At 40.2% G+C, this 60,948-nt stretch overlaps 1 protein-coding gene across 1 annotated transcript; it reads left to right on the plus strand.

The window, feature by feature from the left end:
• Positions 1 to 17,391: 17,391 nt before the first annotated feature.
• LOC310965086 (caM kinase-like vesicle-associated protein) lies at positions 17,392 to 59,403 on the plus strand (the record flags this gene model as incomplete). The annotated part of the gene is made up of 11 exons (XM_083938495.1): positions 17,392 to 17,500; positions 50,924 to 51,031; positions 51,156 to 51,287; positions 54,230 to 54,304; positions 54,949 to 55,087; positions 56,189 to 56,309; positions 56,398 to 56,473; positions 56,825 to 56,961; positions 57,104 to 57,182; positions 58,755 to 58,842; positions 59,041 to 59,403. Exons 2-11 carry the CDS (start codon positions 50,937 to 50,939, stop codon positions 59,401 to 59,403), a joined length of 1,305 nt encoding a protein of 434 aa, XP_083794621.1. The 5' UTR covers positions 17,392 to 17,500; positions 50,924 to 50,936.
• Between the last annotated feature and the right edge of the window lie 1,545 nt (positions 59,404 to 60,948).

Raw genomic sequence — 60,948 nt, forward strand, 5'->3', positions numbered from 1 at the left:
CGTTATTCAGATGAGTAATAGCTTGGATATACTGTACATTAATGTACAATGTCATTCTGGCGCATCTGTTGAATCTGCTGAATCTGATTATTTATAAACATCCAAACTTTACTGTGCACTGGGACTAGGTATAGCTGGCGTCCTCAATAAGATCGCTGGCTGGTAGGAGCAATGGGCTCGTTGTAGAAATCCTGGGCTTTTTGTGGAGAGTCAAAGTATAAGTTCTCATTACGGAATGAGACCTGGAGACGGGCAGGGTGCAATAGGCAGAATTTTATTCCTGTCAGGTAAAGAAAGTTCTTGACGGCGTTGAACGCTGACCGTTTTTTAGCCAGAGCAGCGCTGATGTCCGGATACACACTCAGCTCGGAGCCGCAGTAATCCATCTTGTGTTGTCTGGCCCATCTGAGGACTTTTTCTTTCTCTTGAAAGTGGAAGAATTTCACGATGAAGGCTCTCGGTTTCACTGCAAAGGCATCACCTAGCCTGGGGCCAATATGTGAGGTCGTCCATACATTCCAGGAGCACCGTGGCTTGGGACTGCAAGGTCTTGACAACAGCTTCCATACCTGTGATTTTCTCGAAGTTTTCACCCACCAGGACTTCAGTTTTAGTGAGACGGTTGTTAAATGACGTCACCTGCTGACTCAATGAATCGACTGACTGTTTCACGGATTCAGCTGATCGTTGAATCAGGATAGTCATGTCTACTTTGAAGCTTGCTGAATAAAGCCTGAAGGTCGATCTTGGTGATTCAGGGTGGCCTCCACAGTCGGCGCTACTGCCCCCGGTGTCCAGCAGCTCAGGAGCGGCAGCGGCCATGCTAGCTAGCTTAGCTGAAATGCTAGCTGCGATCCCAGATGTGTGAGGGAAGCAAGGTGGAACGAAATTCATCTGGCGAGAGAGAAGTTATTGCTTTTCATAGTCCTTTTCTCTTATCTGGCAATACTTACAGCATGTATTACAAGTGAAGAGAAGAAAAATGAGATGATTTTATTTTTCTACAATGGTCTCCTTGAGCGGGACAACTGTATCGGTGTTCCCCCTTGAAGACGGGCCTTTATCTCCATTTGTTGCAATAAATGGTTCATCTATGATGAGTGTTCCTGAATGAACTACAGTTCAATTCAATTTTAATTCAATTCTATTTATAGTGCCAAATCATAACAAAAGTTATCTCAGGAAACTTTACAGAGTAGGTATAGACCCCACTCTATGACTTATTTATGATTTACATACACCCAACAATTCCTCCATAGAGTATAATGGCAATGAAAACCTTTCCTATAACAGGCAGGAACGTCGGATAGACCCAGCTCTATGGAGGACGGACATCTGTCTTGACCGGTTGGGAAGAAAGAAAAGAAAAGAGAAAGAGAAAAAAGACGGACAGATGGACAGAGAGAGACACACTCCCAGAGATTCTAGCAACCACAAAAGTAACAGTAACTATAGTGATAGCTAAAGCAATGTGAATATGGCTTACAAGTTATGGAAGTTAATACAGCAGAACCAGTTCTGTTCAACTATTGTATATTGCCATAGCCACCTTGTGTTGAATGCATTATTATGTAAATATTAAAGATGTAGTGTTGATATTTGGCATTTCATCACTCCCCCAAGGAAGCATCAAGCTCAGCACAGCCGGGAGTGTGGAGTGAAGATAATGATTTACCTCCCTAGACTAATAGGTGGATGCAGCTGTGAAGGTGGGGCTTAGGAAATGCTACATAAACAATCGCAACAAGTGTCAGCAGAGCAGTGACTCAGTAAAATCAGAGCACTGACAACCTAAATACACTGCCAAGTTCAAAAGGGTGAGTTGAATAGATGTTGCACAGTGCAGTGACAAGTGATGCCAAGGGGTCCTGACTATATAGCCATATATGATGAGGTGGGATGAGAACGGGCTTGATGATGAGTAAAGGCTTCTTATTAGTGTATCCAGGGTGTTCACTGTGGCCATTCATGATGTTCAGATGTGGTTCTGTGAGTGTTTGGTCATTAAAACAGTCAGGTAAATAGACTTGTAGCCATTAATCAATATTGGCCTTGTTTGCCACTTATATTACTGAGGCAAGAGGTGTAAAGCAACACCGTCAGTATGGCTATTCTGAATGCCTTCAACAGAGGATGGTGGAATTGATGGTGTGTAAAGCCTTCATTGGACAAGCGAGTGATAAGCAATGCAATGTAACATGTAACACAAACAAACATCTTTGTCATCTTTCTTGCACACAACAGGATTACAATAATGTTGGCATCCATCCAACATTGTGGTATGATCTCATTCTGGCAGATGGACCCGAAGAGCCTGGCACGAGACACTGACGATGACTTTTACAGTAGCTCAGCAGAATTGCAGGGGAGAGTTCAAAATCTAGATGCGAGTCATCTCGCCTTCTTTTCCTGTCAAAAAGGCAAATGGGCAGTAGCTATTGACACAGAGTAGTTCTGTACTACAATGTCATGAGAAAGAGCAACATGAACTCATACATGTTGCAATTCTATTCACTTTCCAATTTATTTTTTGTCAGATAGGGAGCCTGAGCCTTGTGTACAGGTCAGTGCTAAACAATGTCACAATAATAATAAATCTGGCCACAGCTTCATCACTTCATGCCAAACAGCCAAAAAAACATGGGGGACTTTTAAATTTGGCAATGTGAAGGTCTCATGATTCTGCTGAACAGAACACATTTGAGATTGATCTGTTGAATTCTCTAGAAGCTATGAAAAACACCATACCTGACTAAAATGGCCGTTTCGAACCCTGGCACTTTCATGCTCGGGCCCTAATAATTTGTTCTCTAACTTTAATCTCCAGTGTACATAATCTGATTGTGGACTGAAGGTAGTAAGAACTGTGTTTTAGGTTGTTGCTGAAACTATTCATCAGCCTTTCAGCCATTCAGCCTTTCATCAAATCTGTTGAAGAACAGAGAGTTTGAATCGAAGATGAGAGCAAACTTAAACGTACTACATAAGTCCTAGTATAAAAGAAGCCACACTGATGTAGTCTTAGTTCCAGCCTTAGTTTAGTGCTTTTCAATAAATATGTATGTTAAATATGAAGCTACTGTCAACATGGAGTTAGCTTAGCTTAGCATTCAGACCGGAAAAAGTGGGAAACAGCTAGTCTAACAAAATCTGCCTACTGGCATATCTACAACTCGGTAATTACCATATGTTATCTTGTTTGTTAAGACAGAGTAAAAATGACACATTTCGGCTTTACAGGCGGTTATGTGCTATGTCTTGGCAGTGCAGAGTCACTTCCTGAAGTCTACACTGGTTGCCTGGCAACTTCAAAATGATGACAAGATGAAAAAACGGTGTTAATTAGTGAGCTTTAGAGGTACTAGTAGGCTGATTTGGTTACCTTTGGAAAGAGGAAGGCAAGCTGTGTCTCTCTATTTCCAGCCGTTATGCTAAGCTATGCTGTGGCGGGAAGGGGGGTGTTTCACTCTACATTGAAAAACTGATGCTAATTATCATATAACATTCTCTAACAGCAGTCAAGTTGTCACTGTGTCAAACAAGTTGTGAATTTGTTGTCATGTAACATTAAAACAGGAGATGACTTACTTGTGCTCAAAGAATGCTCAGAGCTCCAAGATGGCTGTAGTAGAGTCACATTTAGAAGTTCTAATAACTGTGCTTTTGTTCTCTTAGGTTGGTGCGTTAAATCCCAGCCCCCACCACAGCGACTTTCTGGTTGATCCAATATGAAAGTGCCAAAAACTGCAGTTATCTGAGTGTCCAGTAGGAATAGATTGCACAATAGAGCAGTTTCTCATTGACCCCCATGTTAAACAGGCTGTTTTCACAGCATCTGATTGTGTTCAAGGCTAGTTTATATTTTATTGGTGGTTAAAGTTTATTAATAATTAGGGGCGCAGCCTCTTGACAGTTAGCCACTGGCCCTCACTTCACCCTGGAGGCTAGTTGTCAGGATAAGCATGCTAACTCCATCATCTCGACCTCGACTGCGGTTATTCGTGTGGTGGTGTTATCATCAGTGACAAGATGATTTGCTCTTCGATCAACTGCACAAACAGATGGTTTAGAAACACACCGTGGTAACGTTAGCTTTGTTATGCTAATTAAATATAGACTAACTTAACACTCTGTTCCTGAGCTCAGTTCGGACACGAGGCACAGACAGTTTTAAGACATTACAGCAATACAAGGCATCGTGGCTTCTGGCTCTTCGAAGATATAAACATAAGTAAGAAGGCACCAAACCGAGAAGAGATTTATAAATATGCTTCTACCAGTGTATATGCCTGGCTACTCTGAATTAGTGAACGGGTCACAATCATGATTTAAGCGTCTACAACCAGTCAAAAATCTCAACGCACAGGGATACACGGTTTCCAATGACTGTAAACATTTGGTTTAGGTGCCCATATACAATACATCTCCATAATCCAATAGAGGAAGAAAGGTTGAGCAAGAAGTTTCCTCGCTCTGAGAGAAAAGCAGGATTTATTCCTGTAATAAAATCCCAACTTCACCTTCAGTTTAGAGGACAAATTTAAATGTGAGATTTAAAAGATAGATCACACTCAAGAATAAATCCTAAGTCCTTGTAGCTTTTGACAAGCTAGATTATGTAGCAGTACGAAGGAGTGCTTGATGGGTTTCAGCTGTGTGGCTCTTTCCAGCCAATCACTGTGAGGGAGCACCTTATAAAGGCAGGCATAGGGCACCTGGTTATCCTCTTGCCTGATGGAGCCTGGGTCACAGTACTTCCTGGCACCCTTCACTTCCGCCTTCGCTTGGTTGCAGGTAGGCTGCCGGTTGCGACTATAGTCTGGTCTCACGTTGTCTCTCCAGTTGTTTTCATGGTGGTCATTTTATTTAAGCGGCTCGCTTGGGTGTTGCTGCTGGCCTCACGTTGCTCGCTGCTGGTTGTGTGCTGCTTACTGTCCGCTGCTGGTTGCTGTGTAGCTGATTGCGTTGCTCCACATGTTGCCGACCGTGATTGCCTGACTGGTATGTAGCACAGTGACTGTAGGTTCCTCCTCCAGCAACTCGTAAGTTGCTAATATCTGTTCTCTTATTGTAGGGCAGGGGTCTGCAACCCACAGCTCTTGGGCCGTATGCAGCTCTTTAGCCCCTTTTAAGTGGCTCCCTGTAGCTTTGCCAAAAAATTATATAAACAACGTGTAAATAACGTCTTTTTTGGACAGTGGACAAGGGAATACCTGTTATCTTAGAGTTCAAGGTTTTTTTTTTTTTAAATATTACGTGTAACTAAAATATGCGTCACATCCTAGGTCTACAGCCCAGCGCCTTTTCCTTCAGGTTGCTAATCTTGAGTTAGTAACCCGCACTGGTATGCTAGCCGCAGATAAATCCCCCCAAAAACTTTGTAGGAAATAGTGTTGCGTGGACATATTCATTTGCTTTGCTTACCTGTATGCTTGATATGTGGTGAGAAATTAACAAACATAATTTTTTAGGACAAGTAATAATAGGAATAAATTGTCAACAGTAACTATATATAAACCTTTATAAGCTGTGACATCAAATATGTTTTGCGGCTCCAGACAAATTTTATTTGGTGGAAGAGGGGGCAAAATGGCTCTTTTGATAGTAAAGGTTACAGACCCCTGTTGTAGGGTAAAGACACCTGTGTAGCAGCATAGCAACCGCTAATGCTGCTTTGCTTTGCTTCGCTGCTTTGCTTCGCTGCTTTGCTTCGCCTCTTTGCTTCACCTCTTTGCTTCGCTGCTTTGCTTTGCCTGGCCACTAGCTGCCGTGCTGCTAACAGCTGCATTGCTTTACGTAGCTACTGCTTTGACTCATTGCCTGGCCTCACACTGCGCTGACACAAATATTATTATTTGCATCCGCGGTTGCGGGGCTTCAACGCTGTCTGCCTGGCTCCTGGCTGCTCACTACAGCTGGCTAAAAGTGTTAGCCTTCGTCCAGGCCTAATCGTCGCTCGGCAATCCCATACTGAACTGTGTACTGTCAACCCTGTCACTTGTTTTGTGTGTGTGCGTGTGCATGAGAGAGTACAGTAGGAGAATTTATTCCATTCTTTGTGATTAGTAGTGTATGACCTTTTTTTAATTTTCTTTTTGTAACAATTGGTTTCACTGCAACCTATAATTCTGATTTGCTAGCTTTATGGTTATTTTGGTCTTTGCAGGTTGCAGGTGATTTTCATTTGATGTAAATTTTAATTCTATTTTAGTTTTGTCAATTCTTAGATGTGAGTTTAAGTCTTGATTTCTTGTTTGTGATTAGTTGCATTTAATGTTTGTGTTCTCACCTGCTGTCCTCTGATTTCCCCCATTAAGGTGCTGAGCCTAGAGTGGTCAATTGGTGTCCTGGTGGCGGTGTCCCTCTTGTGTTTTGCACTTTTTTTAGGTTGATTTTGCTTCACTTTTATTTACTTCACGTGTGGAGTTCCTGGGATCCCCTTTGTTTTGGACCAATCTCCCCCCACTAAGTCTCAGCGCTGATTGGTTCCCATTTTTGCCCCCAGTGAGTGACTTCTTAATACGTTTTTAAGACTATTTATACGAAAATCATTAAATGTTTTGTACCCAGTTGTGCTGTCTCTGCCTCATTGTAAAACGGACCTGAGTGCCTTATTTCATTTACAAATCGTCCTTTAAAAGATAAAAAGGTCCCTGGGAGAAACCCCCAGGGTGGCGTTGTTTGGCATAAAATGTCGTCTTAACTGAGTGCCGTCCAGAGCACGCGCCTCGCACTTCCAATATCACATTTCCTTGAGAAGTTAAAATCAGTGGGACATTTGTTGTTTCTCCATTTAAATGAGAAAACGAAGTGTTTCTTACCAACCTTAGTTCCCTCAAATGAGACTGGACAACATTAAAAGCTGACTGCAGAAACTCAAAAACTTTTGTGTAAGAGATGCTGACCAACAATAAATAAAAGTTTCGTCAGCATAAAAGTGATACATGGCATTTGACAAATTTTAGTTTAAGTTATTGATATAAATAGAAAATAAAATAGGTCCAAGTATCGAAACATGGGCCTTTGGAAACTTCTAAAAAGGAAGGGTCGGAGCCGACCATTTGCACGCATTGTGTTCTGTTTGACAGATAGTTGCCAGACCAAGAGGCTGCTTGTTTTGATAGGCCAACTTGACGGAGGATTTCAATCAATAATACATGATCAACTGTATTCTTAGGCCTTTGATAAGTCAATAAATAGCGCTACACAAAATAGCTTACAATCATTTTTTTCAATAATGTCAGTCAAACCCTGTCAGTGCTTTTTTTCTAAAAAATCCTTCAGTTAAACACTACAGATTTTTTTAAATACTTTAGCGAGAATGCAAAGTTTAGATATTGGTCTGTAATTATTTACATGTAAGAGTTCACCCCCTTTTAACAGAGGAAGAACAAATGCTGATTTCCAGACCTTTGGGATTTCATTGCCGATCAGACTCAAGTTAAAAATATATGAACAAGGCTCAGCATTAAAGTCTGCAGCTAACTTCCGGAAGAACAGCTCAGGTTTATCAGGTCCTACTGATTTCCTTGAGTCCAATTTGGAATAATATACATTTTCCACATGAGAAATACAATGTGTGGCGGGAGTGCGTTACCAAAGACCGAAAATAGTGTCTGTCACGCTCAAAGGTAAGCATAAGGAAGAAGAAGAAGAATTCCTTTATCTGTCCCACAATGGGGAAATTCAAATTCACAAAGTATGTATTTAAGTTGATTTGTGATGCTATTAGCATGGCTTAATAATTTTTACCTCACTTAGCCTTTCTCTCTGTTACAGAAGTTGCAATGAAGTAAAGTCCATTGAGCTTTATCATCACAGTGACCAAAGAGATTCATTCATACAATCTAAACTAAGCCCTCAAAGCCTTTGACAAAAATGAGCTTACAGTGTTATTTCAGGAGAGCCATAAATAGCACAGAGAATCTTGCCAATAAATCTTGCCATAAATAAACAGACATGAAGACATGTGAACGTTGGACAGATTTTCCTCTTGGCTGTAAGCCCGCATTGAACAAATCCTCTGAGCTCTAGCACTTAAATGCTCAATACAAAAATATTCACCTGCTGGAGGGTAATCTTTATAAGAGAGGAATGGTTAGTGTTACTGTCTTTGATCAGCTTTGCATTTAAGTATTTCAAAACTTTTATCTTTTGTCACAATCTAAGATCACATTTCTACACATTCATCATTTAAGTTACAATCTCTTTACTGTTGGAAATATTAGATGTGCTGCTATTAGATGTTATACTCTGGGATTTGTTCAGAACAGAGACATTTAAGAGTTGGCTTGTCTAATTTATTTGAAGGATTAAAAAAATGATACAAGCCTTCTTTTTTCTATTTTTTACATTTTATCACCAGTTACGATATAGAAAATCAACCTCTGTTTGACATTGTATTTACTTTAAAGGAATTGCAGATATATTTTACCTGACCATTCTCGTATTATTCCTTTGCTACTGACTTTTTTGCCTCTGAAATAGTCCAAAAACACTCTCTTTTGATGTATTTTATAACACAATATAAAAAAGCAGATCCTACTATTTGCAGTTTCTCTGTTCTAATTTTAATTTCAATTTCACCATCGGCCGTGATGGAGGACGCTATGGCCTTAAAGAGGCCTCTGAGTGCTGTGATAGGCTGTGATGGGGAAACATTCATCTCCTCCTCTGGATAGATGTGACTCGCAATAACAATGTCCGTGTCATGGAATCATATTAATTCACATTGCCTTTTCTCTCAGGAATAGTGACACACCTTTCTGTATGCTGGCAGAGAGAAAAGAGAAAAGGAAGGCAAAACAGCCTCAGAACATGTCAAAACTGAAAGCTTAGAGACTGTGATTATGAAGCGAGGCACACACACATATGCGCATACCAAAATTTGCAAGTAAGTTGTTAAATAAACCCTTTTAAAACACAGTGGTTCTGTATTTATCATTGGCCATTTAATAAAACATATGCAACACTTACATACATCTACTAGATAATGTGATTAAATAATTATATTGCTGCTGCTGCCTCCAGCTATGACCTTTTGAAGTGGCAGTAAAGTGTCAGTGCGATAGTGTGATTTCATGTGTGGGTAATTTTGTGATTAAAATACAGAATAAATAGAATAAATACTAATAAATATGTTAGTGAAATTAGATTCAAAATAGTAAAACAATTCACTGCAAGAATTTGAGGTAGTAAAAAGACGTGTTCCAGAGTTAAAAACCATTACAATTCATTTGAAGTGATAAAAACATCTGTACAGTGATAACAATTCATTTCAGTGCACGTTGGATGTGTGTCTGTTTTCTTCATTCACATTTCTCTCTTCAGGTACGAAAAACACGGTTAAAGCATAATAATGTGGTTGTGCTGTATTTTTGTTTACAATGCATGAATGCCCTGATGTGAAGGAGAGTCGCACGGAAAATTTTATTTTGTTTTCACGCGATTCAGGCGGAGGCGGCGCGAATGGAGCGTCTGCTGCGACAAGACGTGGCGCGAATGAAGCATCTAGAGTGTCTGCCGCCGACGCAAATAAAGTTAAAAATTGTACCACGACAGCCAATCAGCGTTGAGATTGCGGTAAGCGTCATCAAAGTTCTCCGTGTTACATCCAGGGGATCACCAAAGCCATTATTGTTGCAGTCCTTGGGGGAAACCAGTCGGTTTCTGAGGATATAATATAATGGATATAACTATGATCTGTGCATAGCAGCGACATGCCTTCAGGCATCTAGTCTGCCTGAAATCCAGAAGAAGAACAACAAAGCCATCGGCACAGAGTGAAGCAGAGGAGGAGACCGGGCAGCACCTGTACGGCTTCGGAGGTTAAATCACTGATGGCCTGATCTCACTACAGCACAACAGCTCTTTTAAGAGCCACACACTTCCTCTGAGAGCTCATTTATGTTATTTTAAAAGCATTCAGATCCCTGGTTAGCACTAGCATCACTTTCCATTTAGCAAAACAGCAGAGTAGGCTGAGTTAGTAGCCTCGGCTGCTACCTGCGATAGACGCGAATGAAGCGATGATCAAAAATGTGACAAATGTAAGCAAGCGGTGTGATACAAGCTTCTGAAGCAATTGTATTACCGTGCATTCACTCCAAAAGCGATGGAGGCAATTAAATTACAGAGGCGGCTAGCTAACTGAAGCTAACCGGCTCAGGCTACTCTGCTGTTGTGCTAAATGGAAAGTGATGCTAGTGCTAACCAGGGGTCTGAATGCTTTTAAAAGAACAGAAATGAGGTCTCAGAGGAAGTGTGTGGCTCTTAAAAGAGCCATTGTGTATAGTGAGATAAAGCCGTCAGTGATATGTGAATGTAGCTATACAGGCTGCTGCCCGGTCTCCGGTGGATCAGACAAGGCTACGCTACACTCCGCAGTTACGGCTTTCTTCTTCTTCTTCTTCTGGATTTCCGGCAGACTAGATGCCTAAAATCACGTCGCTGCCATCCACAGTTCATAGTATATCCATTATATTATATCCATAGGTCAACAGTCTGGTTTTCCCCAAGGACTGCAACAATAGCGGCTTTGGTGAGCCCGTGGATATTTCAGAGAACTTCGATGATGCTTACTGCAATCTCAACGCTGATTGGCTGTCGCGGCACAGCTTCACACGATGTCGCTTGAAAAGTTCAAACTTTTCAACTTCAAGTGACAAACGCGACGACGTGATAGACATGACGGACGCATCATGGCTACATCGCATCGCTCAGAACGTGTCGCCCTAAGCGACATCGCGTGTCATTGCGTCATTCACATTGATTTTGAATGGCAGCTTGATGCTTTCATTGCCTACATCGCTTTTGGTGTGAACGCAACATTAGGTCTGCGAGGATACTGTGTGTAGAGAACAAGAAAGGGAGGCTGAGTAACGGTATGTTCATACATAATGGTTATGTTGAGTCATGTACAGTATACTGTCTGGTATTATTCATTAATGTGGAGTATACAGTATAGTATGTGTAAGTAAGTATGTGTGTGCACTATGAATACAGTTTTGTTGTACTGTGTATTGATGAAGTCATGTGGATACATATGAATGTAACATGTATAAGTAATGTTTTTCTTTCACTTTACTTTTAAAAGGTTCAACACTTTTCTACATTCACCTTTCCATCTTCAGGGACATTACATCAGCAGCACTTCTTCTGTAGGGGTGATATGAAATCACACTGTGCCCTTTATGATTTCACATCTCCTCTGGAAAAGCTTGTTTCAAAAGATCATGCAGGAGGTTTCTGTCAGATGAACCATTAATTTTTCATTGTATCACAGCTGTACCACTACTCATCATTAATCATATTTACTACCATAATGTACTGTTGATGTGCTGAACTTGTTTCTAATATTCTACTATATAAACTGTCATAACATATAAGTCATATTCACATTACTATAGATATTATTATAGTTACTGTTACCTTTGTGGTTGCTTGCATCTCTGGAAGTGTATCTGTCTCTCTGTCTTTGTGTCTGTCTTTGTCTCTCTCTCTGTGCATCTGTCCATCTTTTCTCTCTTTCTCTCTCCTTTTCTTCCTCCCCAACCGGTCAAGACAGATGTCCGTCCTCCATAGAGCTGGGTCTGTCTGACGTTCCTGCCTGTTATAGGGAAGGTTTTCGTTGCCACTGTACTCTACAGGGGAATTGTTGGGTCTGTGTAAATCATAAATAAGTCATAGAGTGTGGTCTTTACCTAGTCTGTAAAGTGTCCTGAGATAACTTTTGTTATGAATTGGCACCGTAAATAAAATTGAATTGAATTAATTTATACAGTAGATGGTCACCATAAGAAGTGAGACTAATTATAGAGATACCGTCATTATTTCTGGCACCTTTCAATGACATTTTTCACTCTTACAGTTGTCGTGGTGCTGCTGAGCAGTGTCGGAACAAGTACTCAGATATTTTACTGACGTAAAAGCACAAGTGATGCATTCATGTGTGTATCACTTCAGTGTTGCAACTGGTTATGGTGGGGCTAATTTAAATTACTTTATACACTGCTGGGTTAGCCTGACATTGCCAGACCAAACTGCAAAACCAATTTAGTCTGGAACATGTCCGCTTATTTTCGTTTTCCATCTTTAGCTGTATCGACGGCTTTAGACCAAAATGCCTCTGGACATATTTGGATACATTTCACCTACAGTACAAGTGACAAATGTAAACAGACTACAGTGACTTCTGTCTGTGAAGTGAGTGTTGCTGTTTTTGCCATCAGAATTTGAAAATAGCACTTCAGTACAAAGTTCAACATCAGCTGTAGCAAATGTCTTAACTCTTTCCATTTACTAAGCTAGGCTCATGCACACAAGGGTGTGCGGACCAAAAATGACATCAACTCGTATTTCGCATAAAGTGCGAAGGCTCTGCAAGTTATTAAATCAAACCCGCCCTATATGTGATAAACAGTTGTGATTGGTCCAGCCAGGGTCTGGTCAGTTGCAATCTGTCTGATTGGGAGGGGGCACAGAGGTTTCTGCGATAGCAAATAAAATATGAGGTTGCAGATTTGTGTTGTTCACAGGCTACTGCTGGGTTGTTAAAGCTATATCAAAATATATTGGTTTATAGTTTTGAATTACTATGAACAATGATAATCTGAAGGCGGCACAATGGTGTGGTGGTTAGCACTGTCGTCTCATAGCAAGAGAGTTCCTCGTTCGAATCCCATCTGGGGCCCTTCTTTGTGGAGTTTGCATGGTCTTCCCGTGTCTGTGTCAGTTCTCTCTGGGTTCTCCGGCTTACTCCCACAGTCCAAGGACATGTACGTGTTAGGTAATTGATGACTCTAAATTACCTGTAGGTGTGAATAGTTGTGTCTCTCTGTTTGTCTCAATGTGCCCTGTGATAGACTGGCGTCCTGTCCAGGGTGTACCCCGCCTCAGGCCCAATGTCAGCTGGAATAGGCTCCAGCCCCGCCCGCAACCCCAATAGGGACAAGCGGCTGAAGATGGATGGATGGATGATAATCGAAAGCTGCAAAGTAAGAGTAACTAAAGCTATTAAATTAATGTAGCTGAGTAAAAAGTTAAATCTTTATCTCAAAAACGTAGTTGAGTAGAAGAAGAATAAAATGTAAATACTCTAGTACAAGTACAGTCAAGTACTTAAGTGTAGTATTTGTGTAAATGTACTTAGTTACATTCCACCACTGCTGGTGAGTGCGAAATACTATATACAACTGTACCTGGTGACTGATTATAAAATCATCTTTTCCCCATCATCTCCTCAATATGTTCACAAACACAGAAAAATAACCCCTCTGATCACCGGTTGCTATAGCAACTCCATCTTGAGTGCTGTGATGCTACAAGGCCATGAATGTCGTCGTGATATCAGGCTTTTGCAGTGAAACAGCACAGTCTGTCTGTGACCAAAAGTACTGGGAGCGCTATTATATAAAATAAAAGATCTGAGGATGGTTGTGGACAGAAAAACAACAAAGAAACAAACTTTTTAGGTAAAAAACAAACAAACAAAAAAACAGGATGTAAATCAAGTGATGAGAGGACTGCCGCATGAATATAGACAAAGAGCCATGCGTAGACCCTCTGTGGCTGGACTGAGAGGAGATAATACACATTACAGCGGACCCTGACAGCAAGAGCTTAATTCATAATCATAATACTGGGGCTTGTTGTCAATGAATTGATAACGAAGTCCACATTCAGCCACAGAGGAAGAAGTAATAAGAGAAATGACAGGTCGGTACATTTAGATCATGATGAGGAACTGTGGGTCAGGCCTCAAGAACACAACATCATGGTGACAGATCCCCAGCTGTCTCCTCTGTTCCCTATGTTGAGAGATGACAGCTGAGTCGACGATAACTACTGCTCGCTTCATTACATCACTTATATGGTCATGAGGAGAAGTGACTGACAAAGTGCTGAACACATCTGATATCGCTCTGTTAATACTTTTCAACAGTTCCAAAGCACTCGGCATTGCCAATCTTGACCTGTTTCACACTTGATACTGCCATTCTGCTGTATATTCAAGCTTGTCTTGTGGTCAAGCAGCATTAAGATGTGCATTTTCATACTCGCTGTGCATTATCATAAACTAAATGAGAGTCTAATAAAAAATATTCATTTTGCTTTCTGAATAAGTATGGAGTTCATTGCTATAACAGACCAAAGTTTCGATTGCCATACTAAGCAATGGTAAATTTAGCTTTTGTCAAATAATTTGACAAATACTTTACCCATATTAGGACTCAATCACCAGTATTTAGAGAAACAGCTCAATAAGCTTATACCATTTATTGCTGAAAGGTGACACTACTCTGTACACTAAATATGAAACTACAAAACCAGTAGCCAGTTAGCCTAACTATTTATACTGGAGGGAAACAGCTAGCCTGCCTCCGTCCATTGGTAAAAATATAACTTATGTCACTTTTGTTAAACATACAAAAACTGAAATGTAAAACATTTCTCTATACTATCGCTATAGGTTTTCTCATATTTTCGGTATCCATGGTAAGCTTAGCATAGTGGAGCTAACAGCCTCCTGGTTCTAGCCAAAGATTTTCAGATTTCAAGCTGTGCCAATAAAATAAAATGGTATACACTTCCTGTCTCCTAAGTGGGCACTGCCTTATTTTTAAGTGTAGTGAACATCCATGTGTATGGATGAAATGTTTTTTTTTCCTAACATATATATATATATATATATATATATATATATATATATATGTTCTCAGAATTCCCTTTCTTCATGTCAAATGTTCAATGCATGTTGGGCTGATATGTTGAAATCCCCCCTCAACAGCTAAAAATCTTAACCTTACTGGTCTTATAGGTCCTCAAATTTTCAGGTAAGAAAGGTTACTTTAGACACTGATATATCCATGGTGGCTGAATGTAATTTTTACCATCAATATCCTTTGTTCTTTTGCAATTTCAACTTCTCAATCTCTTGCAATGTTCATTTCATAGGACCCTGGGAACAGTGGGATGATGGCTGTGCAGACATGAGAGTGGTATCCATCTTCTCTTCTAACGTTCAGCAAGAAGGCAAAAGTTGAAGAAGCCCCGTAGGTGAAAAAAGGTGGAGACCTGAAACATTTCCTAAAACTTTGATTAGAAACTTCATGAACATAATGTGCAGCCCCTTAGAAAAAAAGGTACCCTGCTGTGCAACGATGCTCTCTACCATTCTATCACGAGAGCGACTAAGCCTAGCAAGCACATTGTGAATAGCTGAAGAAGCATGATCCCAGTTGGCAGGAGCTGCAAATGGACAGTATGGCAGCTTGGCTTCTGTCATGGGTTGCAGATGGCACCCAGCAACACTGGGGTCAGTGTTCTGTTGGTGCCTCGCTCCCGGGTTGGAAGCTCCATCTTCAACTGCCTCAGCAGATTTCAACACATGTGGGTGAGGAGGAAGTAGTGGAGGGATGCACTTCAGTTTGCAGGGCATGGTGGAACAGAGATGGCTTTTACTCTTGTGCTGTTTTATGCCTGGCACGGAAACAATTTGAAAATAAAGAATTAGCAACCTATATTGTATTCTGACCTGGTATTAGAAAACCATAGCGTGTGATTCTCTAGAAGCAACTGGATTCCTTTGACCTTTTAATTCATCGCTCTGAACATATGTGGGGCATTGAACAGTATATGTCACACTGATGGAAACCATCTGCTCTCTCTCTAAGTAGACAGTGTCTCAATCCATGAGCATCCGCTGTTTTCACTTCCTAGTTTTATGGAGATGTTTCCCCTTATACTTCAATTACAATGTGTGTGGACATGTGGTCCCTTAAGGGTTTGGATAAATCATAGGATGTTAGACCGTGGTTTAATCTCCAATAACAATCAGAGGCAAGCTGCAGATGCTTGATATGGCTGTTTAAAGACTTGGTTCACAGAAATAACAGAAAAAAACTGATATTCTCTCATATCACTTTGAATTGAGCCATTCTGATTTTGGTTTTATTTGCCCAGGTTTTGAGGTATCTATCACTGAGATTACTTCTGCCATGCCAGCGCAGGCTGTAATTGATCTTCCTCCTAAAAGTAGTACCTATAAAAACAGTTGACAGCTTGTTCTATCATCTAGGGTAACATTCAGACACCTTTTCTGGAAAGATGTTTGTTCTCTGTTCCAAAGCTGAGAGTACCACCTGGTGTATCACCTTCCAAATACACACGCACGCACGCACGCACGCACGCACACACGCACACACGCACACACACACACACACACACACACACACACACACACACACACACACACACACACACACACACACACCTTTTTAAATGAGACAACTCTTTTTTTTTTTTTCAAGTTTTGATGAACCAATCATCTAAGCAAGTCAGGGGGATTTGACCGAGTGGAAATCTTTGGGGCTAAAAAATTAGACCAACGCAAAGTGCCTCAAATGCAGTTGGAAATGGCCCCTTGAAGCTGGATCCCAAAAGCGACTCAGGCCTTACAGACCCAGATGTTAAAATGCACAACGTTACAGCAGAAATACTCTGAATAGATACATTACTTATCCTAGTCCAGTGTAAGGAGCAGCAGCATCTGATTGGCTCATCTGCTTTTATGGCACTAGTCTGGTCCTGCCAACACCTTTGCTAACAACATCACCCTGGTGTAACTGTATAACATAAATTAATTAACCTGCCCTTTCCTCTCTATTTGCATTATGATTGTCTTGTTAAAATTGCCTGCATCAAAACATTTTACATTTACATTTAAATGCATATTGTAAGAGACAAAATAGGGAACTATAACAACTCTGATAGCCTTGTACTGAGCTGATCTCAATCTCCAGGGCTGATTTTATCTCAGTCCACTTGACTCACAAGGAACTGCAGGCAGGCATGCTGTGCAGTTAAATATGAACCTCGAGTAGGTGCAAACACTATTTTATAGTAAATCTTAGGTATGACTCTCACAACTTCCATCATTTTATTTAGAATCAGAATCAGAAATACTTTAATAATCCCAGGGGGAAATTATTTGAATTTATTTTTATTGGGAAATGTTAAAGTGTGGACGGAAATGTTAAGATTCGTCTTTTACTGCACAGGATAAAATGGTGTGTAAGGTGGCCGTGAGTGCAGGTGCACCCCTCACTATGTGCTGGTTTATCAGTTAAAGCCCACAGGGTGCGCATCGCACGCTGATTCTGTAAAACTATAAAATACAGTGCATGTTCAGTAGGTTGGTCTCTGACCCTTCTCCTGTGTGCGCTGTCCTATGCGCTGTGCGCCCTGGACACTAAACTCCCTCCCTCCCTCCGTCCCTCGCCTCGCCTCGCCTCCTCACTACCGCGCAGAGCTCGACACGCGCTGGCACAACAGATGGTACAGTCGTACAGGCTGCAGGAGCGCAAGCATTTGATGTAGAACTACTTTTAATTCTTTAAACTTCACAAGAACGTTAAGTATAATAGGAGTAAGGGGGATCTCCGAGGACAAACTTGACAGTCACTGGATCCTACATTTAGAGGCGGAATTTGGTGTCAAGGTAAGTTACGATGTTTTTTGAAATAGCCGATCAGATTTCGGAATTAACTCAAAGCGCAAGGTGCCGAGAAAAGGCTCAGAATGACTTAAAATAGTGTTTTTCTCCGTTATCGGTGAATCGAAGTCTATTTATAACACTTACACTAACCATTTAAGTTTGTTACATAATGTCATACAGAATAAGGAACAATGAATGGATTAAAAAGCGCTCTGGTGGCAATTAACCCACCACTAGATCGAATGTCTTAAACATACATTTAAATATATTTTCTACATCATTTGGGTAAAGACAAATGCGTTTTTACATATTTTGCATTACAGATTCACACTATGTTGCAACGTTTTGTTTTAAAGTAATCTTGAGATATCCACGCATTATTTTCTTAGTTTTTTTAAACAGAGTGACACCAGTGAGATGTGTTTTTTTATTGTACTTGGAAAACTTTACAAGTGCAGCATTAATGTAGGTATAAAGAATGACGAAACATCAAACCTTCCTGTCGTCCATACAGTAGTAAGAGTAGTTTAGTTGTTTTATTCCATGAGTTTATCAGGCACCAAGTCTTCACTGGCTCCACAGGCACACATCTGTGTAAGTGCTGATGCTGCAACTCTGTGGGGATGCTGATGCCCCAACACTGAACAACATTAAAACATATGAGGATCATTTTTAGTGACTTCTGTTGAGCCTCCCCACGGGGCAATGTGAAAAACATACATGCACCATGTCAAAGGTCGGTAATGTTCTCTGACAATGTCTATGGTGTTTTTTTTTTTTTCATCTCGTGAGAAGGGGTTGGGGTTAAGATGGCTTTAGAAAAACCTCAGGCGTGTTATCATTGTCAATAGTGACTGATGATACCTGATGGAGCAAGAAATCAAATTATGACTTTTACTCTTCCTCAAGTGTGTAATTATCATTTAGATAATTTTTAGGGTAATTGTCATCAAACAATACATGCAAGAACTTATTTTTTTGCCATCTGTTTTTGCACTCAGCATAAGCTCCTAAGTTCCTAAGAAATGACTCCTGCTCCCAAGATAAGGTTTTACTGTAGCAGCCTGTGAGACACTGAAACTAATCTCTCTGAACCCCTGCTTGCCTCAGAAGAACATAAGAGAGCACACACTCTGACATTTACTTCTAGGATTTAATAAGACTGAGAATAATCAAGTCAAAATCCAACTCTTAATATTCATTATCATTGGTTTGTTACTTAGATATAAATTCAGATGTGTATCTTTGACTGCCCAGTAAAACCAGCTGAGCCGCAAACTCACACTGGGAAAAAAACCTTCACCACAGGAGCATTTCTATAGGTAGATGCCTGTCATCCATATGTCATGTCCTTAAGGCCCTTTAAGATGAGGATCAGTGAGCTATAATGTAATGATTCGTTCAGTCCCAGAAGAGGTCCAGACCTGCGGTGGACCCCAGGTGGCCCTGTGGCAACAGCAGCTACAGGAAAGCGCAGCCGATTACCACATAGCCTCGCAATTTACACACAATTACATCTCTAGGGAGAGGCGCTTGAACTTTATGGCGCATCTGCTCTTGATTCTGTGTGAGCTGATGGCACGATAGAGAAATGTGTAGATGTGAGGATTGCTTTGGAAATGCGCCTGCAGATGTACAAATGTGCTAATACTGCTGAAATAATTCTGGTAACAGTGATGTTGAATCGAATGAATGAATGGAAATAAATAACTCAGAGTGGAGTAGGTTCTCCTGTAAAAATAACTGTGGGATCAATTTCTGGAAGTCTACTCATTCAGATACGTGCTTGCTCTAGAAGTACTGAACCAGTATGTTTTTTATTACTTACTGCCTTCACCGTGGTCCTCTGTATACAGTTCAGTATCCATTGTCTCTAAGATATTACACTTATATTTTTTCTCTTTCTTGCATGTGGCTTTATGTGTGCTCATTAAAATTTTCATGGGGCCTTTGAGAGTCCAGCCACTAATGCTCCTGTGCAAGAGCCACGCAACAAACTTCATCATGTGTGCTTTTACACAGTCAAGGGGAGTACATGCTGAGTACTTGTACTAGATGAAAGCACATATATTGGGGCATAAATTGGTATACTGTACTGCAGCACAGATATCATGTGGAGGGCCAGAGAGATTATCCAATATCGGAGATCTCCACTTTTCATTTATCAAATACACTCTAACAAGCGAAGACTGTGGACGCAGTGATGCTATTTCTTGGCCTAACTTTATTGTGTCAGCCTTAGTGTGTAGGGTCGTTTTCTCGATGGAGAGTGAAGCACACATTTTGACACTATCATTGTGAATTGTCACTGGGAGGAGGCACTGCTGCTGACACTATTGGAGTGCTAGAGATGCTCTCAATGTGGTATTTCATTATATTGTTGCCAGAGTTGTGAGAAAATAAGAATAGCAGGCTTTTGAGTATGAGTGAGGGACCTGTATGGTACAAGAGAAGGGAGTTTAATGACCTAAGTCAGAGACAACATCCCTCAAGTGTGCAAGGGATAGATCTAAAGTAATAAGATAGGACTGGCTCTTTTTATGAGAACTTATGAGCGGAGTCTCTCGCTTTGAAGAGGAGAATCAAAAGCGTGTGGATACTCCGCCACTGCAGAGGCTGACTGTTGTTCTGACTCAACATAACCCTTATAAATACAGATTTTTGCCATATTTTTATATAAACTCTTTATTTTTAACCTCTTCTCTAGCCTCCCCAAACAGCCAAACATATAACACATTGCAGAGGAAAGTAAATAACGTGATACACGCTTGCTCATTTCCAAACAGCCTGCAGGTGTATTCTGTTTCATAATTGTGATGTCATGCAAATATGAATGTAATGCCTAAATATGAGTTTTTGCACAGTAAACAACATCCTGTAAACTCACAAAACAAATCATGTAGACATTTGGTATTACATATGTTAAATGCTACCACCATTATCTGTGATTTCATTTGTTAATGGGCTCCATTTGATGCTTCTCCAGTTTTACTGCTGCTGCTGCTGTCCACCCATCCAACCCTGGCCAGAGCTGTCCTCACATGACTGAAGCATCCAAACAAAAATAAGTGACACCATGAAGTCAGAGACTGACCTCAGCAACACATGGGTTATTTTTTGCAGCCATGCATCCGCTCCCTCCATTTACAGCGGATCGATATTAAGCTGTGAGAGTAAAATGAGGGGGATACTACAGTGAATAAATCCTGCAGTGATACCTGTAGGAGTCCTGCCATGCAATATCTGACATTAAGCTGCTAATCTCAACATGAAAGAGACGATGCTCCCATTTGTGACGGAGATGATGGATGCATTAAAAGTGAACACACTAAACCTACAGCGTATGCACATTACTGGTTGATTGTCAACATCCTGGTTAAAAGAGCTCATTCATGCACACAGTGACTTATTCTCTGCTGGTTCATTATTAATCATCATCATCAGTAAATGTCACTGCTTCAGTACAAGCCATCACTCAAATCATCTCCCATCTGGTAACACACCTTACAGTAGTTTATTAAGAATAATATTAATATTCTTTTTTACTTCATGACCTATTCTCATTCAGCTATTAGAAATTCTCAAGCATAATTAGATTTTTTCCCATTGGACGATGGAAAGTACAAACCAGGTCAGGCCAAAGCACAGCTCCTGATCTGCCAATTTAGGAAATGCATATGATGTCATCCAACCCTCCTACAGTCCCCCTGTTGTGCAGTCAACAGATTAACAAAGCAAAACAAGTTAATAAAAAATGATTAGAGTACTTCAATATCCTTGTAACAAGCTTATGACTCTGATAAAGCTGACATATCCTTCTTTTGAAGAGTACTCTTCTAGAGTTCTAACACCCCAAGACTATTTGGCCTTTTTCGTCATGACCAAGTGGCATCACTTGTTTTTTTTAATTAAATTTGGCAGTGTCCTCTGCAGCAACAAAATGCTTTATACAACTCAAGCAGTTGTACTTTGATGTGTAAAATCAGTGGGGTTCCTTTTTAAAGATCCTAAAAACCTACTTATTTCTCAATCACCTTCACAGTACAAATGATCGCGTCCTACACACACCAAACACCATTTTCCATTTTGATTATTTCACATGAGAGATTTATGAATGCATGTTTTTCTCTAAACACTTCTTAATAGTTTGAAGTGGGCGGGGCTGGGGAACCCCTGTAGCTTACCTGGTAGAGCGTGTTCACCATGTAATCCTTGACAGCAGTCCGTGTTCAAGTCTGACTTGTGGCTTTTTGCTGTTATCCCCTCTCTCTCCCCACTTTCTTTTCTATTTATCTACTAAACAAGAAAGGCCCCCCCAAAAAACATCTTAAACCATGAACAGCGATCAGTTAAAAAAAAATGATGATGCCACGTACTCCCGTCACGATGAAGGAAAATTTCGATTAGGAGCTGTAGATGGTTGTGAGTTTGTTTCATGGATACTGGATACTGGATACAGCTTTGGAGGCGGAGTCCCGTTTATTCCTATGAAAGTTATTCAGTAGTGCATGGAGCCAAAAAAGGTCACCTGCCACGTCTAAAAATACCCGAATGATCGGCACTGCTTCCGCGTTGGCCCATATAGCAGGCGTACCAGAGACTTCTGCCGTCAGGCGGTCTACTATCGGTTTAGTGCTCTGCTAACTTGAACGGGGATTAAAATATTTGACCATGTGGCTCTTCTGGACATTAAAATATTATGGGACTGCATAGATCAAATTCTGAAAGTGAAATGAGTATAGCCATTAAATGTTTGTGAAGCAAATGACATCAGTGAATATCCTCTATAGGAGGGCCAACAGTGGATTGAGTCTCTCATCTGTGCTATTTGATTCTGGCTGGTTTCGTCTTGTCACAGGCATCTGGGGACAAGTTTATGACGCTGACTCTGTCATCAGTCATTATGGGTTTTATCAGAGGGAGCATACTGTACAACAGCAGTTATGTTTTAATGACATGTGGCACTGCCTGTACTTTTTCTGAGGAGGAAACATTTAGTGTCAATTAAAAGAAAAAATCAATGTCATCAATCATGATTAAGACAGTGGAAGCGTCCACTAAAAAATGTTTTCTGCCCTCAAAAGCTCATCTTTAGTGAAAGGGTTGCTTGGCACCATGCAGCTTCAAAGAGCCACCCTGCCTGCATCCACAAATAGAAAATTTCAAGGGGAATTTTAAATGGAAGTGGATTAATATTTCACCTCAACATTGATTCATGCTGCCACTGTAGACATTTTCATCTGCAAGTGAGTCGCTTATGCAAAGGTATGCAGTGACATTTCTGGGGTCTTGATCTGGCACATACTCTCCTTTTAACTGTTCATGAGAAGTAATGGGCCTCCTATGTAGAGCATTACTGTCATCAGCACCCAGTTTGTCACCCCAGCTGCCTGCTCTGTTATTCTCTGTTATTGATTTGTGCTGTTTGCTGACTGCATCCTGTAGAAATAAGATGGCATTTCCCGTGATCTTTGAGTGAGCAAGGTAATTTTTCAGGTGACATTTTATGCATCGACTCTGCAGCATAGTTCTGCTCTATGTAACAAGAAACTGATGAAATGTTGTGAAATTTCCAGTGAAATCTTCTGTTACTAGCCAAAATCAATGCAAAAACACTCAAGCTAGTGTAGATGGAATGCAGGAAAAAAAATTAAAATGAAAGATTGCAGGCTGTGTTTGGTTTGTTTCACGTGTGATTGCATTCTCGGTCCTGTTTAATATGGTCTCCTCTATGCTGTACTGGTCTCTACTTCATGTTGCACAGGTGAAGGACAAGGGAAATCTATTTTCATTAAAGTTGCATGATAGACCTTGAAGACAACCGGCAACTGAATGACTACAATCGATGCCGCTCTCTCATGCTCTAGGCAGTTCATCACCGTGGTGACACAGGTAGAGATGTACCTTGAGTTGACCCTTGAACCGTGACTTAATAGGCCCCTGGCATCCGTGTGCAAGAATATACTACTACACTGTTTTAAGACACCTTGATAGCGAAGCACAGGCTTCATGATATGTGTTTTTTCACTGTTTGAGATGGATTTAAGCATGATGATAAGTTCCGCTTTGTCTGTTTGCATTTTGAATGGTAGAACAGTGCAGTTTAGGCTTCTGGCAAAACAGGAGGAGGAGGAGGACAGGGAGCAAGCAATTTATGTACAGACAGAATGCAATTAAACAAGAAATCTTAAAGGTGTGCATCACCAGAGGGAGCAAAACAAAGTATTTTCTAAAGAAAACAAATAAATCATGTGTGCCCAGCAGGCTTGATCACTCACAGTACGCTGTGTATTTATTTTGTGATTTGCAAATGATTTTACTGTTAAATACTTTTTAAAGTTCATAACAAAGAATCTTTATGGGTATCTGATTCTTTCGGCCACTTGGGGGGCAGAAGTTTTGAACACTGACATACCAAAACGTTTATATGGTGAACATAAATGACGGAAAACATAAAGCAGTTACACTCTCTGCTCTACATTGTTGTTTTAAACTCGGGCACCAGGTGATTAACGTTGTGACCTCAAACAAAACCACTTGGTTACAGTAAGGACATGCCTGGGTGAAAGTGCTGCGTGTGACCCATCCATCACTTCGACCTCTTACCTACACAGTACAACACAATTTACAGTACAATCCCTTAAAGTGCAGAAATAATTTAACATTAAAAGCATAAAAAAAAATAGGCTAGACCTTTAAAAGACACATTTTCAAACATCAAGCTTACACACCAACACGCAAGCGCACACACACACGCACAGCGTTGCAGCTTAAGGAGACAAAACAAAAAACTGTAGATTGCAGAGACCCTGAGCAAAGATAGGCACATATTGCAAACATTGAACAGCAGAGAGAGAAACAGTAGTATAATCAGTAATTTGGTGATTATAAGAAAAAGGTGGAGTTGAGTGCATGTACTTTGCATGTCAATACTATAACACAGATGGAGAGTTATAGGTAAAGGTATTTTTGGTGTTAAGAACAGTTTTTATCCAAAAGCTATAACAGTGCTTAAGTCTATTAGTTTGAGCATGTAGAGACCTGAAACGTCTGCAATAATTCAAAGTCTTGGTGGCCTGCGTGGGACAAATCCCTTGGAATGTTTTTAGCCCTACTAAGACAGTGAGAGCTGTACAGTTCTTCCAGGTTGGGGAGTGAGCAACCAATAATCTGTGTAACCAACACTTTGGAGGGCTTTCCAGTCAGCCACTGCGCAGCTGGCAAACCACAAACACATGCAGTAAGTCAGGATGCTTTCTATGGAGCAACAACAGAATGACAGCAAAAGTTTCTGAGTCAGATTGTTATTCCTGAGAACTCTCAGGAAGTCATTAGTCTGTTGGGGGGTATGGTGTTAAATGCTGAGCTGATGTCCACAAATAGGAGCCGCGCATAGCTCCCCTGCCGCTCCAGGTGGGACAAAGCAGCATGGAGAGCTGTGCACCTGTTCTGTAGGCAAACTGGTAAGGGTCAAACCTGGGTGGGAGATTTGAAATGATGTGTGTATGTACCAGTTTCTCGAAGCATTTCATGATGACTGGGGTAAGTGCTACTGGACGGTAGTCATTAAGGCTGCTGATGAAAGTAAGTCGTTTTTGGGATTGGAATGATGGTTGAGGACTTGAGACAGGGAGGGACGGCACCCTGGGACAGTGACTGGTTAAAAATGGTGGTAAAAACCCCAGCTAGCTGGTCTGCACAGTCCTGGAGCACCTGTCCCGAGATGCTGTTCAACCCTGTCGCTTTCCTTGGCTTCACCGCCCTCAGCATGCGTCGCACCTCTGTGAGAGAGAATAGTATAAATTGACACACTAGTAAATTAACAAAACACCGAAAGGGAGAGCACTCAGCCACTGCGTCTGAACGTGCCGCCATCTTGTCACCTGGAGTACTTGCTCTGAGCACCTAAGTATGCCACTGTTGGGTTGAAAGCCCAGTGTGTTTTAAACAGATGCTCTAGGGTGCCTTGTGCGTTAGTATCAAACACAGATGGCCATGACAAAATGGTGGTATTTGATGCCATCAGGATTAGAATGGGCTCATGAGCTCATCCGATAAAAATCATTTAAAGCAAACGTTATTCTCTTGCGTGTAAGACACGATAGTAACACTGATCCATGTTGTAATGCACATTAATGTTTTATCTCTACATGCTGTTTGAAGACATCAACAAACCTCTTGGACCTCCAAAAGACAAACAAGAGAAAATTTCTTCTAAATTTAGCAATATGCAGCTTACAACATACACCCTCCTCCAAATGCTTTTCTCTGCATTGAGCAGAAATGCTACTGTACTATGATGCCACACTGAAGGACTTTGTAACCAAGGCAACTAACAACAGGCGTAGAGAATGGTCAGATTAGCCGGTGAAGTGTGAAGAGGAAGCATTTCAGATTTTACATAAAGCAAAAACAGCCAAGTTGCCTTTCATAAAGACAATGTATTGAAAGCTGAAATAAATGATTTCACCTGGGTTGATATTGTGGCAGCCTCTGTGATGCTTGTGGTGAGATTTTGTGCTCAGTACAGATTTACAGAGGAATATTTAAATGCTGGGCTCAAAGGCTCAAGGCATATAGCTAAACATGGGGCTGGAGATGAGCTAATCACATACTTCGGGAAAAGAGTCTGGTGGGGGTGGATGCCTCCATTAGCAACAAGGATTCACACCTCAGTCATTCATCTCACCACCTCCCACCGCAATGACCCTCCTGTCACAGGTTCTGAGTCACTTGGCTCCTCGCCACTCCTCCCTGCTCATTCTCTCAGCGTGGTATGTCAGCCTCTCTCCTCATGAAGCACACCAACACACCATGGGCAGATTAACTGTGTCACTGCCTAGACAAAGCTAGAAACAGAGGAAAGTATATTTAGGCACAGACTGCTACTACTCACTAAAGAAAGGCCTCAGAGACGGTATTTTTCATTCATGTGGGACGAAAAAAAGAATGAGTCCAGCCTTGTGGTGGGTAGTAGGTTTTTTGTAGTGTAGTGAGCCTGGTCTGGTCTTCCAGCCACATATTATACAAGAAAGGCCAAGTATGCATTAGTGAACCAACCCCTTTGGTTTTCTGTGTGTCGACTCCAACTCTCCCGGCACGTATCTGTGCTGTGGACATGGATTTAAATGAGTCGATCAGTTCAGACTGGGATTTTGTGCCTGCACAGTTGCATGTTATTTCTGCTAGGCACAGTTGTTATGAAGATATAAGCAAACAGAGCCAAATGTCACATATGGCATAAATCAACTGAAGGAGCGGCTCCTTTCAATGAATGAGATGGCTGTGTTTTTTCACACATGGCTCAAGCTGGCCTTATCCTCTCTGTACCATGTACCACTCGAAAACAAAACTAGAGACCACCTTGTGATGGGATCTCACCAGCTGTGAAGCCAAATCAGGCCAGGGCTGAAAAGCGGCAGGGCACTGGTCGTTTCCCTACTATCTACCCCCCTACTTCTGGTGCTTTTGCTTAGACTGCACCCATCTTTGAACTCTTCCTTTAATTTGATCTCAACTACAAACCTGTAAAGTATCATGACTGTCCACAGACAGATTTATAAACCTGGCTAAATACTCAAAACTGCCTCAGGGGTAGTTTTTTTGTTGTACCACAATTGAATGAATGTTGTACCATTCAATTGTGGTTAAGATATTTCAGTCACTCCGCACTCCTCACATACCACCGCTCAGGCAGGACCTCTAGGCATTACAGTAGTAATGCTCTGAGTACGCCTTTGACATCATTTTTATATGATACGTTACTTACAGACTAACATTGTGATCCCCAAAATGGAAATTCATCCACACATCTACTGGTGGAAATCTGATGTACTACAATCGAAAGCTCCAGTACAGTAAATGGAGATTGTTGTGTTTGTATACTTTCATAAATATTACTATACTATGTGTCCTACAAAACAAACATACAAAACACAAGTCCATGTTAATATTTGTACAAAAGTGGCCATGATCATAGAAAACAAAACATACAGAGCATGCATATCCATAGCATATCATTCTATGTTTTAAGTCATTCATCACAACAGACTTTTCTTAATGGAGGCAAGAAACTACAGAAATACAACAGGTGGTGACAGCTGTGTTTGATGAAGTTGTGTTTTCTGGGATCAGATGATAAACTGGTGAAGTTATGTTAATGATATACTGCCTAAACTTTTTGCTGAGTGGATTTAAAATAGTTGGGAAGCAGACATTAACTCTTTTTCTCTTTCTTCTTCTTTCCTGGTTTTAAGCATGATTCCCCCCAAATTAAAATCCTAAATTAACTTTTTGATGACGTTTCATCCGAAAGTAAAAAAGTATAAAAAAGGAAACTTAGTGCATGGATTTATTAGATAACATCTTTGGCCTACATACAGTACAGTAAAGTAAGTACAGTTGAGCTGGAGTGCAGCACAGGACCGATAAAGATTTGGACCATGCTTTCTTCCCCTTTGATAAGGACAAATGTGATCACACTGAGGGTGTGAAACATGCATGAATGCCTAGAACAATTTAAGCATTGGCTGAAAAGGCAAAAGATGACGTGTTTGGAAATGTAGACAGCATGGGGATCGAGTTTGCTTGGCCTTGCTGAGGAGCAGGTGGGCCGAACTGGTGGGCAGGCAGTTCTGTGATCCCATCAGGACAATCAAGGCCATATGCAGGACAGCTCACCAACCCTCACTAGTTCTGTGCTTACAGTGGGTCGCAACACATGTACTCACCCTTGTCTGAGGAGCGAGAGCATGTCATCCCAGCAGGAAAAGTTCTTTCTACACCAATAATATGTCACCTCTTGCGGATAAAGCCTGTCCACTTGTGCTATTTCACCCGCATGACCACTGTGTAACCATGGAGACTAGGCTGTTATCTTGCATTTATACTCATTTGAAACTTTGACAGTGCAGTGTTATTCAGTCTGCTGTTATTACTTGGATTTCCTACAAGTTAATCATCTGCTTACCTGCACACAATGAGAAATACAGCTGCTTCTCTCTACTGTAATTTGTAAAGCAACTAGAAATTCAGTGCAAGCTGGCTTCCCTTGCTAAGTATCCAAAAGCACACAGCGGTGACACAAACCTAATTTTCATGAACATTCTGTCAAGAGAGATTACGCATCCCTCCCCCAGAGAGAATAGCTTGTAAATATGAAGAGGCTGTGGAGAATATTACCAAACTGATTTACTTTACATATTAAGCTGCTGTAGGTGGAAATTAGAGCTCAGTAACCTCTATATTTTCTAGACAAGAAGAGACAAAAATCATTATGATCATCCTATCCTAATTTCAAGGACAGAACTGGTGATTATTAACTCAACAGGAACTGTCTTTTTGCACCCAAATATTTATATGTGATGCACAAACAACGTGAAATTAGTTATTATTCTTAAATATGACACAACCAGTGAATTAACCTGCTCTCACTGCACATGTTTGAAATCATCAGTGTATGCATTTATTTATGCATGCAGCTTTCTTTCTGCAGGGTGTCTGTCAAGTTGTGTCTTATCTAATTAATGACTTTGCAGCAATTTACCGATGGCTCATTTGCACATGGCTACTAAAGCCCACAGGTCATAATTTGGGATGACTGTTTAGGTAGAATATCTTATTTATTTATTAAGTTAAAGGCGCCTTTTTGTGTTTTTCCATTGTTTCTTTCATTTAAATGAAGTTACAATGTTGGGTGTTTATATTACACTTGGCCAAAAAATGAAACAATGAGATAAACGTACGTAAGAGAATCCCTGTGAGCAAAAAGCTCTGATATCAGACTGTCCTGAATTATTTTGGTTATGTCTGCTTCAGGCACAGCATGGCTGCCATTCCCACTAAGTATAATGATGCACAGCTCTATCCATCCTCCCATTACATAGACGGAACTTCCAAGCTTTTTAACCTATCAACACCCTCCGGTTCATCAGCAATCCAGTTATTCAGTTTGTTACTCAGAAAGTGTTTGATTGCGAAGGAAAATTAATTTTGCTGTCAGAGAAGAAAGCGGGCCAACAACAGCCGAATCTGTATTTGTTCATGTCACTTCATGGACTCTTTCGTAGACAAAGCCCAAAATGCAGTTGGATTTCCTGCAAAGCTAATGCTAAAAGATTGGTTTGATCCATCTATAAAAGTACTGTAAGTAACATATTACCGAAATGTTGTCTTGTAATAATTGTCAGACCTGGCTTGTGAATCCATAGGGGGCTAAAAGTGATATGCACATAAACTTTTTATAGTGTTTCATATAAAATAAAACCTCTGGCTCAGTAAGACCGTGGTAGAGTGGAGGCAGCACGTCAGTCTTGAAATTCTGCGTGCTGGGTTCATCATCCATGCAATGTGCATTTATGTGTTGCTTTTGGCACTGATGCTTCCTGGTTTATTCTATTTCTGAGTCAAAAGCCAACGCTGTGGAGTGCGGAGAGTGTGCAGACCAGAAACCCGGTAATAATCCGGGTAAGATGTTTACATGCCAGAGAACTACGGTTACTAAAAGAGTTATCCAGGGGTATGAGAACTCTGATTTTCCCCCGGGTATGGTGTTAACATGGTGTTTGAGAAACCGGGGTATGCCCTTAACCCGATTATAATCAGGTTTTTAAACTACATGTAAACGCACTGATTGTAAATTGGAAATAAGTGATGTCTCAGACCTTCTCTGTTTAGGGATGGTTTCTTTACTTTTACATATGGGTTCTTTTACTCCTATTTTCAATTCTAGCCGCATTGTGGTTTACTTTTTGTTTTGTTACAAGCGGTGTCACAGGGTCACCTGCTTAGGGACTGCTTTTTTTTTCACCTGTGTTCATCTGTTCATCACTAACTCTCCTATCATTGCAGATCTTGCCACTCTACCCTGCAATCACCTCATTCCCTTCACCTGTGCTTCCCCACCCACTTCCACACCTGGCCCTCATTATCCACATCAGCCTCCCATCCAGTAAAAATAATATACAACCCATTCTCATTCATCCTCTGTCATGCCAAGGACCCTCATGCCACATGCCCTGCTTGCATCCTGTCAGTTTTTGCTCTGCCTGAGACTTTACCTAGATATCTGCTAGAGGTTTTTTGGCCTCTCTCTCTCAGTTAAGTTTTGCTGTTTTGTTGTCAAGGCACACCCACTCAATTCCTTTAGTTAATTAATATCATCTAATTTCTATTATCATTGACTAGTAATAATGAGCTACTGCATTTTTACATCTATTCTTCTAGTAAACAGTAGTCATGCTCTTTCATGAATTATGTAGTAGAAAAATGTTTACTTGTGTCTGAATCATATCAGACCCATACCCAACAACAACCATAAAAAGTACCTTTTCCCTGGATGTAAATTTAAAAAAAATATCTACAAAAGTTTTCCTCACCACCGACAAGTGCATCCAAAGGCAATATAATCCCAATCCAGTAGGCTGGAATACACATGTATGTTCATATGCAACACTTGCTCAGGCAACCTGTTCTCATCTCAAACAGAGTTGTTTTGTCAGGGCCCCTTGGTGTCACTTGTTAATGCACTGGGTAACCCTGCATGTAAAATGACGACACATTTCAAATGCCTGCACGTACACAGCTCAGATGGTTACAGATTTTTCTTTTGAACTTTGGGTAAATATTGAAAATAGGTTTAATAAAATATATTATCTGTCCTTAATGTACACACTGTAATATCTTATTCCAACTGTGCTTTTAAATTAACTGTGAAAATAAACCTTAACTGTGCTGCAGCACAAAATAGAACAGCAGAAAGAGTTGAGACAAGCATCACATTAACTAAAGCAAACTAATACAACATCATTGTTCCATTTTCTTGGCATTAGAGGGAAACTTTTCTTTGATTTCACACTGAGCCCTTCAACAACAACAGCTCTGCAGCAGTCCAGTCCATCAGTTTCTATCCCCTCGAAGGACCTTACACACTTCTAACAAGCAGCGGCATGATGCGCTGGCCATGAAGTGTCTTCATGCTGTTGGGTTTTATTGCTCTCTCAGAATAAAAGAGAATTTAGATGGACATGCGGATGGCATTCACATTTGGACAAGGCTGGGGGGGTAAGAAAATCTAAAACTGGTTAACTTGTGAATAATAAGGAGGTCTGTTTACAAGATTGAACCATTGCCTCCTAACTGGTTGTCATCTGTTACACTGCATTTTGCTGAATAGATGTTGGTTTCCAGCTGAAAAGAAAAAAAAAGTGAGGGAGGAGGTCAGGTTGATATGAAACAGTGAGTTTGCTCTGCCTTTGCAAAAATACATCAAACCTCCCACTGCCGTATTCCTGTGTTTGCTGAATCACTGGTATAGCTGATTATCAAAATCTACATCCCCAGAGCTCGAGTTACGGTAGTAAGTCACAGGACCAAGAACATCAGATCTGTGTTTAAACATTCGGTTTATGTCTGATCTTGTTGATCTCACTTGAATTTGAAATTTTCCACAATTAGCCTATACATTATTGTTAGCTTGTTTTTTTCCAGTGCATATTCATATTTTAAAGTTTCAGCATCATTTAATCTTTTACATAACATGTCTTAATGTATATTTCTAAAAAGTGCAGGACAGTTCATTAGCAAAAAGACATCACATGGAATGAATAAAAACCATGCAGATACCCACATCTTCATCACACATGCATTGCCTTTGAGCAATGTTTTCATCATCTGGCTTGCATTTGGTTTCAGTTGTGCTGGACTTCAGACAAAACCCTCCAGATCTGCCTTGTTTTAAACATCAGGCTCAGGGTGCAGCAGTTAGAGCCCCCCCCCCCTTCTGTCAAAGACATTTTCATGCTCTGAACTTCCTATTTTCAGTTCAGTGAAACGATGCTATAAGAAGCCTCCTCTCGTGGAGAACAGAGCTTTTCAAACTGAATGAGAAGAGAGTGTAAAAGATGGAGACATCACGCAACACTACGTAGAGACACAAGGGAAGCTAATGAGAGCATTAGACACAATCTACCTTATACAGAGGAGGGAAAACACAACAGACTGTGTGAGCATAAGATGGATGATTTGTTGTCATATTCGAGTTAAAGAGAAATGTGGTCTATTTTTGTGCCCACAGAAGAGACCTTGGTCTCTTTGCCAAAAAAGACGATGTCAGCCTTGTGTGTGTGTATATATATATATATATATATATATATATATATATATATATATATATATATATAGACCTTATTGCATTTTAATGGTTGGCACTGTTGGTCTGTCTCAGTCAGTCAGGCTTGATTGTGATTGACACAAAGCCAGCCGAAAATCTTCAATTCCCCTTAAGTTGCCCGCTAATGCTAGATAATTTTAGCTTTGTTAGCAAGGCACGACCAAATGCTGAACAAGACATTGTCACGTGACCACAATGTTACAATTAACTTTGATGATTCAGAAACACACTATGAGGTCAGTCTAAGAGTTTAACATCCAAAAACAAATTTGCGGCTTTTTTAATGTACACAGGGCAGTGGATATGCATTTATAATCCTCTATCCTGTCATTAGCATGGTGACCAGTCAGTCACAAGTTTGCCATGCCTCTAAAGTATCCCCTGCTTCATTGTCTTTTTCTCTAAATGGCACAGTGATTTACAAAATGAACATCATACTGTATCGAAGAAGACTTGAAACAAGTGATTGAGACCATAAACTCTTTAGGAAAAAGTTTACTAATGTAATAAATCAAGTGAGGAGTAGGGTCATTTTCCAATTGACTTCTATACTAACAGACTTCTTTTTGCAACCACTGGAATCGCCCCCTGCTGGACATTAGAAATAATGCAGGTTTAAAGAACTTCTAGATTGGCTTCTCTTTTCAGACCGATAGGGTTGGATACTGAAATTGATACTTTTATGGGTACTGACCAAATTATGTTGATACTAGAGAGTACAGAATTCAGGTATTGCTTCAAATGTGAATGGTACCCAATACTAATAACCAAGGGATCGCTTGTACGTAGAGATGAATCTACCATCTATCTACTACTCCGATGGGCTTTACGGAACTTTATAGTGAGTTCAGCTCATTGTTTAGCTGTTCGGCATTTGTGCGATCCGTGTTTATTCACCATGAAAAAAACGTATACCAACTATACAGACATTAACTGTTAGCCTACACTTTGACTGATCTCAGAACTAACCAGTATTCAGTTAATCCTTTTCTTTTCTCTCTCATTTCTCCTCTTCTGGTATATAAAGCAGATACATCCATGGGATGACTGCAAATTTCATGGGGCAAGTACTGGAGTAATGAAACCCTGTCTCTTTCTCTGTCTGATACTTACAAAACTGCCTTCTCAGTTTCGTTTTGAGGGAATCCTAATTTCCAGTGACTGACACAGGTAGTGAAATGGTTGTGTTTTTCTAAGGTTAGGTTTAGAAAAAGATGATTGTTTGGCTTAAAATACTGACTTTATGCTACAAATATATTTCTCATACCTCAAAGACAGTTTCGTTGCAGGGTAACTTCTCCTTCCTGGGCTATCATAGCTGAGTAAGCAGATAAGAGTCATGTGGCTGTCGCAGCAGATGAGGACTTGATGGAACATAAATGCATGAGACAAAGATGTACATTATATCTGGTGTAGGAGCTTTTCAGCTATTGTTTTGCGTCTTTCCATTATCAAAATATCAATGAAGAAAGGAAATATCTATATTATTGCAGACAGAAAACTGATGATCTGAAACATCTTACATGTGCTCATTCTCTTGCATGAAGGCAGGCAGCAGGGACAGTGTAATGTGGCTGTCATCTGGAAATCTATCTGTGTTAATAACCTACAAGATGTATCTGCACTCTTAACACCCTTTACACACTATTAAAAAGGGACTCGGGGAGGATGTCATTAAAACGCAGGAGACTTATTGTACAGTAGGTATGCTGTGAATAGCAAGACAATTATGTAATATAAAATGTGATACAGAAATGTCATGAATGTAAGCTATTACATTCATGTTGGATGACATAGTGTTGGACAAGTCTACTATAGGCTTAGATTGCCTTCTGCTGTGATTTAGCTACCGTGCAACATGAAGGCAATAGTTTATCCCACATGGGGGAGGCATCCACTGTGCTGTACTATTGTTTGCTTCCAAATGTTATCAATTTACAGTCTACTCCTGTCAGTTACATTAATTGAATTTACTGCTCATAATTTGTGTCGCTTTTGCGTTATTAATTTCACAGTCAGCACTCTGAAGGGGCTTTCAATTAGTGTGAGCTCGACATTACACCCAAGCCTGCTTTATTTATTCCTGCCTTTTGATGATAATATTTCATGTAATGTCGTTTTTATGCGTGGCAATTAAAGTTTCTGTTCACTGAAGCAGCACAGAGGAACTGAAAGCTAATAAGACTGGCTGTAGTTTGGAAGTCAAGAGGGCAGTTTGCTCCTTTTACGTTAGGATTGTTTTAAGATTGAAAGTGAAAATTCACGTGTTGCTTAATAACTGCCAGTCTAAGTTGTTAACCTTAATGTTCAAAAACATTAAGGTTAACTCCTACAGCCATTATTTGAATTTAAATATTTGAATCTAAATTACCATCATGTGATTATAGCACATCTTAAATAATTCTAATGGTGCGAATTTTTGCAACAAGCATTTTAAAAGTTGTTTGCTAGTCGTCGGGCAGACAGACCTGACAAAGAATGCATTCACACTTTTTATACATCAGCATCATGATGTCAGCAGTAGTGGTTATTTAAGCCATAGTTGAGATGTCACAGAAAGAAAAGGTGGTATTTACACTGGCATACATTGCATCTTGCACATGAATAAATACAAATGATTCCGTGGTCAGACTTGTACGAGTAATACATGCTGAAAATTCACTTACGTTTGGTGTGAACACAGCATGGTATTATACACCTCTTAATAGCAGACAAGTGTGTGACACATGGGTGCTTGACCTACGTTGGCCCGAGTCATATGAGACAGGCGTCACACTTTTTCTCACTTCTAATTTGCACTTTTCCATGAAAAGAAATGTAATTTTAGCTCCGACAGTTAAAAAAACCCCACTACATTCATTAAAATAAGAATATGATAAATATATGACACCATAAGTGAGAACCTGTGCTCCTTATATTCAAGTTGAACTATTTCCCAAGAAGCTTTTGCTTCTGTATGACATGTGAGAATTTTCAGGTATTGTTTGAAGTAAAGTGGAGGTGCCTTTGTGGACCAAACTTTCTACATATGCATAGATGTACAGTGCATCCAGAAAGTATTCACAGCGTGATTTTATTACGTTACAGCCTTATTCCAAATTGTATTAAATTAATCTCTGTCCTCAAAAGTCTACACATAATGCCCCATTATGATCACATGAAAAAAGTTTTGAGAGTTTTGAAAATTTACTAAAATTAAAAAACAAAGAAATCATATTTACATAAGTATTCACAGCCTTTGCTTAATACTTTGTAGAACCACCTTTGGTAGCCTCAAGTCTTTTTGAATATGATGCCACAAGCTTGGCACACCTCTCTTTAGGCACTTTGCCCATTCTTCTTTGCAGTACCTCTCAAGCTCTATCAGGTTGGATGGGAGACGTCTGTGCACAGCCATTTTCAGATCTCTCCAGAGATGTTCAAACGGATTCAAGTCTAGGCTCTGGCTGGGCCACTCCAGGACATTCACAGAGTGGTCCTGAAGCCACTCCTTTGAGATCTTGGCTGTGTGCTTGGGGTCGTCGTCCTGCTGAAAAATGAACCGTCGCCCTAGTCTGAGGTCAAGAGCACTCAGGAGCAGGTTTTCATCCAGGATGTCTCTGTACATTGCTGCATTCATCTTTCCCTCTATCCTTACTAGTCTGCCAGTTCCTGCTGCTGAAAAACATCCCCATAGCATGATGCTGCCACCACCATGCTTGACTGTAGGGATGGTATTGGCCTCGTGATGAGCAGTGCCTGGTTTCCTCCAAACATGACGCCTGGCATTCACACCAAAGAGTTCCATCTTTGTCTCATCAGACCAGATAATTTTGTTTCTCATGGTCTGAGAGTCCTTCGGGTGCCTTTTGGCAAATTCCAGACGGGCTGCCTTGTGCCTTTTACTAAGGAGTGGCTTTCGCCTGGCCACTCTGCCATACAGGCCTGATTGGTGGATTGCTGCAGAGATAGTTGTCCTTCTGCAAGGTTCTCCCCTCTCCACAGAGGAAGGCTGGAGCTCTGATAGAGTGACCATCGGGTTCTTGGTCACTTCCCTGACCAACGCCCTTCTCCCCCGAGTGCTCAATTTAGACTACCGGCCAGCTCTAGGAAGAGTCCTGGTGGTTCCAAACTTCTTCCATTTACGAATGATGGAGGCCACTGTGCTCATTGGGACATTCAAAGCAGCAGATATTTTTCTGTATCCTTCCCAAGATTTGTACCTCAAGACAATTTTGTCTCTGAGGTCTACAGACAATTCCTTTGACTTCATGCTTGGTGTTTGCGCTTTGACATGCAGTCAACTGTGGGACCTTATATAGACAGGTGTGTGCCTTTCAAAATCATGTTCAATCAGCTGGATTTACCACAGGTGGACTCCATTTAAGCTGTAGAACCGTCTCAAGGATGATCAGTGGAAACAGGATGCACCTGAGCTCAATTTTGAGCTTCATGGTAAAGGCTGTGAATAGTTACGTAAATGTGATTTCTTTGTTTTTTTTAATGGGGCATTATGTGTAGAATTTTGAGGACAGAGATTAATTTAATAAATTTTGGAACAAGGCTGTAACGTAATAAAATGTGGAAAAAGTGAAACGCTGTGAATACTTTCCGGATGCACTGTATATGCTCATATATGCAGACGTGTCTAGGTTGTGTCCATGTTATCTCATGTTAGACTATTTAATCCGGTCAGCTTCCAATCCTCCCTTCGCCTGCCTCGATCATACATTCTTTGAGCTGTCTCTATAATTAGGGCATTTAAAATGTACTCTGCCTCTTACCACCTTATGTTGCGATTCACAACACTCCCACCAATGCTCTCCTGCTCTCGGACTAAAAATGACATAAAGGTACAGGAGTTTTGACAGCATGGGCTAAAATTAGGAATAGTGGCTGTATCTGTTGCAAATAGGAAAGGACACAAATGTTCTTAGTACAGTGCAGTATATGGATTCACACTGTAATGCACACATGCATGTGTGCATTCAGGCATGCACTCATGTCCATGCCCTCACAAACACTATTCTCCCGCAGCATGGATTGTCTGTTGCTGTTCCATCAACCCAAGCCATTATTTTTTCTCACACACGCTCTCCAACACACTGTCTCCATAGGGAAAGCACTTCAATTATGAGCCATCTTACCTGAAGAGGTAACACTGTTTATATAGGCTGTCCAGGTCACTCTGAAGCATCCTCATGCAGACATATTGGAGGTCAACAGTGGCTATGCAGCCGTGGGTGGACTGCAATTCTAAACATGCAATTTGCAATCTCCGCAGCAGGATTCAGCTGTCACAGTGACTTTCTTTCCTCCTTCTGCCGAATAACTGATTACTTAATTGCTTGTTAGCTATTTTCTCAATTTACTGGAACTGTTGCCATCAACTTAAGTGTCAGTGGCTTGTTTTTGTAAATATAATTCTTTGTATTAGATTGTGGGAGCAAGTTACTGTATGATTCATACCACTTGCTGCATTGTTAAATAAGCCTGTAAGCATATTACAAAACCATCCATTACTCTCCTCAAGCTAAAACTAGTGTTTTGGAAAAATGACTGCTAAAGACAGTTCTCATTCTTCTGACAGTAAGCTCAGTTGTACAATATGAGCACATTATGCACATTATAATGGTTTCATTTTTAATTTATTATACTGAGTATAGCTACCTAAAATGGGCTATTTTTAATAATGACGCTCAAGTTTCAGATGTCCATCCTATCCGTTAGTTGCTGCTCTGCACGCATAAGAGGACTCCACAGGCTCTATTTTCAGGGACAGTGCGGCCAGATCACAAAGTGCACCTTTCCAAGTGCACACTATATGTCAGTAACATGACAAGCTCAATTTTAGTAATTTCAATGTGTCAGTCTCCAACGTGTGTGTGTGTGTGTGTGTGTTTGTGTGTGTGTGTGTGTGTGGGGGTGTGTGTGTGTGTGTGTGTGTGTGTGTGTGTGTGTGTGTGTGTGTGTGTGTGTGTGTGATGTGTAAAAGAAATTGTGTAGAATAACATAAATACAGGTTTTGCTCCCCCGTGTTAAATTATGGCTTGACGATGTGCAACATCACTTTAGTTAGAGACTGCAGAGAGAACAGCTACCTGCTGTCTTCAGATGACTATACTCATAAAGCCCAGTTCAGACCAAAGATTTTGGACGAGACAAAACTGTTTTAGAACATTGCAGGTGAAATTTGCAGCAGTGTGAACTGACCCGTCTCGTCTGGACTCAAACCGGCTGATGCTATAGCCTATGATTCAGCTTGTCAAATCGCCAGCAGCTGGTTTTAAAATGTAATACACATCACCTGTTTCAACAGTCAATTAAGTCTTAGCAAAGTCCGCTGGGCGAGTCACTGACAAAATTTTAGCTTGTTTTTAATGGCCGTTTTGGACAAAGGCTGAATGAGCACGTGTGAGAGAGAGGGTTGAGCGAGTAATACAATGAATATAGGGGCCTTCACATGATAAGCGTTTTGCGCTGGGCTCGCCGCAAGGTTGTGCCTTTGAAAGGTCAGTGGCAACAAGGTCAAAGTTAATGTGATTTAAACTTTGAGCGCAGCGGCAGAGAGGCAAATGTGAGCGGTGCGTGCCACTACCTTGGGCGCTACCGCCTTTTCCATAGCATATGAATGGAAAAGCCGGCGGAAAGCGCTTTTGCTGCGTATCAGTGTCGTAATTAAGAAAAAGCAGTGAATCAGGGAAATAAAACGTTATTTTCACCGTATTATCACAACTAGAAATGCAACTGTCACTATCTCTGTCCTCATTTATATTTTAAAATGCTAAACATTATATCCAGCTTAAAAAAAAACAACCTAAAAAGTCAGAGGTGAAAACATAAGTACAGAGAGGCATTGCTATGGAGATGATACACTTTCTCGCCTCATCTCACTGGTGTGAACTAGCTGGTTTCAGAACGTTGTATACCTGAACATGGCAATTAGTTGCAAGTTTCAACTCATCTTTGGGCTCTAAATGCACCAATACTCCAAACTAAACTGGCAAACCCCCACTTGTGTGTTCTAGCTGGTTTGCTGATATAAAGCCAGCAGCTGTGTGCTATCACTAGCGGCAGCTAAAGTAATGTTAGGTACTGGATAATAATCTCTCCAAACTGTAGTCTGTCTGCTTCTTAAACCACAATATCTTGTTTTTCTAATTGTATAATACAAAAGATGGGGTCGATGCTGATTATTTGGAGTAGTTTAAAGGAACCTTTCATGGAGCTTAGCTGAATAACACAAGTAAAGACATGAACACTAACATTAATACATTACTTTGCTGCGGTGATTAATAAAGTACTGTCCTGGTAATTACTTTTCCGTTGAGCAATTTAATTGCACTTGTAATAACACAGGCAAATCACTTGCTTGTTTTCTCATAAAACATGTACATTTATCAGGCTTTCATGCTTTTCCATGAAATGTATTAATTTATGAAGGTGGACTTATTTTTGCAAATCTTCACAAGTCCTGAACAAAATTATTTAAATCATATGCAACAAATCTTGATACAGTACATTTTAAATGCAGGAAATGAAACCTCATCCCCTGGAAAGCCAAGTCAAGCCCACAATTACCATTCAAGCACTAGTCGCAGCGTCAGCTTATCCACTACCTTTCTTGAATCAGTTTAATAATTAATGTTACAAAACCACAGCATCTGATATGCACAATGTCTTCATGACTTGCAGGCGTAACAGACAAAATAGAGCAAATAGATAACTGCTATTCTAATGGCGTACTGCTGTGTAGGTCTGTTATACAACTATTTTCTGTGCGGAACATGTAAAGTGAATGCTGTTGGTGGATTAAAAAAGACACTAAAGACGTGTAGTGTACAGTCATACGTACATAGTGGACAACAAGTACACTGAGCCTAATTAAGGCTGTGCTTTTTGTGTCCCTGCTGTGCTGTAGAAAAATAATGGCATGGTGGGCAGCAGGTGCAGAGAGACCAGTCTGCCAGTCCTGGGATATATCAACTAGTGGAACTGAGACTGCCCAGCATGTGGGACAAAATCCTGCAGTCTCACCTCCCCTCTAGAAGCTGTTGTAAGAGGGGGCTGTAATTTTCTATGTGATTCTTGTAAAGAGCAAGGTTAGTGGTGTTGCTGCAAGTGATTCGCCGTAGAGGGGCTAGTGTGACTGTGAGAGAGTGATGGAACAGGAAGACAGAAGGGAGTGGGAAGGAAGCGAAGTGGAGAAGAGTGAGGGTTTTTTCAAGCTCACTCTCTGCTGCTGAAGAAGCCACTGCAGTGTTTTCTCATTCAGTAAAGAAAGCAGCTATATGAGTCAGATACAGACTCTTGTTTTGTATGAATGACAGCAGTGTGTTCGTGATCGTTTTTAAAGGCAATTGAATGATTTGGGTCTATGGCCTCTAATAAAGTCCTCAAAAAGAAATACAAGGTAGATTGCAAAGCCATCCATCCTCTGTGATGTCTGGCAAACAAATGAGAGATGTAATGGATTCTTGAGAGATTTACCGACAAGCAGTGCACTGACCTTAACTGGGATTAAAGGAGGGCCAAGGATTGAAGGCTGGTATTTCTGACAGCACTACCAGAGCTGGCATGCTTCTGCACCTCGCACGCTGTTAAGCAAGCGCCCTGGGACACAGCGATTCCTCGATACAAGAAAGACACGAACCTCAGGCCCAGTGAGACACACTGTGTCAGCCATGAATAATTAATTCAATTGTGTATGCGCCCACTTTTAAAAACCTTTGCCACCATTCATATTCTGCACGCTGCTGATCCCCCCGAGACAGTGCACGCCAAGTTTTATGTCAACATTTCCATGCAGCCATTTCTCCTTAAAGTCAAATGTAAAAAGACACAATTCTTGTGAGTTGCAGTAATGAGGCAGTGTAGTGATGTTGCAGAATGTTTTTTTCTTCTTCCCCAGTGAGTTTTGGAGTGCTTCCATGGATACATTGAATCACCCCTGAATTAATACATTTATACCATGCACTGTGGAATAATATACAGCACATATAAAGTACTTTCATTTTGTTTTCTTAGTTGCCCATTTCTTCTGATTACATAGAAATATTCATGGCACAGTGAAGCGTTGTCAGAGGCATTACCAGGGTCATAGACCGATGTACTTAGATTCATTGCATAACATCAATATTCCACCTTGAGTGTACTATTCATTGAGCAAATCTCAGCACTAATGGATTTTCTTGGCCCTTTGTTCAACCATTCATCCATAAAGGTTTACTCAGAGTTTAACAGTTTTGATGTTAATGGGACTGTTTTCGTATAGAAAGCAATAACAATCAGTAGCACATTTATATTTGCCTTTTGTTGTACCCTTAGAGCATAATAGCTACAACTGCAACATCACATTTTATACATATGTAAAAAATTTGATGGTTGTTTTAGTTGTATGAGCATCACTGCCGGGCTGCTGCCATGATATTTAAATAACTTCCTTTGACCTATGCGTTCTTTGCACTTGCACATCTGATATGTGATATTGGGACATTCATATCAAATCTCTGACACTGCAGTTTAGTCTGACCTTTAAGATCAGAGTCGTTCACTTCATGATTTTGTTGTCAGATGTTACCGAAAGAGGTTCCTGAGTGTAAATGACTCCTCTTCATCACCCTTGGATTTTATGCCAGCCACATGATAGAAACATCATCAACATGCTCACTGTGAATTCTCCAGACAATGAGCTGCTCTGGCCTCAGCTGGACATTAAACAGACTTTGTACTAGGGAGGTGGCAGGATAAAGTCTGTTTAATGTCCAGTTAAACAGATTCAGACACTTGTGTTTTCAGCTATAGAACATCAGATTACTAAACACAGGTGGAAGCTGTCTGGACATAGTGTCAGTTCTCCGATCACAGTCGGAATCAAAATCCGACTGCAGAGCCTGGTTGAACCTGTTACATTAAACAGCCTGGTGCAACTGAAACTGAAAGTGTAGCCCATATATAATTTAAAAGCCCTATTACTTGACTCTAGTTGCCTTTCAGCATTGCCTAAGTTAAGGACTTTCAAATCAAGACAGAGCTGATGTGCAGTGGTTCAACAAGAACTTGTTTTCTTGTTTTTATCATCCTCTAGTCCTTATGCTCCCATTTCAATGAGCATAGTTTTCTTGGGATGCAAGACAATTCATTTCAAGGATGTTTATTTCCTAATAGCTGGTGAGTGTCCTTGTGGGTCTGGGGCTTTTCACCCCCCGGGAACGCGAGTATTGCGTCGCTTGCTCACATTTGGCACATTTTTGATCATCGCTTCATTCGCGTCTATTGCATGTAGCAGCTAAGGTGGCGAGCTAACTGAAGCTAACCCCCGGCTCAGCCTACTCTGCTGTTGTGCTAAATGAACGTTATGCTAGTGCTAACCAGGGGTCTGAATGCTTCTAAAAAGAATAGAAATGAGCTCACAGAGGAAGTGTGTGGCTGTCAGTGATTTAAACTCCGCAGCCGTACAGGCTGCTCCCCGATCTCCGGTAGATCAGAACGGGATACGCTTCACTCTTCACTGACGGCTTTCTTCTTCTTCTTCTGGTTTTCTGGCAGACTAGATGCCTATAGGCACATCGCTGCCATCCACAGTCCATAGTTATATCCATTATATTATTTCCATAGGAACAGTCTGGATTCCCCCAAGGACTGCAACAATGGCGGCTTTGGTGAGTCCGGTGAGCCCCTGGATGTTTAACGGTGAACTATGATGGAGCTTACCGCAATCTCAACTCTGATTGGCTGTCGCGGCACAGCTTCATGTGATGACGATTGAAAAGTTTTTTTTCAACTCCAAGCAACACACGCGATGAGGCAATAGACGCAATAGACGCTCAGGATGCGATGGACGCTTCATCGCTTTATCGCATCGCTCTTATTGCTCAGAATGCGTCGCCCGAAAAATCGCGTGTCATAACATCATTTACATTGATTTTGAAGGGCAGCTTGAAACTTCATCGCCTCCATTGCTTTTGGTGTGAATGCACGGTGAGGCTCCAAACAATCCCTCGGAAGATGGGGAGAAGCTGAGCGACAGAGAGATGGTATTAAGATGACCAAGCTGTTTGTTCAAAACACTTTAAAGTGTGTGCACAGGGATCTCAAAACAGAACAGTACTGTGAGAAAACTTCAAATTTAAAGTTGAAGGTTTTTTGTTTTTTTTAAATCATTGATTACATGGTTGGTTGGTTTACCAGAGCTTTTCACCCTGAAAACAGCTGCCTGAACCAAAACAGTGATTGGAAAGATGCTGAAACGCTGCTCAGACCTGGCATTAACATGCTTCCTTAATGATCCAATGACAAGTGAAATTTGATCGCTCAGACCACTTACGGAGGTGGTCCTTGAAGGTGAAGTACATACTCGTTTGAAAAGCCCATAGAGATTTATTACGGGTGAGCCAAACAAAGTATTTCTCATGTCACAGAAACCACTGACAAATTAGTGTATTCACAGAACGGACACTGTACCATCCACCTGCTCTCATCCTCAGATCTCTAGAGCTCTGTGCGCCACTGGTGCATGGCAAAGGCAGTCATACATATCGTTATTTGATCCATTGTTCATATAAAAGTAAAGAGTTTTGTGAACACAACAAACCAATAAGTGTGCAAACCAGTCTCATAAGAATGACATTCATATACTATTCGGTTGATTTGATACAGGAAACGTTTTGAGAGATCACCATGAACTTAAATTAAACTTTTTCCTCCTAGATTTAATTTGATTGACTTCTTCAATATTTACACAAAACTCTTTAACCAATTTTAAACAAATGCTTTTGGAAGAAAAAACTTGCAGGTCTAATTCTGTTGCTGACGAGTTTTATCCACGGAGCAGTGGAGACAGAAGGTTACCTAAATTCAGTGGAGTCCTATCTCTCTTGATTAACAGACAGTCAGAGCAAGGTTTAACACTATTACATCAAGGATGGCCTGAACAATGGTTGTGGGCTGGACAAATCTTATTCTCTGAGAAGAGACCAAACTCTGGCCTGAGTGGTGCTCAATCCAAGTCTGTTTCACAAAGCAAAAGGTGATTTGGAGATATGACTTTTCACAGGGCTGGTCTGGGCTCTCCTCACACTACAACAAAAGGTTTCAGGTTTAGAGAGCTGTGAATCAATGTAAAATAGTTTAATCCATTCAACTAACACAGAGCTGAAAAATGCACTAAGTATCTGTTAATCAAAGGAAAATAGTTCCTCTCAACATGGAGCTAAATGTCATAGAGAAGAGCAGGAACTTCAGTCAGTCAGTGAACAGGAAAGACAATATAAGGATTGGATTAAAAAAACTAAAACTATTAGGTAATGCATTTGTTATTACGGTAGGCTGGTGGCTGGCTTTAATCCTTGGTCTCCATGTATTTGCTTTACATGCCCAACCATCCACCCTGACATCCTCTATTAAATTGTTGTGCTGTGCAAGAAAGTCAAACTATCTGGATTAGAAAACATGAGCATATCTCAGGCAGCTTTTATGTTTCCTCTGAAACAGATTTGTCAAAACAAATTAACAGTATATAGTTTGATCTGTTTTTAGTTAATGGTACCTTAGGATATAAGGAATAGGGTTGAAGACTGATCATCAAACTGATGATACTCGATAAATCAATATGGCATGTTTTATTTGATCATATTTTTAGTGAAATATAGTTTGTACAAAACTGTTGATGCTCAGCACTGCTTACGATCACTTCAGTAAATCTGAAATGGCCTACACTCAGCAAAAGTGTGATGCATGGGGTCTGAGCTTTTACTGTGCATCTCATTTAGTGGCTGCTGAGCCAGAGAGGGGGTATTGGGGAAGGGGTGAAAGGACAGGAGACATAGTCGACAGTAAATGAACGATTTCTTAAAGCAACCACTACCTCATCTCTGGGGTGAATTTTATGTTTGGATTAGTGCAAACAGCTGCTCACTCACGTACGTAAAGGCTTACCATACCAAACGGATACCATTTCCCCAAGTAGTAGTCCAACATTACACTGAAGCAGCAGCTAAAATAATCCCCCTTAAAAAGTCTTGACACACTGCACATAAGGGCTGCATTTAGCCTAATCCTAAGCTTCGCCCAGTCACAAGTGCGACAAGAGTTTCTCATTGATTTCAACAAGCACAAGGAAAACCTCATTTGCTCATCGGCTCATCTGGCTGGAGGAGGCACTACACTCGCCTAATAAGCCCAAGATCCTTATCGCTATCCATCTTCCGTCCTTTAAATCTTCACTGCTTCTGCAGAAAATCAGTACTTATATAGCTGGGTGGCCCAAGCACACCCAGGCCACACACTGGGCCATAAAGCATTGCAAGCCATTGATTGGTGCTCTCAGAGGGCAGATAACAGTCAGAATATGGGGTGATAATGCCTTAATGTTGCTGATGGTGGTCAGACCAAATGGGCCCATTATGCAGCCTCCGTTTTATGATATCGTCAGCATCCTGCTTTTTTCCACTTGAAATGCTTCACAAATTCTTCATTCATGACTGTAAGTTGCTCTTTCATTCTCTTTCACTCTTTCATTTATCATGAACCTGTATAATAAATGTCTCCAATGAGTGGGCTCAGAAAATCACAAATGCTCTCTTTATCAGCTGGATTTTTTATTAGATTTATTAGATTTCATCAGCATCAGAAATGCTCTTTCACGCTCTTTTCCGCAGTCTATTTTTCCTCGCCCCAATGCAACGGCTCTCTGGTGGACTGTTATAGCTACTTGCAGAATATAAATGTTTTGTAGCATCATATAGATTGTTTCTTCCTAATACCTTGCTTCTGTCAGACTCCCTCTGAATTCCCTCAATTTAAACCACTGACCCTGCAGAACTTTCCCCTTTCTTCTTTTCAGCACAACTTCACTGAGCCGAAGCATTAACCAACGAGACATGTACAGTATATTGAGAGTGAGAGAGACATAGACGGGCAGGAAAGGTCAGCTCCTAACACTGACTACACAACACAGCCTCAGATGAGAAAAGGAAGTTCACAGAGAGCGCAGCTTTCTCTTGGCAAATTGAGACGTCTCCACGCTGAGCCTCGTTCATTCAGATTGGATTACAAGTCTGTTCGTGTAGCTACAGTGAACAGATTGCCCTTCTTACACATAACACTATACTTCTTATGCTGGTTTCTCTCATTTAATTTGAAACATCCATCATCCAGACTGTCGGCCAGATGGATGTTGTGTGGCTAGGAAATAAATATTTTTTACCCTTTAATCATCTGGAGAAATTTTTCCTGTGCAGTGTTTTTTTTTAGCACTACTGTGCTTTACCTTCAAGCAGATTCACAGAATTTTCACAGCAGTTCAGAACAATACAGGCCAAGCATTAGGAAATATGATGAGGACAACATTTTCCAAATTGGGCCCTTCATCCAGACCCACTCCATCATCATCACCATCACCCTTAAATCCAATACCAACACAGAATTTTAAATAAGCTAATGGCCATTAGCCTTGTAGTGACAGAGATGGAGTCTCTTACAACCATTTCAAAATCCAGTGTTAAATCTATCCAGGCCATGCTCTTTGTTAATATGCTCAATATGATTATAAAGCATAATAAGTCAAGTCTGTCAGTTTTCTTTCAAAAAAGATTCAGACAATTATATTCCACCTTTTTAACTTAAAAAAAGAATGAATGACAAAAGCAAAATTAAATATGCGTCATAAACATATTTAATCACGCATGTTGAAGATTCACATTGGAAAAGCTAAATGGAAACAGCAAAATTTGATAAAACTTAAACATGCATACAAGTTTTTACACTCGCCTGAGGTGGATTTTGCTGTTTAGGGTTGATGCGCTAAACAGGATATGGAAACACCTTTAACTCGCATGGCCGATGAGCTGTTTCCACTGTCGGCATCTTCACGGATATTCCCATAACATGTCTTCGTCTCTGAAGCATGAAACATGGACAATACTAGCTGACATGAAATAACTATTACACCTTATCCAATTGAAACAAATTCCTGAAGTCTCTTTTCATATTTTTCTCGTAGATAGTAATTTTTGAACATTACAAAAGTTTACCCTTAAAATTGTATTGACAGTTGAATGGAAACAGCTATTGACTGAATAAATTACTGCAAAGCAATACATCATGAGATCAAATAATCCGTAAACAAATGCATTTACTCTTCATCAATCACCATATCGAAAATCCATTAAATTTTCTAATAAAGTAACTTTTCTCCTTGACAAAACTTATCCTAACTTTGCATTATTTAGCCTCTTCCTGACACAATAGCATGACTTGTTTTGATGTCTTAGGTCCTTTAGTTTCAAGATACCAATTTCTCTAGCTTTAAATGAGCCTCTTTTAATTGTCAATCTTTTTAGCTCCTTACCTTTTCAGCTTTACCTGTATATCTGGTGCTAATTTACATTTTATCATGTACATACAACTTGTATCACTGAAGTATGTTGTAGTTGTAAGGGTCAACCATAGACCTTGGGCCTTTACCATCCCTGATGCCGGAGCTGAGTCAGTAGTGGGCTGCAGTGTTGTACTGTTGGTCTTCGATTAGCGTTTCTATCAAGAGAGGCAAGAACTGTTTTCCCTCCAGATTTCCCGAATCTGTCCAAGGATTTAAACCAGAAGAACAATTAATCAAGCACTTGCCTGTTGTAATTGATCCTGTTTGTTTTTTTCCTCTTATTTTTCAAGCTGTTCTCTTTCAAAACAATTAACACACATTCAGAAGCCAGCTATTGCAAGTGCATTCAGTAAAATCATCTTTTTCTTTAGTGTTGAATCTCATGATATATACAGTATAGGTTTGGCCAATGCAATGATAATGTACTCTTGTCAAGATTGATGTAAATGATTTACAGATAGATATCCCTTTAATATGTAGTGGTAGTATAGGGTCATTGTAGATAGTATTGTATAAGTGAGCCGGTTTGTTTCATGACATCATTTTTGCATCAGTATGTTAAAGTACTCTTCAGTTGTATTGAATGCACTGAATTCGCATTATTCCCAGTATATCTATAAATTGTTACTGAAATACATTTCCAGAGATGTGATATGAATGAACAGATACCATGGCGAACCCTAATGATGGCCATGTGATAAGTTCTACAGTAAGAGGCATGTGTTTGAGATCAGACTTAAATCCTTAATGAAACAAAATGAATCATGTATAGTATAAATAAATAGCTGTAATGCCAAATATATGTTTGAGGTAGTACCTGATTTTGTGCTTTTTTCTTGGTGTTCATTAGAAGTAATTAAAGGAAAATACACTGGCAGAGAGCTCGATGAGAAGATCAATTCCAGTCTCATATCTCTCCATAGACATGGAGGAAACAGCGAGCCTGTCTCTTTGTGAAAGTAACCAAAATGCCTAACAGCACTTTATAAAGCTCACTAATTGACATGTTATGTCTGTATTTTGGGGGGCTTTTTTGGTTGCTTGATGGTTATATACCGTTCTTTTTCTTGGGTGGGAGGAGCAACTGCTCAGGTCAGCTGCTGTCCCACTACATAATGTTACATGATTTTGAAAATAGCACATGGCACTACTCCCCAACAGTGCCAATCAAAAGCTGTTGTAGTTAATTTCGCACATCAACTACAGTGTAGCCTACAGCATTGTAAGTAACCATACACTGTGGCTGGCTGCAGTATCATAAATCCTGCCCCCTCCATATTAGATTTAGATGATTTCTGTCATTTGAACTGGCTCTTATCATGCTGATGTGTGTTCAACTGTTAATTTTTTTTTATAAGTCTGAGTTTAATTTATAATTTTATACTATAAAAACAGGATGAAACATCATGATTGATGACTCGTAATTGGTCAGGTGGGTGTATGGGCTGGACTCGATTCTGCCCGATTGCTGCTGCACAGACTCTGTTTGCAAAATATCAACATGGCAGCACATATATCCGGGATATTTTGGCTTTTGTACTGTGGGAGGAAGTGGAGACAAGTTGAACATCTGTAAATACAGTCTGTGATACTGAGACTAGGTACATATAGCCATCATAGCTACACCATAACCTTTTTAATGTTGAACTGAAAACACAGCTTTAGAAATGATGTCCACCAGAGTGACACATTTAAATTTTAACTGTATCACTCTACAGGTGTTCTGTTTAGTACAGCTTGGTCATAAAAATAAAGGGAATCAATTTAGAGGATTTTTTTTAAATTAAAAATTATGAAAAAGAAAAGATATCAGCTGATACATGTGGATTGGATTCTAGGCTGCAGTCACACTCCCATTGTAACATACACACACAGACACACACACACACACACACACACACACACACACACACACACACACACACACACACACACACACACACATACACACACACACACACACACGCATACACACACACACACACACACACACACACACACACACAGCAGGTGACTATGAATGTTTTATTGTCGCATACTCCAAAAGCTGCACATTTACTGCTTGTTTTGGTGTTTCTGCTCCTTACTCAACAGTGCAACTACATAAAAAAAGAAACCCTTTCTTCCCTTGAAACAAAAACAACAACTCAGGATAAGTTCACTATAAAACCTTTAATTCTCAGTTTAAAAAAAAATGCAGTAAAGTTGAAAAGGCTCATCTCGAATTTCCCTTAATGCTATTTGAGAGAGGTACAGAGAGGCTGCAGTGCAATAAGGTGTTCAAGTGTCGAGGCAGCTAGTAAAGTACTTTACATCCTGGGGTACCATGACTTTAATTGCTGCCTCCAAATGCTTCACTTGTTGCTGCGGTTGCGGCGTTGAGCTCTTGGACCATATTAGCCACTGCTTCTTCTGCTCCCTGACCCCTATGGTTTCCAACTTTCACCCCACAGAGAAGCACTGACACATTCAGTCCAGACTTCTGCTACACTGCAAAAAACATTCCCCTCGCTGTTTTATTACTTATATAAGTTAGATATTAGCATACAGCTGAGCCTATGGAGCAGATCCCTCTCTGGCTCTGCCCTTTATTAAAGCAAGATCATGAAAGGCTCCGTTACAGTGAGTGAAACAATACATTGCATTGACACTGCCTCTGGTGGCCTCTCGGGCTCACTTTTGAAAGGCTTTCTCAGCATTACTGGAGTAATTTTTTTTATGTCTGAGGGAGGACCATGTTTTTTGCCAAGTCATCATTCGGTGTAATATTATGGCACAGTGTGATGCAAAATTGGAGTGAAATCGTCAGCTAGGTGGGAAGCCAGGACTTAACACCCTAATAGATTGATGAATGTGTTATTATTTATTCCACTCTGTCTTTCTGTTTCTCTCACCACAGGTCAGGAGTGGCCATGCCATTTGGCTGTTTAACGATTGGGGAAAAGAAGGATTATAACAATCCTTCGGATGTGACAGATAAATATGACCTGGGTCAGATTGTTAAATCGTGAGTATCTCAACAGCTTCTTGATTTTTGAATGATGTATTATGTCTTCTTGAAAAACCATGATGTCCTGTGTTTATATCCCTGTTAATAAACATCAAATGCCATACAATGCTTTTTTCCCCAGGGAGGAGTTCTGTGAGATATTCAGGGCCAAGGATAAAACTACAATGAAAATGTATACGTGTAAAAAGTTCCTGAAAAAGGATGGAAGGAAAGTCCGCAAGGCTGCGAAAAATGAGATCCTCATCTTAAAGATGTAAGTCATTCATTGCCGTTGATGTTCTCTGGAGTCTAATAATTAGTTTTGTGACGAGAAAAGTTATTTGCTTTTTGTTTTCTCTATTTCATCTTCTTAAAGACTAATTTGACAGGCATCAACTATTTTTTTAAAGAAAAAACAATTCAAGCGAACCTCTTTATGCTCAGTGATCATACACAGCCACACAGCAACTTCTCTGTGATCCTCTAACTTTCAGGTAAAACCCACATTTGCATAACCTGGTCTTTATCAAACAATTTGTCACTGATGGCAGCAAAGCAGTGGAGCAGGATGAATATGAAAGTGGGATTTTTTTCACAAGAAACCTTTCAAACATGAACTCATATTCTTCTGAAAATGAGCCTTCAATAACAGGGATGTGCACTGCTCCTGGTTTATGGTACGATCATCAGTGGGAGGTTTGAATGAATAATCAAATATGATGACATTGTCAAAGGCTGGGAATAACCTACTGAGAAAACATCAAATGCAGTCTTTATTAAATGCTTGAATATAGGCATTAGGAAAAAAAAGAGGTGCTTCTACAATTAGTAATCAAATCCTGCTCACTCATTTGTCATTTGTACAGACGGTTAGATATATTGTATAGACAGATAGATAGATAGAGTGTCTGACTAACACCTGGTTCTTAAGCAAAGGAAACATTCACCACCCCAGTAAATAGGACCAACCTTAGATACGACTGGGCAATGGGAGATATTTCTAGTCCGCTCAACTAATAGAACCTTTTAGCTATCAGCCAGAAAGCTAATGTTATGCTTGCAAGATCAAAGTCAATAACATTGCCTACAGGTGACAAACAGTAAATATCATTTGACAGTATATTTAACAACAAGACAAGCTACAGTAGCTATTCAGCCTTGTCATTATCCCCATTATCAATATCTGGATTTTCACAAACAAGTGATATGCCATATGTATGTCGATCGCAGCCTGCAGTATTGTTAGCTTATTGGGATGTATGAAGATTGCTTATGTGATACAAAGTCAGTAAGTTCAGAAGGGCACTGTACTTCTTGCAGCTTGTGTTTTACAGTTGCCATCATTGTAGTGTTCAGAGGATGAATACTGAAGGCCTAGTGTTGTTTAAAAGATGTTAGCTTGTTGCTAATAAATTGTAAACCGAGGTGAACAGAGAGTTTCACGGGTAATAGGTGTCCATTATCACTTTTTAATAGACCCCCCACAACCAAACATAACAAAGTATTCACCTAAAGCAGTATTATGAAATAACAAATAACATAAGAGCACAACAGTGAGTTAAATTGTGCACGGTCCCTATTCCGAGGAACTAATTTGCAAGCCATTTCTTCAAAGGCTGCTTAAAATTGGTCTCTGCTTCAATGAGGTTCAGAGATACTGTGAGTTTATTCTATTCAAATGCAGCCATGGATAAAAATGTGTTTTGGCGCTTGAACTCTTGAATCTTAAAAGTATGACTTGGTTGAGCTGCCTCTTGTTGCAGGGTTGTGATTGCCTCTGAAGTGACTTAAGTACTTAGACAGGTATTCGGGGACCTCATTAAGAACAATTTTATGGGTAAATCCCAACTTGATTTTGTTCCTTCTCAGTCAAGAGTTATTTTAAAATATTGTTAATTTCTTTGACTTAAATTCTCATATTGGTCACTTGGGTGTTGTGTATGTGCAGAGTTTTACTGAAAGGGAAAATAAATTTCTGAACTCTGCTTAAATCTGAATTTAAAACTCATATCCATTCACAGATTTCTGATGTTTTTTAATGAATGAGACGGTTTAGATGTAATTGGAAGAATGTTTAATGAGGCAATTTAACTCAGCCACAAAAAAAAAATCAACAGTTATGAGTATTTTTTATATGTTTTAAACTATGTATGGAGGGGGTCTTTAATAGGGTACAAAAATGTCTTATACTGGGAATACTTAAATTATTAGACCAATCTAATGCATGCACTCACACTTGAGTTGGCAAAAATGACTCCCCTCATCTTTTTGTTATTACAAGAGGTGGTTGCAGAGAATGACCCTTTTGCTGTAGAGAAAACACCACATGTACTGTGTAGGTCTTCTGCACTGTATGTTTAAAATATCTCCCCATTTGCTATCTCCACACTCTACATTCACTTTCTATTTCAATGTTCAAATTTAGTTTAAAGGACGTGCACTTCTTTTATCTAAAAATCCCATGATGCATTGCTTTTTCTTGTATTCTGATGTAAAAGACAGTCAGTTACATACTGTATATATAACACTCAAATTGATATTGATAGATAAAAGTCCTAAATCTCAATTTGCCATTAATTAGGTAACCTATTAAGTCTTGTATGAATGAAGAACTGAACCCTCGGCCACATCAATGTAATTTAAGAAACTGTTGCTGTGTATGCCGATTGCTAATCCTGCAGTATTGGTTCGTGCAGCTCTCTCGAGAACTGCTCATCCAAACAACTTCACACTCTGCCCGAGCAATGCAAGAGGAATAAGAATAATTTACTAACAGCTAAGTATTTCAGACTAGGCTATTTCCTGGCACAAAACATTCATACGACCTACGGTTCAAAATTTACAGGCCAAAACATAAAGTTTGCATTGAATTTGACACTAAGCTCCTAACTGGGTTCACAGCATTACACCTGCTAAGTGGGAAGTAGATCAGGGGTGGACAGGCAGGACAATCAAGCTGGCGATGTTGTCGTCAAAGGCATAGTCAGCTGCTCTGCACCATGTTGGGCAGTTTAACATGCAGACTGACAACTGATTGTGGTCCCTCTCTCTGTCTCTGTGACAACTGTAATGTGTTATTGATGGGCATTAAAGCAGGTCTTGATTATTTCTTTGACTGAATGAATGATGCAGACGTCATCACCTATATGATTACTGATTCTCTCTCTATCTTTTTGTTTCTCTCTCCATCTTGTGCTTTCTGACACATCTCCTCAGGGTGAAGCATCCCAATATTCTTCAACTGGTTGACGTCTTTGAGACCAAAAAGGAGTACTTCCTCTTCCTTGAACTGTGAGTTCAGATGTCTGATGAGCCGGGGGGAAAAGGCTCTCTGCTTTTCTTTGCGGTAGTTGGGCCTGTTGAACTGTATGTGTTGATTATACACTTGTGGGGAATGAGCTGCTGTAGCCTGAGGCCCTGTAGATATGAGAACAGCTCTGAACTCCACTCATTTGGTATTCAGATATGATTGCTTGCTAGCTGCTCTGTTCTCATCAGCATGTGTTCTTGGGGAATTTCATGCATTTCCATGGATATACTAAATGCACAATACTCGTCTCATCCTTCGGGGACACTTGATTTGTGGGTTTAAGAATTCTGATTAGAAAGAAAATGATGAAACACAAAATAAACATCTATGGGGAAATGATTAAAAACATTTGCTTTTATGTGTTTGGTGTGTTGTGTAATCTTGTCAAAAACTGTTATTCTTGGAAAAATGTAATTAACATTTCACTATAAATATACAATGTAAAAAATTACAATTAGAAGATTCTATATTACCAGATCTTTTGTGTGTGTGTGTGTTCCCAGTCAGATTTAAACTGGTCACATTGCAGTTACACAGTGCAAATCCACCAACGCTCATAGAAAATCACTTTCATATCTTTTAAAAAACAACGAGTAAAGCCTTGCGGAACTTTTTTCCCCCACAGTGCAACAGGCAGAGAGGTATTTGACTGGATCCTGGATCAAGGCTACTACTCAGAGCGAGACACCAGCAACGTGGTGCGCCAGGTGTTGGAGGCTGTCGCCTACCTCCACTCCCTGCATATTGTTCACAGAAACCTCAAGGTAACACGCTACAGTAGTGCAGGACTTGTAGGCAGAAGTAAACAAGATGTCATTACTGTGTAGGTATCTTACTGTTAACCACATCCCTAAAACTGTTTTCTATTTATAGGATTTCACTTTTTAACCACCTTTACCAAGAAAAAATCCAGGACACCCTATAGAATCAGTCATATGCTAAATTTATTGTGATATACAGATGTAGATGTCTGACTATGACAAACGATGCCCAACGAGGCTGAAATTTGTCAACTCCAAAATGAGTTGTGCGGCTCAAAAACAAGCTCAAATTGTAGTGTATGCCCAGCTTTACTGTCCTGTGCCGTTATCGGCTGCTCCAACAATAAACCTCAACCTTTGATTATTTGTAAAAGTATTTGTGAAATGGTTGTTATCTTACATGTATATTATGGTATCGTTTTGATTTATGTTGTGCTTATATTTATTTATTGTTTGTTGTGGTGGATGGAGAGTCGGGTGTGGGTAATTTATATCCTGTACCAGATAATTTTACATAAAATGTTTATTCAGTTAAAGAGCATATAATGCTGGCCATGGATCACACAGCACTTTCAGTAAAGTTCGTACAAATAATATATGACACTTATTTTTTCTGATCTCACCCCATATCCAGATAGATGCACTACGATTTGCATCACACCGCAGGGTTCACGTAAATTAGTCTGTAGAGCAGAGATTCAAGATGAAAAATGAGTAATAGAAGAGAAGGTGGTTGCCCTATGATTACTATTCATGTCAAAAGCTGGATTAGCCTCTCCACCTTGCTCCCTCTCAATCTCTCAGTATGGGACTGTCAGCTTAAATGAAAGTCAATGCATTTTTAAAGAGGGAATAAGTCAAACTTGGTTGAGGCTTTAGCTGAAGTCCAATCATCCAAAAATGAAGATGAATGTTTCACGTTTGATTTTATTTAATCTGCACTGGTTAATTAAACCTTTTAGATGTTTCTCATATTTCTGTCAGAAAATGATCTCACAACTGAAATTCAATCTCCTAAATATTCACTTGATGATTACCTATGGAAATGAAAGACCTTAATCATGAATATTACATGTGTTGTTATTGCAATAACCTTTTTTTCAGTTGGAAAACTTGGTTTACTACAATCGCCTGAAACACTCTAAAATCGTCATCAGTGACTTCCATCTTGCTAAGCTGGAGAACGGACTAATTAAAGACCCCTGTGGGACACCAGAGTACCTGGGTGAGAATACAGATTAGTAGCATATAAACCATTGTGAATGTGATGTGGCAGTCTGCTGATATTTTGGTGATGCTTTCCTTTTGTGTAGCTCCAGAGGTGGTTGGCAGACAGCGATATGGCAGGCCTGTGGACTGCTGGGCAACAGGTGTCATCATGTACATACTGTAAGTCGTGACATAAAACATAAACCCCTTTCAACCCATAAACCAAAAATCTCAAATTATCTGGACCGGCAGAGCTGTATGTGAGAACGCAAATGTCCGAATTAGTTGGATCTCACATCAAACAGAAATTGCAAGCTCCCTAGTACAAAGTCTTTGCATGACCGATTGAGCCCATGTGTGAATAGAGCTGCTCGTTGTGCAGAGAATTCACAAGTTTGGGAAGTTTGCTAAGACAGCTTCAGACTTGGTTGATATCGGTAAAGCGTGTACATCATGTGATAATACATAAAAAGGCCCTGTATAAATATAGGATGTTTTTTGTCTCCTGATGCTCTTCCTTTACTACCTAAGGCTGTCAGGCAATCCTCCTTTCTACGATGAAACAGATGATGATGATTATGAAAACCATGACAAGAACTTGTTCCGAAAGATCCTGGCAGGCGATTATGAGTTTGACTCTCCGTACTGGGATGAAATCTCAGATTCAGGTACTTTTTTAACTGTGAAGGAATAGCAATGACAGCATACTGGGTATACAATTCAAATTGAAAAGTGTTTTTTCCAAACACGTTATATTTATGTCCATCAAACCCTTTTTGTTGAGTTTGTACTGTGATTTTTCTCTGACAGCTAAGAGTCTGGTTGCTCGCCTGATGGAGGTGGATCAAGACCAGAGACTGACAGCCCAGGAGGCTATAAACCATGAATGGTAAGTGGCAGAGCGGTGATATATTGTACATACCATTTAAACCAGAGCAGAATGATCAGACTGTAGACAAAAGAGCAGACTTTCTTCCTTGTGTTTAATAATGCTTTACTCAACAACAAAACCAAACCTACTTGCCACATTAGTGAAGCTCTAGCGATAACAATGTTTGGAGTATTTAAAACAAATATTGGATGGATTGGCATAACATTCAGCACATAATGTAGATTCAAGGTTCACAGATAATGTATTCTACTTTCTGTGGTGATCTGATGACTTTTACTTTAGTGCCACAAGCAGGATGACATTTTCTGACTATTTCTACTATTGAAATGTCCTTATAAATATTGGATGGATTGCCAATATGTTTGGTACAGACATTCATGTTTCCCACAGGGTCATTTGTAATGACTGAAATGATTATGGAAAATTGAGTTCAGTATATATAAATATAAAAAAATTACCATCCCATGACATTTAGGGTTTAGTGCTAATTAGCAACATTGACCTATCATCCACCTTAAGTTAATACGGTAAACAACAGTTGTGTATTTACACAGCAGTTATGGAGCAACATTATCATTCTTAAGTAGCTGTGTTTCTTGCCACCGGATTCACTCTCTTTTTGCTGTGTTTAGTGCCTATCAACTCCTGTCAGAGATATTTGTCCCAGGTGCAACCCCAGTAAGAGACCCAATCTCGGCTCAACATTACTGTCTTTAAGAGATCATAGCACGCTGCGTTTAAAACATATAGGTATTATATGGGACTAGGCCTTCTAAGGAGGGAAGGGGCCAAATTGCACTCCAAAGTTGGCTAAATTCTGGCAAGGGAAAACAGTCCCTTGACCTCTGACCTAAAGCTAAAATCATGAAAATTGGTTGCCCCCATGCAGTTTGGGGCAATAACCCTGCAGTTTTTCTCATGAAGTACGAAGATGTTCATTTCCCCTATTCTAAAATGGTGTGACTTTTAGTGACCTCGAGAATAATCACAGTCTCATGAAACTTTACAAACACAAACTAGAGACCAAGTGCATTCAGAGGATGAGTGGCTTAGGTAAATTGACAATAATGGGGTATGAAAGCAATTTACACAACAGAAATGTTCGCTATCCAATCAAAATCTCCACAGTCAAAAGTTGCCGTGTGGCTTCAATTTAACCACAATATTACACTCTGAAGTACCCCAGTATACAGTATATATAATTCTTTGTTATTCATTGTTTTAATAGAGACACCTCATTGTGCATCTGTATGTTTTGGTGGTTGTTCAGTTGTGACTGTAATTGTAGAATTATTTTGTTAAACAGGCATACATTAATCACTTTATCAGTTACACTCTTGGCTCTTCTTAGACGTGTCAGATAGAGACACTTCCAGCACATTTTGTATATAAATTGATTGTCAGAGGGACAAAAACAAGGAGGAAAAGGACCAAACTGAAGAATAATCAAAATAAAACAGTTGGAAAAGGCTGCCAGTCAACTAAATGGCAGCAGCAAGTGGCATCCAAAGATAGGGGAAAACAAAAAGCTCTGTTGTAAAGTTGTGTTTTTCCAATTTTCTACAACAGGATCTCTGGTGGTGCAGCTTCAGATAAGAACATCAAAGAAAATGTGTGTGCACAAATAGAGAAGAACTTTGCCAGAGCTAAATGGAAGGTAAGGCCTTTTGTTCTCTCTTCCAGAGATGTCTTCTTTACAACGTTCAACAGCAGTTGTACGATCCTTGAACAGGGAAGTGTAATAGTGCGGTATTGTATAACAGTTAAAGTAGTCCCATGAGAATCAATGTTCTCTGGGCAGGTTTTCAGGTTATGGCCCCTATTTGAGTTCAGTTTGTTCTCCCTTCTCCTACAGAAAGCTGTGCGGGTCACAACCATCATGAAGAGACTGAGAGCACCTGAGCAGAGTGACTCGAGGGCAACCAGCCCCACGGCCGGTGCTCCAGCAGACGCCGCAGCTCCCCAGGCCGCCACCGACCCCTCTGTACCCTCATCTGCCACAACACCTGAGGGAGTGTCCGCTGCTGTCAAAGAGCTCGCTGCTGTAGTGGAGTCAAGCCAGTCCGTGCCAGAGGCTGGAGCCGGGGTGGCAGCCTCAGCCGGGGAGCCACAGCAACCGAGCCCAGTGCCGCAGGAGCCCGAGCCCACATCGCCCTGTAATGGAGAAGCTTCTGCTGCTCTCCATGCAGTCACTGAGGCTGGCGATGAGCAGGGTTAGACCCCCCCCCCAAACCGCACCACACCCCACGCCAACCCTCCCTGTGTGACCTCTGCAGTCCCCACCAACTCCTGCACACTGTACATTAGCTGCTAGCATGGTGACACTGAATCTGCTTCTCTCTCACTTGCAGCATTAGTATCATCTCATGGAGGCTGTGTACTACCTTTCCTGAGTGCTGCGTTGCATTGGCTGTCTTTTTACATGTATTGTGTCTTTTTTCACTGACCCTCTGGTGTTTTATGTCAGATTATAGAAACCATGTCTATCCCTGCACACTTTTTAGGGGCAAGAACAGATTTTTTGTCAAGCTGTGGCTTACAGCTAAAGTCTTCTTTCTTATTCTCCTCTTAGTGATAGGAGAATATCCTGTAGGGAGATATAATTGTACTGAAAACGACTTTTAATCCTTTTTAATGAGCCAACTTGGGAAACTTCTCCCTTCCAGTCTTGCAATTACCGTATTTGTTCTTCGATTCAGTCGAAAAGTTTTGCTTCTGAAATTTTGACCTTGTACCTTGATAACTCAGTAAGTGCTGTGCTTCACACATAGAGAAGTTCACATATTCCCGTCCCAGGGGAAATATGGCTGTTTTTCTTATCTGTTCTTGTCTACACTAATAAGTTATTGTATGTTAAACAATCCTGAGATTGGTTGCTGGGAGTTATTATGCCCAATACTGTATTTCTATCTAGGCAGCTTCACACATAAGCATACACACAAACACTATGTTCCTTGCTAACTTCCTGCTCAGGAAAGAACCTCATAGCTGTAAGTGTAAAGATTCTGTATATAGAGACCTTCGTAGAAGTAGCCAAAACAGCATGCATTCTCACTTTTGCTGTTCATTTTACATTTACAGCCACTTGGTGGATAAAGATGCGCAACCGCCAAACTCCTTATTGCGGGCCACAGCCCACTTGCCTCGTGCCACAAGCCATGCCGAAGCTAATGTTTTTTTCCAAAAGCACACTATACAATATGCTGTCTATAACCACTGTTCATTTAGCACCCCTGCTGTCAATGTAAGTTATATGAAAAAAGTCTTCATTACATAGCAGTTCTATGCATCCAAATTAATTTGTAGCTTTTCTTTTGTAGAAACTTCATGACATTTTTATTCATCACGTAACAAAAACTGTTTTTTATTTGCTAGATGTCAGTCTACTGGTATCTACTCTGATTGAATCATGTCCTAAGTGTTAGGATATTGACTCAAAATGCCAAACATGTCTTAATATTTGTTGTAACTGTAAAAGAAAATGTGCATTAACTGACCACATGCAGCTTTCTAGGGAAGACATGCATCATTGTGGTAACTCTCATCTTCACCAACTCAGCTTTGCTGACCTGTATTGTACAGTACTGAAAAAAGATGAATGAAGACTATGTTTGACTTTTTTGAACTCACTGTTTATTTATCAAGATATTTTTATTGCCATATCTCTTTTTGTTGTTGTTTTTAGCTCTTGTAGTCATGTGTTTACTCCATAGATTTTTCTCCTTATACTTGAGAAATAGTAATAATCTTTCCTTTTCTTGTC

Source organism: Echiichthys vipera (assembly GCF_963691815.1).
Source record: "Echiichthys vipera genome assembly, chromosome: X".
Lineage (NCBI taxonomy): Eukaryota > Metazoa > Chordata > Actinopteri > Perciformes > Trachinidae > Echiichthys > Echiichthys vipera.